Source organism: Lissotriton helveticus, chromosome 4_1 (assembly GCF_964261635.1).
Source record: "Lissotriton helveticus chromosome 4_1, aLisHel1.1, whole genome shotgun sequence".
In the NCBI taxonomy this organism is placed as follows: Eukaryota; Metazoa; Chordata; class Amphibia; order Caudata; family Salamandridae; genus Lissotriton; species Lissotriton helveticus.
The window spans coordinates 1,184,528,686-1,184,600,774 of NC_136063.1; positions in this window are offsets into that span (position 1 = coordinate 1,184,528,686).

Below are 72,089 nucleotides of genomic sequence, written 5' to 3' on the forward strand. Positions count from 1 at the left end.
GCTAGACACCACCTCATTGCCATCCGGATCTTGGCATCTCAGCGCCTTGTGGTGTCTTCTATTCCGAAAATATTGTTGCGCTGCCTTTGGCCCCATTCGCACATTGGTCCGCTACTGACGCCATCTCACAGGCCAACGGGGCGCCCCACGCCGACTTTCAACATTGTAGGATGGCCACACCAGTGCGGCAACTTACTAGACACCACCTCGGTGCCATCCGGATCTTGGTGCGTTGTGCTGCCTTCGGCCTATTCGCACATCGGTCCGCTACTGACGCAAACTCACAGGCCAACGGGGCGCCCCACGCCGACTTTCAGCATTGTAGGATGGCCACACCAGTGCTGCAACTTGCTGGACACCACCTCGGTGCCATCCAGATCTTGGCGCATTGTGTTGCCTTCGGCCTATTCGCACATCGGTCCGCTACTGACGCCGCCTCACGTGCCAACGTATTTTCTCCGCATTTTATACCCTATGCCGCATAACAGGTCATGTGACTTGTTTATAAAACTTTTCATTGGTTCATTTTACTTTTGGTTTCCTAATGATGGAAGGCTTGATCATATCACCTAAAAACAACACTTTTCATTGGATGAAAACTTTTTTTTTTCCCAAACGATGAAAGCCCCACCTTGTTTCTGGATGTTTCAGACTGAAGCTGGCGTCAGCATGAGAGCACCACCATCTCGTAGCTCCGTCGTGGTCATTCCGCGAGCAATCATGGCAGCCGCTCCCCACCAGAAGCCTACAGGAGTCGGGGGCCCCCAAAACTTTTGATGAATCCTCAAGGCGGAGGGGACGCTTTCGAGAATGGGGTCCAAGACCTAGCAGACAAGCGTCCGATTTCCAAGGTGTCCCAGGGCCATTTCAGTGGACCAGGCCCAAAAAGGAAACAGCCTGCCGCCATTTGAGAGTCCTGTGACAGCCGCCTATCGCTGCACCGCAAGAGTGGGCGCAACTCAGCTGAATTGCGGCTTTTGACACAGTGGACCAAAAACGGACGGAATGGCAACTGAAACGGTAAAGGGGCGCCCCACTACAACAGATGAGACTCCACCTGGAGAGGCCCGTTCACGCCGCCTCCCCCGGTGCGCCCCACGCCGTTATTCGGAGCAGCATTGTAGGATACCAAAACCAGTGCAGCAACTTACTGGACATCACCTTGGTGCCATCGTTCTGCTGCCTTGGAACTATTCGCACAACAGTTTGCTACTGATGACCCACCCCCCGCGACGCCCCACGCCAGAAATCTGGACGTTGTGCTGCGTTGGGACTATTCGCACAGCCGACCGCTACTTCGTTGTTTTTCCCTAAAAATGTTTATATGTTATTACTGTTTTTGTTTTCTTGTATATATTTATAAGTTATTAAAGTTTTATAATCTTACTACTTTGTCGGAGTGCTATATATTTTTAATGTGACACATAATTGTAAAAACTTTGATGTACAAAGAGTCATCCCTGGAATCTTCTGCTTCAGGCTCGGTCCCCTCCCCAATCACAATACAGGATGATTTTCAGATAATAGGAACGCGTCTGCTGTGACGGATCTCATCGAGTGTGTGCCTTGATCTACTATAACTCCTTTGAAGAGGGGTGATTCTTTACAGCTGGGGCCATAAACTACATCTGCAGGGCTAGCTGATACCCTAGGACCGGCCTGGACAATCGGACACAGAGGAAAAGGAGTGTCAGAGGGTGCGGTAGTGAATAGGGCGAAAGGGAGGTGTCGGGCGGGCACAGGGTGTGATTCTCAGGGAAGAGCAGCGCAGATGGGGGGAGGTTTATTACCCATGCATAAGACCGAGAGCGGGGGTGACCACTGCCTGGGGGAGATGCTTGCGAGGGTGGGGAGCCATGCTAAGGATCGACAGCGTGCACAGAGTGGGTCTGGTCAAGGCATCTAAAATGACTGCCGTGCACGACAAAAGTGTGGCATTTGAAAAAAGACAAGATGGCGCAGACAATGTTTTTCAACACTTCCTGATTTCCTTCGAATCGAACGTTAACAGACGTTGGGGCATATTACCAAAGTTAAGCGATATTTATCCCTAACGATGCTTAGCAACGATTTTTTTACCGCTAAGCATCGTCAGAAATTATCGCAGATAAACCTTGCTATTATCAAGGTTTATCGCAAATACGATAAAAGACGACCGCAATGCATTAATATCGCTGAAAACTCAGCGATATTCATGCATTACCGAGCTAATGCTCTTAGCCATGTTATCCACCTCCCATTGGATAACATGGCTAAGAACTGCTCAGGGCAGGTGCTAGCTTTTGGAGATATTCGCGCTTATCGCGAATATTTCCAAAAGTTGATAATAGGAGATAGCGATGTTAGCGACTGTTTCCAGTCGCTAACATCTTGGCATGCCCACTTTGCATGTCATTAGTGATAAATATCACTCACATGCAAAGTGGGGCCCAAGATGGTCGCTATCTCCTACTAGCCGTCGCTAACTGGTGTTAGCAACAGCTAGGTAATACAGTTATAAATTTATCTCCGCGAAGCGGAGCGCTGTTACAGATATATATCTTGTTTTTGAACGTTAATTTCTCAAAATCCACTGAAGCACATATATGGAGACCTAGCAAAGGCACATCGAGCTACCAGTCCCTACAATTTTGCCAAGTTTCGTGCAAATCCATTCAGCCGTTCGATTATTATTATTATTATTATTTTTGCCCCGCGGGGCCCTTTTAAAACCTCCACATCAAACCTAAGAGGTCAAGGAGGATCTACTATGCCCCCTTATGGTCATTTGCCCCTTCGCTTTGGCCTCCTCTTGTCTCTCGATCCTACCGAGAGACAAGATGGCGGCCGCTACGGACTGTTTGCAATGTTTACAGACGCCGGAGAACCAATCAGCTTCGCAAACCTCCGTTACGCGAAGCGGAGCGCTGTTACAGATATATATCTTTTTTTGAACGTTAATTTCTCAAAATCCACTGGAGCACATATATTGAGACCTAGCAAAGGCACATCGGGCTACCAGTCCCTAATATTTTACCAAGTTTCGTGCAAATCCATTCAGCCGTTCGATTATTATTATTATTATTTTTTTTTGCCCCGCGGGACCCTTTTAAAACCTCCACATCAAACCTAGGGGGTCAGCGAGGATCTACTAAGCCCCCTTATGGTCATTTGCCCCTTCGCTTTGGCCTCCTCTTGTCTCTCGATCCTACCGAGAGACAAGATGGCGGCCGCTACGGACTGTTTGGAATGTTCACAGACGCCGGAGAACCAATCAGCTTCGCTTCACAAAGCTCTGTACCGCGAAAAGTCCGCGAACCGGAGCGCTGCCCGGTCCGCTGTTACAGATATATATCTTTTTTTGAACGTTAATTTCTCAAAATCCACTGGAGCACATATATTGAGACCTAGCAAAGGCACATCGGGCTACCAGTCCCTACAATTTTGCCAAGTTTCGTGCAAATCCATTCAGCCGTTCGGGCTAAAAGTGAGGCCAACCGCCCTATGGAAAACTCAATGTTAAAAACACGTTTTGGGACCCCCCTTTTTTCTCGGCCCCCCCTAGACGAACCCCCCCCAAATTTTCAAGGGCTGCTCAGAAACAAAATGTGCCATTTTCCTGAAAATTTCAGCCAATTCCGTCCACAAACGCCAAAGTTATTAGACATAGAATTTTCAAAAATCCCATAGAGAAAAAATCCTAACTATATATACCTACTGGCGACCGCCAGTAGGTAATATATATATATACATATATATATATATATATATATATATATATATATATATATATATACATATATATATATGTAAGAACTGGGGGTCTCTAGTAGGCAATTGTTTGCACCGTTGTCCAAATAGGGACCCTTGATTCTAGACAGTGTCAGGGGGCTACACTCCTAAATAACACCTGTTCAACCCTGTGGCACCTTGGCACGAGCAGTAAGGCTTTTCTCAAAGACAGTGTGTAAAGCATTTGTATTGTGTACGGAGGGAGCAACACTCACTGGGGTGATTCGGTATTCAAGTCCTGAAGCAGGCGGACTACCAATACCATAATGCATCACTGCTGTCGCCCACTGGGGCGGGACTGTGCTTAATTGAATAAAGATGGCGATTTGGCACAACACTGCTTCCTCCGTTTCTGTTGCATGCCAGTGATCAAGGGCTAATCAAGGCTCGAAACGCGTTTGGCTGATTGCAAAGGGAGTTACGAGGGCATTCTGAGCTGCGGCTGCCGGAGGCTGTGTGCGTTTACTCTTCCACGTGTGATCTCTCCTATTGGGGCAACCTGGTGTTTTTTGTGTTTAGCGGCTGGTCCGGCTGCGGAGAGGTCCCGCTGCTCATCGAGCGGTTCTTAGTGCCCGCTACAGGAGGCGCTGTTGGAGTGGAGGGGGCCTGACCTCGGATTAAGAGGCGAGCAGAACAGTATTTGCCCCCAGTTCTCGCCTACCACTTGGATTTTACAAACAATTATACTCACCACTTGGATTGTATTGTGTACGGAGGGAGCAACACTCACTGGGGTGATTCGGTATTCAAGTCCTGAAGCAGGCGGACTACCAATACCATAATGCATCACTGCTGTCGCCCACTGGGGCGGGACTGTGCTTAATTGAATAAAGATGGCGATTTGGCACAACACTGCTTCCTCCGTTTCTGTTGCATGCCAGTGATCAAGGGCTAATCAAGGCTCGAAACGCGTTTGGCTGATTGCAAAGGGAGTTACGAGGGCATTCTGAGCTGCGGCTGCCGGAGGCTGTGTGGGTTTACTCTTCCACGTGTGATCTCTCCTATTGGGGCAACCTGGTGTTTTTTGTGTTTAGCGGCTGGTCCGGCCGCGGAGAGGTCCCGCTGCTCATCGAGCGGTTCTTAGTGCCCGCTACAGGAGGCGCTGTTGGAGTGGAGGGTGCCTGACCTCCGGATTACATTGGCGAGCAGAACAGTATTTGCCCCCAGTTCTCGCCTACCACTTGGATTTTACAAACAATTATACTCACCACTTGGATTGTATTGTGTACGGAGGGAGCAACACTCACTGGGGTGATTCGGTATTCAAGTCCTGAAGCAGGCGGACTACCAATACCATAATGCATCACTGCTGTCGCCCACTGGGGCGGGACTGTGCTTAATTGAATAAAGATGGCGATTTGGCACAACACTGCTTCCTCCGTTTCTGTTGCATGCCAGTGATCAAGGGCTAATCAAGGCTCGAAACGCGTTTGGCTGATTGCAAAGGGAGTTACGAGGGCATTCTGAGCTGCGGCTGCCGGAGGCTGTGTGCGTTTACTCTTCCACGTGTGATCTCTCCTATTGGGGCAACCTGGTGTTTTTTGTGTTTAGCGGCTGGTCCGGCCGCGGAGAGGTCCCGCTGCTCATCGAGCGGTTCTTAGTGCCCGCTACAGGGGGCGCTGTTGGAGTGGAGGGGGCCTGACCTCCGGATTACATTGGCGAGCAGAACAGTATTTGCCCCCAGTTCTCGCCTACCACTTGGATTTTACAAACAATTATACTCACCACTTGGATTGTATTGTGTACGGAGGGAGCAACACTCACTGGGGTGATTCGGTATTCAAGTCCTGAAGCAGGCGGACTACCAATACCATAATGCATCACTGCTGTCGCCCACCTGGGCGGGACTGTGCTTAATTGAATAAAGATGGCGATTTGGCACAACACTGCTTCCTACGTTTCTGTTGCATGCCAGTGATCAAGGGCTAATCAAGGCTCGAAACGCGTTTGGCTGATTGCAAAGGGAGTTACGAGGGCATTCTGAGCTGCGGCTGCCGGAGGCTGTGTGCGTTTACTCTTCCACGTGTGATCTCTCCTATTGGGGCAACCTGGTGTTTTTTGTGTTTAGCGGCTGGTCCGGCCGCGGAGAGGTCCCGCTGCTCATCGAGCGGTTCTTAGTGCCCGCTACAGGAGGCGCTGTTGGAGTGGAGGGGGCCTGACCTCCGGATTACATTGGCGAGCAGAACAGTATTTGCCCCCAGTTCTCGCCTACCACTTGGATTTTACAAACAATTATACTCACCACTTGGATTGTATTGTGTACGGAGGGAGCAACACTCACTGGGGTGATTCGGTATTCAAGTCCTGAAGCAGGCGGACTACCAATACCATAATGCATCACTGCTGTCGCCCACTGGGGCGGGACTGTGCTTAATTGAATAAAGATGGCGATTTGGCACAACACTGCTTCCTCCGTTTCTGTTGCATGCCAGTGATCAAGGGCTAATCAAGGCTCGAAACGCGTTTGGCTGATTGCAAAGGGAGTTACGAGGGCATTCTGAGCTGCGGCTGCCGGAGGCTGTGTGCGTTTACTCTTCCACGTGTGATCTCTCCTATTGGGGCAACCTGGTGTTTTTTGTGTTTAGCGGCTGGTCCGGCCGCGGAGAGGTCCCGCTGCTCATCGAGCGGTTCTTAGTGCCCGCTACAGGAGGCGCTGTTGGAGTGGAGGGTGCCTGACCTCCGGATTACATTGGCGAGCAGAACAGTATTTGCCCCCAGTTCTCGCCTACCACTTGGATTTTACAAACAATTATACTCACCACTTGGATTGTATTGTGTACGGAGGGAGCAACACTCACTGGGGTGATTCGGTATTCAAGTCCTGAAGCAGGCGGACTACCAATACCATAATGCATCACTGCTGTCGCCCACTGGGGCGGGACTGTGCTTAATTAAATAAAGATGGCGATTTGGCACAACACTGCTTCCTCCGTTTCTGTTGCATGCCAGTGATCAAGGGCTAATCAAGGCTCGAAACGCGTTTGGCTGATTGCAAAGGGAGTTACGAGGGCATTCTGAGCTGCGGCTGCCGGAGGCTGTGTGCGTTTACTCTTCCACGTGTGATCTCTCCTATTGGGGCAACCTGGTGTTTTTTGTGTTTAGCGGCTGGTCCGGCCGCGGAGAGGTCCCGCTGCTCATCGAGCGGTTCTTAGTGCCCGCTACAGGAGGAGCTGTTGGAGTGGAGGGGGCCTGACCTCCGGATTACATTGGCGAGCAGAACAGTATTTGCCCCCAGTTCTCGCCTACCACTTGGATTTTACAAACAATTATACTCACCACTTGGAATGTATTGTGTACGGAGGGAGCAACACTCACTGGGGTGATTCGGTATTCAAGTCCTGAAGCAGGCGGACTACCAATACCATAATGCATCACTGCTGTCGCCCACTGGGGCGGGACTGTGCTTAATTGAATAAAGATGGCGATTTGGCACAACACTGCTTCCTCCGTTTCTGTTGCATGCCAGTGATCAAGGGCTAATCAAGGCTCGAAAAGCGTTTGGCTGATTGCAAAGGGAGTTACGAGGGCATTCTGAGCTGCGGCTGCCGGAGGCTGTGTGCGTTTACTCTTCCACGTGTGATCTCTCCTATTGGGGCAACCTGGTGTTTTTTGTGTTTAGCGGCTGGTCCGGCCGCGGAGAGGTCCCGCTGCTCATCGAGCGGTTCTTAGTGCCCGCTACAGGAGGCGCTGTTGGAGTGGAGGGGGCCTGACCTCCGGATTACATTGGCGAGCAGAACAGTATTTGCCCCCAGTTCTCGCCTACCACTTGGATTTTACAAACAATTATACTCACCACTTGGATTGTATTGTGTACGGAGGGAGCAACACTCACTGGGGTGATTCGGTATTCAAGTCCTGAAGCAGGAGGACTACCAATACCATAATGCATCACTGCTGTCGCCCACTGGGGCGGGACTGTGCTTAATTGAATAAAGATGGCGATTTGGCACAACAGTGCTTCCTCCGTTTCTGTTGCATGCCAGTGATCAAGGGCTAATCAAGGCTCGAAACGCGTTTGGCTGATTGCAAAGGGAGTTACGAGGGCATTCTGAGCTGCGGCTGCCGGAGGCTGTGTGCGTTTACTCTTCCACATTTGATCTCTCCTATTGGGGCAACCTGGTGTTTTTTATATATATATATATATATATATATATATATATACATATATGTAAGAACTGGGGGTCTCTAGTAGGCAATTGTTTGCACCGTTGTCCAAATAGGGACCCTTGATTCTAGACAGTGTCAGGGGGCTACACTCCTAAATAACACCTGTTCAACCCTGTGGCACCTTGGCACGAGCAGTAAGGCTTTTCTCAAAGACAGTGTGTAAAGCATTTGTGAACACATACAGTAATACAGTGAAAACACTACATCTGGACACCGCAAACGTTTTATAAAAATAAGTATTCTTTATTTAGACCTAACACAAGACCCAAACGACAAAAAATCCACAATACAGTATTAAGAAAATGACTTTTAAATGGTAGGAATAGCTTTTTGCAACGATGATGGTAATGTAACACGTTTCTCACAAAGTACCTTTGGATGCATCACGCAAGATGAACTAAAGGGTCGCAGGGAGAACGAGTCATTGGTTCCTTGCTTCGGGGGAGGCAATGCATCTGTTCCTCAGTGCTCGCGCAAAATAGGTGATGCATCTGTTCCTTACCGGAGAGGAGGTGATACGTCGATCTCGTGTTGCATTCTGGTTGCAATGCAACAAGGTAGACCATCGATGTGATGCAACATTCTGGTGCGATGCAACAAGATGGCGTCTTTGATTCAATGCGACAACGTGAAGGCGATGCGTGCACACCCGATGGCCATGCGGCGACTCTGCAACCTCGGAGCTGCGACAGGCCCTCCAACACACTTCTCCAGTGATGTGACAGCAACCCTTGCGGTGGCGACACGCTTCTCTGGTGATAAGGCAAAAACATCTGCGATTTAGACACGCTTCTCCGGTGATGCGTGCGTGACCCTTGCGGTGGCGACAGCTTCTCCGATGATGCGACGGCAACATCTGCGGATGCAAGACTCTTCTTCTCGTTGAGTCGCACTTCCAGCTCCCAACAACATGCAGGCTTCTGCAGACAGAATTCCCAGCAAGGAAATTCAGTGGGGAGCTGGTGGTGAAGTCTTGTATCCCTGAGATACAAGCACAGTTCAAGCCCTTGGAGATTCTTCTTCAAGATAATGAAAGTTTAATAAAAGTTCCTTCCTCTTTCCTTGGCAAATAAGCAACCACTGCAGGCCAACTCCAGAAAGTAGCACGCTGGCACAGGGGCAGTCAACTCCTTCAGCTTCTTATGGTTCCTCTCCTTGGCAAAGGTTTGTCTTGATTCCCAGAAGTGATCTAAAGTGTTGGGGTCTGGGCCCCAATATTTATACTAGTAAATCCTTTTTTATCTGAAGGCAGAGGGTGCCTATGCCTGGCCAAAACAAGTTCTGTGCAGCTGCTTGGCAGGAGGTGGAGACAGCATTGATGAAAGCAGACCTGGCCCAGGTAGCTGAAATGAAATCTTCTCCCCCTGTTCTCTATTCTATGAGGGCTTGTGGGAGTGAAAGGAAATCTCCGTCCCCCACTCTCTATTCAGCCCAGCCCTGACTCATCAGTCTGCTGGAGCCCAAGCCCTCTTCTCACTCACAAACCAGACATGCAATACACAACCTAGCAGAGGCAGGCTGGATGGTTAGGCAAGAAAATGACCACTTTCGAAAAGTGGTATTTTCAAACACAGAATGTAAAACCCAACTTCACTGAAAGATGTATTTTATCATTCTGAGTTCAGGCACACTAAATTTGTTTTTCTACCATGTTCCCTGGGCCAGTTAGGACTGTAAGATGTTATAATCAAACTGTCCATTCTGGCCTATGGGGACAGGTAGTCTTGCAATGGTTAAAATTGAAATTGGCTGTAATTCACTATCAGGACATGCCTCACACACCAGGACATTTCCTACCTTTTACTTACAAGGCACCCTGCCCTGGGGCCTACCTTAGGGGTGGCTAACATAGAAAAGTGAAGATTAAGGGACAGGTAAGTGGGCGCACTTACTAAGTTGACATTGTAGTACTAGACTGCACACAGGCTCCGCAATGGCAGGCCTGCGACACACTTAACAAGCTGCTTCTGTGGGAGGCACAACCAATGCTACAAACCCACTAGCAGCATTTGATCTACAGGCCCTGTGCACACATGGTGCACCTTACTAGGGTCTGACAAGTAAATCAAATAAGCCAATCATGGAGTCACTAATCCATTACAACACTTTACAATAGGATGCACTTTAACTGTGGCACTGAATAGCAGCGGCACAGTGCCCAAAGCATCCAAAACCAGCAAAACATATAAAAAAACAGAGGAGGCAACAGCAAAAAATGGAAGGGAGACTCACAGCAATGGTACCAGTTCTAACACGAGTCCCCTCCAGCTGAAATGTGGGGAGAACTGCCCATCCTCTTGGGAGTTCTCTTAAATAAGGCAGAAAAATCTGGATAGACCATCAGCATACATGCAGGGCACTACATTTGAAGAATACTTATGTCAGCCTTAACTTACCACCATTAGACAACAATAAAGTGCTATGTGCCATAGATTTGCAAAAATGGTTGTTAGGGGAAAAAAGTACAAGAAGTGGCGGGATCTCAAATTCATCAAAGTGCAAAGTGCAAAATTAAAGGAGGAGTAAACCATGGGAATCCTATATAGGTAAATAAGTCATTCATGATACACATTTAAACATTCTTTGCATTATACCTCATTAACATTTGTTCATTGATGTGATCTTCACTCGTGAGCTGGCAGTGGAGGGGCACCCAGCCCATCGCTATGAGATAGACTGAGGAAGGGGATCATAAAAGGGACCCAGACGGTCACACATCGAAATACAGCACAAGCCCCACCATTTTTTTTCATGATCAAACTGTGGAACCTCAGACTACCTAATTTGTTGTAGAGGTAAAACAAAGAAAGGACCACTCACCTCAAGCCACTGCAAAACACAAAGAAAGGTCCACTCCCCTCAAGCCACTGCAAAACACAAAGAAAGGACCACTCACCTCAAGCCACTGCAAAACACAAAGAAAGGACCACTCACCACAAGACACTGCTAAACACAGGACCTATAGCACTCAGCATATCATCAGACAGAAAGAAAGTACTATGATGTTCATAGAAACGGACAAAGGACCATCCTGGGTTAGTTTTTTGTAGCATGGAAAGAGTAATAGGACTAATCCTTGGTTACTTTTCATCACTAGTTAAAGAAGCAGCCATCTTGGAATGACAAATTCATTATACAACCTTCACAGAGCGTATCCACTGCTTTCAACACACAACACTCTAACCCACAAAAAGATTGATATTATTTAACCCGGTATAAACAGGGAGGCCTTCAACTTCTCTTACTCCCCTTATATTCCTCCCCAGTCCACCTCACTAGTTAAAGAAGCAGCCATCGTGGAACGAAGAATACATTATACAACCTCAACAGAGCTTATCCACTGTTGCCAACATCCAACACTCTAACCCACAAATAGGTTGCTAATATTTAACAAGGTTTAAACAGGGAGGCCTTCAACTTCTCCTACTCCCCAAATATTCCTCCCCCAGTCCACTTTGCCTTTTCACAACTCTCATAAAATATTATGGAGCCTATGGGCCCACACACCTACTCCATCAAATACCCTCCCAACCTCACAAAAAAGGCGGCCAAAAGCTTCAAACATCGTCTACTAAAACTGCACCCAGAAACCCCAATCCCTGACCCGTACTTCACAAATAACACAGGACACATAACTAACAACATCATCTTCTACACCAAAAGGAGTGCACAATGGCGGAAAGCCTTTCTTTCCCTTTTCTCTATTGCATCAACCAAAAGAAAACGCATATGGTCTCACACCAACTATCACCCCCTCCCCGTGCTACAAAGCAACTGTTACTATTACCATTTATCATACTGGGATTATCGTCATGCAGGCAGCAGACCATAACTTTAATTTACTGGACAACATCTTCCCTGGCATCAAAGCAGAGGTTGCGATATCCTATTCCATTCCCCCTGCAAACCATTCTCCTACCCCTCTGTCAGATTCCTCACCTGACGCCCCATCCCCCCTCCCCAGCCCCTTCACAATCTCTTCTAAATCTACCTCGCCTATCACTCACATCACCTCGCCCCCAGTTCTTCCTCATGTCCCACTACCCCTACCCATCTCCACAACCGCACCATCACCCATCTCACTGCGGGTGCTACCCCAATCGCATCCTCCCACACAGCCACTCCAGATCCATCCGATGGCCTATCTTCTCCCTCTCCCTGCACTACACATGTCATCGTCCCTCCTCCCATAGCTCATACCAATAACCCCTCTCATCCCTTCTTCACCTCCCCTCTCCCTAGTTATCACCACTCCACAAATATGTCACACATTGAATTATATCCTACTAAATTACACAGTAATACCCCCTCACATCCATTCTCCACCCAGCCCTCCGCCATAGCCTACCACAAGGAAAAACCCACACACTTCGAACCAGTTCACTTCTCGCCCCGGGACACCACAATAGCAATAACCCCTCCTCATCGTAACACAGTTCAGGCCACCAGCATGATAACTCCAACACCTGGCCCTAGAATCGACGAGATACTTTTATCCCTTCAACAAATAAAAGAGGACATCCAAACGCTGCACGGCCTGATCCGGCATCAGCCCAGTTCTTTAACTAACCCTATGCACCAGGAATTCTCTAGCTCCCCACCTCAACTCCCCAAATGAAATACAGTACCTAACCCTAATGCCTCATCCCGCCCGACCAGGGAAAATTGAACCCTATATACGAGTGAGCTCACTTCCCTGCTTCATTCCTACGAACTCCCTTCCCTCTATACCAACACACACGGAAGACACACACCGTTCCTAATCCAACCCATTCAGCCCAATGCATCTAGAAGTGTAAGACATGACTCCAGAGGTATTGACAAGAATAACCTCAAGAGAATACCCATCTCCCATGACCAGAGTACCACTTTGACCAAGGCCCAGCTAAAATGTATCCTACTTAACTGTAGGTCAGCATCGCGTCATGCGCCGATATAGCTGACCAAATTTTAACTAATGAACCTGACCGTATCATCCTGATGGAAACTTGGCTAAACAAATCATCCTCACCCATCTTAGACATTTTAGTTCCCCCAAACTATTTCATCTCAAGACTTGATCAATCGGACAAGCTAGGGGGTGGCATTGCCTGCATTCAGAGGAACAACCTCTCTGTTAACCGCTCCAACGCCCCGGTATTCTCCTCATGTGAATACCTCTGCCTTAACATCTCGAGCAATAACAAACTAATATACTCATTCCACTCTTTTTACCATCCTCCTGGTAACAACCTTACCTTCATCGAGCACATCATGGATATTTTAGCAACAATTGTCGGCCAACAGATTACCCAGATCTTCCTGGGGCGCTTTAACCTCCACTGGAACGATCTAAACGACTCTGAGGTCAATAGCCTCAAAGCTTTCCTGTCCGATCTCAACCTGTCCCAAATTTGTGATAGTCCCACCCACAATAAGGGCTCAACACTTGATCTAGTGATCTCCAAAGCTGACTCTATTCAGCTTGAATCGATTCTTCGCTGCGACTGGTCCGACCATGACGTAATCACTTTCCATACCAAGGAAGTAGCAAAATTACTCTCTATCCAACTTAAGAGAACAAAAACCTGATGGAGGAACCAAGATAACATCAATCCTTCCACATACACAACCGCCAGCCACATCCTCTCGCCATGGCTGGAAGGATTAGATAATGCACAGGAGTTGACCATTCACTACTTTAATTCAATGAACATGGTACTCGACAACATAGCGCCCCTAGAATTGAAAAGAGTCACCACAAAAGATTCAAACCCTTGGTATGATGGTAGGCTAAATGAAGACCGAAGATCGCTGAGAGTAATCGAAAGAAAATGGAGATCCGCTCCATCAGCTGCCCACCTCAAATTACTAAGGAGCACCAGAAACTCATACTATAGAAAGATTAGACGCTCAAAAGCTGACTACATATGAAAACAATTAGACCAAGCTAAGAATCGCCCCCAATTTTTTTTTATATAATCAAAACTCAATCAAAGGGGGTATGCCACTCTCCCAAGTCAGTCCGGAAACAATTTCGAGGAGCTTGCCGCCTTTTTTACCACAAAGACTGAGAATTTAAAGATAGACCTACGTAACGACCCACTATCCCACACCTACACGCACTCTATTATTAAGCTGACCCCCGCTTTGACCCCATCTAACTGTTCTTCAATGCTCGACCTCAAGAACAATGCTTCCTGGGCTACCTTCAACTTCTACAGCGAAGAAGCTATCTTGAATACGCTCATGGCTTTGAATCCCTCTAACCAATTCACAGACCCTCTCCCAGCTACCCACTTAAAAACCTTCATGCCACAGCCAGTGCCCCTATGGACCAGGATTGTAAACACCTCTCTTTTGCAAGGAACCATCCCCGACATCCTCAAAGCTGGTCATGTAACCCCGATTCTAAAGAAAGTTACAGCTGACCCATGAAACCTGAACAACTATCGCCCCATATCCAACAATTCGAACCTGGCGAAATTGCTCGAAAAATGCGTCCACATGCAGCTCAGTAACCATATCGACCACTTCAATCTAATAGATCAATTCCAATCAGGCTTTTGATCTGGGCATAGTATTGAATCAGCCATGACCCACATCATAGATGACGCCCTACAAATACTGGACCAAAATAAAGCCTGTTTGCTAATCCTACTTTACTTATCCTCAGCCTTCGATACAGTCAAACACAGCAACCTACTAGAACTCTTAACACACAGAATGGTATTATTTGGAAGAGTGTTAAACTGGTTCTCTTCATTCCTCCAAGACAGAACGCAGAGATTTAAGATCATCCAATCCTTATCTAACACCACCCAGTCTCTTTGGGAGTCCCCCAGGGATCTACCCTCTCCCCTACATGCTTCAATTTGTTTATGGAACCACTCACTGAGCTTCTCAACTCCTCAAACATCCAATATCACATGTATGCTGACGACACACAGCTCTACATTAAGGTTGACTCTATTGAAGACATCAACAGGCACATGCATCAATATTGCTTTTTGCGATTCCTTAATTGCAAAAAATAAGGAATCGCAATAAAGGAATTGCAAAATGCAATGCATCAAGAAATCGCTAAATAAATTGCAATTTCTTAATATTCCTTAATTGCGACTCGCAAATGGCGAGTCGCAATTAAGGAATACCTCCCCATTCATTCCGATGGGCCTAAAGGCCCATAGGAATGAATGGGAAGACATTCTCAATTTACGATTAGCAATTAGCGAATCGCAAATTGAGAATGCGATTTCAAGGGTGCCGGAGTGTCCAAAGGAAACCCTGTTGCAGCCCTGAAATCAACCTGTGCACATATGTTGTGCACAAACATGCCCTAAGGGCATGTGTGTGCACAACATGAAACTTTGAAAAATACCCAAAAGTGCATTTTTCAAATTTTTCGCAAATTACCATGAGGTTCAACCTCATGGTAATTTGCTCCCCTTATTTGCGAATTCTCAAATTTTTAAAGTTTGATGCATTGCATTTAAGGAATCTCAATTTGAGATTCCTTAAATGCAATCGCAATTTAAGAAATCGCAATTTTGCGATTTCTTAAATTGCGAAATTACAAAAATGTTAATGCATCCCAAATATTGGAATTGCACTTGCAAACGGACGAATTTTGCGATTCGCACCATTTGCGAATGCAATTTCCTTTGATGCATGTGCCCACAAATCCCTGAACTCAATGCTCCAAAAACCACATATTTGGCTGGTAAACAACCATCTAAAACTTAACACACTAATAATAGAATTCCTCCTCATTGCTCCCCCCAAACAAACAGACGCGATCAGCGATTGGATGCAGCACCTAACTACACCAGATCAATCAATACAGCCGTTAGACTCATCACAGGCTCCAGAAGAAATTGCCATATATCTCCCGACCTTCGTACCCTCAACTGGTTACCCTTTGAGGCCAGAATCCGCCTGAAAACCGACTGTAAGACTCATAAGGCATTGCACCAAAAAACACCAAGATACCTAGCGGAGAAACTAGTACTATCGGGTGGTAGCAGAACAACTAGGAGTTCTGGTAATCTTCTACTTAAACCACAACGTTTCTACAAGAAAAAAAACTACAATCATACCTTCTCAGGATTGGCCCCCAGAATTTGGAATGCCTTGCCCACAGAAAGTAGACTGATTCCGTCCGCTGCTTTCTTCAAAAAAGAAGTGAAAGCGATCCTCTTAGCTAGATTCACCTGAACTTTTTGATATGTATACTTGTTGATATGTGCTAGTCGCTAACTTTCACCAGGAATGTGTAAGTCATTATATTCGTATGTATTTGTCAATTCACCTTTTTGTGCCTTGGAAACAGCTCTGATACCCGCAAGGGTCTTGTTGGCGCTATACAAAACTATCAAAATAAATAAATAAATAAAATATAGCAAAACTCCATAAGACCAGCATATTGCCCAAAGAAACCTCAAACTGCCGTAATTTTCTCATTGGTCAAGAAGACTCCTCTCCTATAGACCAGGGTGACAAATCAACAAAGTCTTATTTCATCATAGCCCTATTGGAGAGCCTACCCAGTATCTCAAATTAACACTGTGCAAGGGGAGAAAAGGAAAAGGAAAAGGTCATGGAAAGGTACAAAGGACAAAGGAAAAAGAGCAAGAACATGATTCCAGAACACATATAATCAGACCTAGAGAGCCCCAAGTTGAAACAAGATGTAAAAGTAGCTCTGCATCTGTGATTAGTCCTCATGGAAAGTATCCATCTTGATTCAGCTCTTCATAACTTGATTTGCCTGTCACCTCCTCTTGAGTTCACATTTATATGTTGGATGCCATAATAAACAAATTTGCCAATATCTGCATTGTGGTGCTCCCAAATGTTTTTTGCAATGACGTATGTGACCGCCGGTATATGGTGCAGTATTCATAGCTTAAGTTTATTGATAGTACTCCCTACATACACCATGCTACATTTGCATTCCTGCGCGTATACAACATGTGTGATTTCACAGTGGATGTGTTCTTTGATCTTCTTTGATCTTCCATCCACTAATTTTGCAACTGTTCTGTTATCTCCTCATTTGGAAGCAAAATATATGTAAAACATATTTAAAGTATTAATAGCCAATTTATTACTTTTAAATAATAAACTACTTCAAATACATTGTATTAAAGTTGATATTTATTTTTTAAAACAGTATATTTTTGGTTGATAGTCTTGTCAATGACATTTTTTACAAGATTTTTTGAATTTTGCATTGGCTCACAATATTTTTGTTGCCAACATTTTTTACACTATATTTTTCTGTCTCAAAACAGCACGCAGTGACCCCCAAGATGCTGTAGCTGGGTCCCACAGCGGTTCCTCCTGGCAGAGCGTCTTCCCCCTGCCCAGGTAAGCACAAGCAACTTCATGGGGTCACAGCCCCTCCATTTATACCACATTTTCCTTTGTTTGTAGTACAGTGCATGGGGGAACCAGATGCAACTGGTTCTGGGGGGTACTGGGGCACTTTGTTTTCCAAGCTCCTCTTCCCCTTTGTTAGGTGGAGGCTTGTCATCAGACACACCATGGGGGTGAGCCAGCATTATACAGGCCAGGCACTGACCTATTCAGGGACCAGGGACTTCCCCTACCACTACTCAAAATGTCGATATCCCATTCAGCCTAGCGTTGACTCACCCTGCCCCTCCTGGAGCTACACACACCTCACCATCCCCTGTCACTCACAAGCCAGACATGCAATTCACATCAAGCAGGCAGACACATAGCACAACATTAAAAGCTTACCAATCAGTTGGTGGTGGCATTTTCTAGTAATCCCAGGGACAATGCCACTAAGTTCCAAGGTGACCTGGCAGCAGTTGCTGGCTGGATGACAGCCAACTGCCTCCAGCTGAATGCTGGTAAGTCTGAGGTGTTGCTGGTGGGAAGGGATCATGGGCTTTGGAATGAGCTATGGTGGCCCAGGAATCTAGGCACCCCTCCCCCTCCTAAACAGGTGGTAAAGAACTTGGGGGTCTGGATGGATTCCTCGCTTAGTTACCAGGCACAAAGAAGGACGCGTGTACTTGTTTCGGGCTTCTTCATTGGTTGAGACCCATTTTGGGTTTCTTCGATGCACCGACCAGACAGCTCATTATTCAAGCCCCTATTATCTCTTGGCTTGATTATGTGAACTCCCTGTACTTAGGAGTCAATAAGGCAGAAGTCCTAAGGTTACAGAGGGTTCAGAATGCTGCTGTAAGAGCCCTCTTAGGCCTGTGTAGAGTCTGTTCAGTGTCTGACAGTATTCACCGCCTCCACTGGCTGCCCGTGGCTCAAAGGATTGAGTTCAAAGGCCATGCATAGCTTTTAAAATTCTGAAGTTTGGATCCCCTGGTGCACTGACAGATTTGCTCTCTTTCTATGTTCCTCTCCGCCAGCTCCGCTCCAAGGTCCAACATCTGTTGCGGATTCCCTGTGTTAGGAAAACTCTAGCTGGAGGTCGCTCTTTCCGTTATAGAGTGGCAATTCTCTGGAATTCTCTGCCTTTCCATATTCGTGGTCTCAACAACCTCACTGATTTTAGTAAGGCTATTAAAACTTTTCTTTTCCCCACTGCGTAGTTTGTGGTGTTTCTTTTGTTGCTGGTGTGCTATTAGCACCGGGACGCCCCTTGGCTGGGGCAGCTGTCGCGCTCTACAAAATGTTTAAATAGAAATAGAAAATAGAAATCAAACATAGCGGCTACTTGAAAATGACAATGGTGATGAAACCTAAAACTGATCAAAACAAAAAGATTACCAATCAAACATAACAGCTGCTTTGAGCAAGTCTCCAAGTGGATGACAGAGAGGTGCCTGACGTTAAATGGGGAAAAAACTGAGGTCAAGGTGGTTACAAATAACTCATGTTAATGGCGCCAGCTTATATGGCCTCCGTCCTTAGGAGATGGTCCTTTACATAAAACAGAGGTGAAAATTCTAGGTGGTATTTTGGACAGCAGGCTCTCCTTGGCTCTGCAAGTGAAAAGAATAGCAGCCACCTGCTTCGGTCCACTTAGAGCTTAGAGGAAAACCATTAAATGGCTCCCTATGGAACTACAAATAATAGTGGTACAGAGATTTCTATTATCACGCCTTGATTATTGTAGTTCTCTGTTTTTAGTGAACCCTATCTCAGTGCCAAACAGGCTGCAAATCATCCAGAATGCAGCAGCCAGACTGCTACTGGGTGTACCCAGATTCTAGTCAGCTCACCCAGCACTTGCCACACTGCACTGGCTGCCGATAAACAGAGGAGTTCAATTCAAGACACTATGAGCAGTGCACCATTTAAAATATGAATCTGGTCCATAGATTCTTCATCATCTTATCAAACCCTACAAGGCAAACAGAGATCTTAGGTGTGCCAAGCTAGGTCTTCTCGATGTTCCAAGAGATAGGAGAGTTAAACGTGGTGGCTGTTCCCTAGCCTAACTTGCTCCCAAGATGTGGAACTCTCTGCCTGTCAAACTTAGACTGGACAAAAACCTGTCTAGTTCCAGAAAGCTAAACAATTGAAGTATGCAGTTCCTATATTAAAAATGCAGGATTTACAGAGTTCTATGTGTGGACATCATAAATCCTATGAAGCCATCAGAGTGTGGAGAGGGAACCTCTCCATTCAGCCAAAGACCCTCAAATGCTAAAATAGAGACCTCCATTCTCACGACAAGTGCATAGTCTCCATATCCTTGAATGTAGCTATGCGCCTTGTTCAATCTTTTATCTAGGGTAGGGGTCACGTTCATTAAAATTGTTTTGAGTGGACCTCCTCCTCTGTTTTAGCCCACTTACTTTCACTCACTTTTCACCTACACTGTCCTAGGGCCCTCACTCGCACCTCACTGACCGGCAAAAGGAAAAAAGATCTCCGCCAAGAAGGCCCCATCACGGGCACCGATCAGGCATTGCACCGCCGACCCGATAAGGAGCAGACCCGATGATGAAGCAAGACACCTAGCTGGCTGGGTGTGTGAGGGTCTTTTTCAGAATGGAGAGATTTCCTCTCCACACTCTGATGGCTTCTTAGGATTTATGATGTCCACACATAGAACTCTGTAAATCCTGCATTTTTAAGATAGGAACTGCATACTTCAATTGATTAGCTTGATTAACGGACATGTATGCTGGACCTGGATAAATAACAGTCCATCTTGGTCCTTACTTTGTTCCTACTAGTTTCAGAAAGCAACTGAAAACTCACTTGTTTATTTAAGGGGGGCTCCGGCTGGGAGGGAGAGCACTGGGGAGCCATGCGCTTGATAAATGTTGCAAAGAATACATAACAGACTAGCCATGTGAGAAAGTCAACTTTTGGACTACATGGTTGCACAAAACATTCAGAGATAAACAATGAAACTCTACACAGTAGTCAACTTTTCATAACGTAGGTCAATATTTACCTTGGGCCTGGATTGTCCTGAATTTGTCCTTCCTAAATAACAACTCATCATTACATCAATAGTTGGTCTAATGGTGAAAGTGTGTAAATGTACAGATATACTTACAGCCATTAGAAAACGATGTCAATGACTTCTTGATGCAGGTCAACTCCCTCCTCATCACCACTTTTATCTACATTTGGCATGTTAGGCTCCTCACACAGTGGCTCTTCATGGTCTCCATCGCAGGACGATGTTATGACCACAATGATTTGGCACACCTTAGTGGGTGAGTAGACGGGGCTCCACCAGCTTTGTCCAGACACCAAAATCTGTCTTTCAAGACCACTCCACTACGTATTCTTCCTTGGGCCTCACTGAAGGGGACTTTACCTGGCGTTGTTGGATTCCTCAGTGGTGACAATGACCATGGTTGGTTAGGAAAAGCTGAATCTCCTATATAGAAGACAAAAAAGAGCTACAGAATGTAACACATATTTTAGATTATACTACATAAAATAGGCCAAACAATATCATGACAGATTGTACTTACCAACAAGCCAGGACCTCTCAGGTCCAAGTTGTGACATTTGCTGGGGTACAGTGCTGCTCCATAGCACAGATAAATTATGGACTAAACCAGGAAACCAGGCACAGATGCTTGAGATGTATAAATCTGATAAGCAGACAACTTGCACATTGATCGAATGGAAGTTCTTACGATTCCAATAGACTTGTTCCCTGGTGTTGGGTGGCACTAAGGTTATATGAGTGCCATCAATTGCTTCAACCACATGTGGAAGGAGTACAAAACATAGAAATCACACTTCATATTGGCCAAATTCTGATGTTGTGGGTACTGGACATAGATATCAATGTGTCATATAATTTCTGAAAGTACTTGTTGAAGCACACCACTGGCAAATGGTTCTGACAGGCCACCAGATATTGCCTCAATGTATTGGAAGGAACCTGTGGCCACAAAATAGAGTACTGCCATGAGTTTGGCAATTAGTGTAACAGATGTGGGATTCCTACTATGAGGCCGAAGATCAGGCTCCAGCTATTGACATAAATCCAGTATAGTTTATCTATTCAATTCGAACCTCTTGATATATTCCTTTCTTCCATGTTGGCAAGGTCTGGAAGGGCCGGTAGACCAGAGCCTATCATTTCCTCACCCTCCCTGGATTAAAATGTCTGCACTGGGGAGTTGTTGGCAACACAACGCAACTCTTGCATTCAACCACAGTAACGCACCACCAATTGTGTTTAATTTTATGGTGGCAGCCTAACATCTCTGTCAGGACATTTTGAATCAGAAAGTCGCCACGGAATTTGAGAGCGTATTGGGTGGTGAACTCGACGACGGACTCAGCCACAGGCTAACATTGGAGAAAGCAACGCATAAAGGCCAATGGTTGTGTCCATCTCCGCTGAAGAGCGTGTTCATTGCGTACATGTTTGTGGTGGTTAGAAAAAGAACTCACTTGCCTCCTGACACTGCTGCCATCAAGACCTCCTCTACTTTGGCTGTTGTTAACCTCTGGGACCAAGAATGCTTGGCGTGACAGGGCCCATGCCTTCTTAACAGAGGAGCTGAATATGTTGGCTGACGAGGTCCTGCCACTGTATAGGCAGCTATATGGCTCACCAGAGGAGCAGGTACATGTCTGAAATCCCTATGTGAATCAGTCTAACTGCCTATTTCCCTTTTGCACAAGCTACAATGTCCCTTTGAGTTACAGAATGAAGTGTACTAATTGCTGTTAAGTGTCTCATATTGTGGTCCTGACATAGGACCATGGTATTAGTGAGTAGTTAGCACTCTGCACTGTTGAATACATAACACCATTAATATGAATGACCCCTCACACACCAACCTGATTGGTGTCATGCTTCATCATTGGGGTCCCAACCGGGCGGCCGAGTGCCTCCCGGTTTTGCTATGACGCCTGATTACAGCGGAGCTGGTGCTGTGCATAAACGTGATGTGAGGTGAAGTATTTCCAGTTAAAATTATCTCTGAGGATCCTTGCCTATAACTTTAATAATGGCGGCTCAGGATATGGTTAAAAGACAATATGTGTTGTGCAACTAATCTGGATTTATTTACTGTAAATTGCTGTTTGTGTGGCGGTCTACATGTTTCAGCCTGTACACCCCCACTGAATATGTCAGCCTATATTTTAGCCTTAACTAGCTTGCAGTGCCACTAGAATCTCCTGTTATCGGAGAGATTCATTTTCGCAACCTCAGAACATAAGAACCTCAGATGCGTGGAAACAATATACTATTTTCACCCAGTCACTCGTGCTTGCTTGTTTTGCTCTCAGAGAGATACCCAGAAGAAACATACAAGCGTATTTAAAATAAGAATTTATTGTACCATTGTTCTCTCATGTAAAATAAGTGATTTGCTACAACTGTAAAACACAGTAGCAGAGATATAGAACCATCAGTACAGTAAATGAAAAGAAATAGTATTGTTCTACCATTTTGCAATAGTCATGAACACATAAATGAATACAAAATGCATTTATAAAATAAAGTGCGTACTCCTAAGATGCCTGTCTAGATGTACCTAAGTGCATCTAGCATGTGAGTAGGTGCCTAAGAGCCTAAGTCTAAGAGCCTAAGTCGCGGCAAGAATCCCACTAGGATTTAGTCGCACCCCCATACCTGAATAGTGAGAGTGTGGATCATCATCCTGGACTTAAACTGGACACCCCGCAAGTGATCATCAGACCACTGTCAGCTGGAATGATGGCATGCCAGAGCCGCTGTGTCTCTGGTTAGTGTGTCTTCCTTGAAGTCTTGGTTCCCTCCTGACTACTGATAGCAAGAGGTGCTTTAATTATACAGTCTATATGAGTATGATCCCCATTGTTCAGTACGAGGATAACGTAAGCATGAGCGCAAAATCCGCTGCGCTTGCGGATTTTGCGAATTTTCGGTAAATCCGCGATCCGCGAACTCTCGCGAATTTACCGAAAATTTGCAATCCACGAGCGGCGGATTAAGAGGCCAAAAGTTCAAGCCTTCCTGGCCTGTTGTTGTAACTAATTTACGATGGCGCCGGCAAGCTGCCAGCGCCATCGTAAAATAGTTACTAAATTAGCTTCAACAGGAAGCACTAATAGATCAAATCAAGCAGGCGCTCGTGCATCTGCTTTATTTTATCTATTCGAGCTTCCTGTTGAAGCTAATTTAGTAACTATTTTAGGATGGCGCTGGCAGCTTGCCGGCGCCATCGTAAACTAGTTAACAGGCCAGGCAGCTGTGCCCTCTTCCCAAATATACCATAGAAAATCGGCTGTGATGCTGGACAGAGGCCTTTGCATCCTTGACTGTCACGAGCGCAATCCTCGTGCTGTTCCTGGGGACAGGAGCTTTTATAGCTCACTCAAGGGACCCCTGCACCCTTCGGCGCTATTGCATAGTAACACACATCTGGTCGCTGTAGACAACTTTCTGGCACTTTAGGCAGCTGTAGTGTAGTGTAGTGAAAGCACTATACATTTAGCCAACGAGGTATGGCACAAAACGGTGGCGTCTTCTTGAATAAATATGAAGGGCAGGGTTCATTCTGGCACGATGGTCCTGGCACAAAAATTAAATATCATTTAAGCATGTGCCCTAGTTGAAGCTTAAATTCAGTGACTCATTCATCGGCCCAAAAAACAATTGTGAGCGTTGTCAAGGCTGGGCAGCTGTGCCCTCTTCCCAAATATACCATCGAAAATCAGCTGTGATGCTGGACAGAGGCCTTTGCATCCTTGACTTTCACGAGCGCAATCCTCGTGCTGTTCCTGTGGCCAGGAGCTTCTGTATTTTCTTTATCCGCTGCTCTGATCGGTCTCTGACCTTTTATACACACAAGAGGCATGTGCACTCGCATGGAAGCCCCGCCCCAAATCCGCAAATCCGCTAATCGGCAAATACGCGGATTTTGCGGATCCACGATCCGTGAATACGCAAATCCGCCCATGCTTAGGATAACGTTGGGGATTAAACCTTGTGCGTCAGTGGGAGAGGTGAAGTGGATCTCCTAGATCCCCTAGAGAGTGTACTCATAAATTATTCATATGCGCTAAGGATGACGTCTTAGCAACATCGATTGGGAAAAACCCACCCTCGGCATGGAACTAGGTGAAAGGTTTAGTCCATAAAAGGCTATAGTCCTTATAAGGCGTTATGTCCATACAAGGTAGTCTGACCTTGTTTGGAGTTATGGCCTTATAAGGCTCAATCATATGAATTGATGGGGAGATGATGTAGGGAAAGTGTACGATGTTTCCTAGACCTATATCAGGGTACCGATATGAAATATAACAGTATCGTCCATAGCCACAAGAGATTGGAGGACCTCACATGCTGGACCAGGAAAATCACAAAAGTCCAGCTAGGGAAGTCCTCACAACATGTGTGAGACACATCCTCTAATGGCTCAAATACTTGCAGTGGCCTATCTCGATCTTGATGGGCAGTTGAGGGACCAACAGCAGCAATAAGTTAGTAAGTTCTGTACAGAGTTACATGACCCATTTTGTGTTGCAGCCAAGATTTCCCTCATCCATATGAAGGTTGCCCCATGTCCAATGATCTAGAAGAGTTCTTGAAGGTGTAATCTTTGTACAAGGTGTATGGTAATGTGTTTTGTCTATTGTTTCTGGGACAGGGTCTCACATGATTCCTGTTCATAACCAATAGGCTGTTTTGTGCAGACACATGATTTATGTCATGGGGACAGGAATGTGTATACATTGATGACAGATTAATACATACCCAAACGCATTTTTAGTCATGTCCATATGATAAAGTAATGTTGGAGATAAATTGAATACTTGCAGGGATTGTGCAAGGTCGTATTGCCCATTACATATATGTAGGCACATTCAATCATGTGAACTGTAACTCAGGGCAAAATCCTGACACATTTGGTAACCATCCAGGGGCAAAGCAGCCATCTGCAGCAGATGGTGGACTACCTGGCAGGCATTCACAGTGCAATGTCTGGCCTACAGAGGTCTTCTTAGGCTCTGGCCTCCTCTCTTACCACAGCCTCCCACCCACCCCCAGCCTTGTGGCCATCACTCCCCCTTCCTCATCCTGTACTAAGCACATGCACACATTTGCACACATCTACTCATATACACACACAACACACACGGGCACACAGACCCCACAAGAGACTTAGGCACCTTCAAACATACTGAGAGCGACACCACCATACCCACAGTCACCACAAAAACAACCATTGCATCCACAGAATCCACCATACTCACATTAACCAGTCACACAGCATCACATCCACAGATGACACCACCACACCCACATTCACCAGCCACACCGTATTACATTCACACATGACACAACACCACCACATTCACAGTCAAAACCACACCCATCAAAGACTCCACCAAACCCACGTATTCCAGCCTCACCCCATCACATCCACAGATGACACCAACACCACCACACCCACAGTCACTACCACAACTATCATATCCACACACTACACCATACCCAAGTTCATTAGCCACATCCTATCTCATCTACAGAACACACATCCACAGGCACGAGCCACACCTCATTACAGCCACAGCACAAATATCAACAATCACCAGCCACACCCCATTACATTCATAGCTCACACATACACAAACAAATTGCCCTTAGAGTACACACCAAAGAAACAGAGGTGCACCCAATGTTACACACAAAAGACACAAGATACACCCCCACTTCCCAGACATACACCAGACCCACAGGCAACAGCATCATAAACACACACATGCACATCACACACAGCCAGTCCCTCTGCCTCCCAAACCCCACTTCCTCCCACACAGACTCCCCCAATGTAGGAGGTGGATTCCGGCAGCCCAAACGATGGGTAGGTGTGCCAACACAAAGTGACTGCCTAACCTATATGACGGCCCTGCACCCTTTTGCCACGACCCAGGCGTTATTTCCCTGGACAAGTAAGGTTGGATTACTCAAAATAGGATCCAATAGGTGTTACCACTCTACTATAGGGAGGGCCCATACACTTTAATTCACATAGTTTTCTTTTTTTAGGGTTCTAAAGAAGCACCAAGGACATTTGACGAGACCAATAGGGGTGCGAAACATGTTGACCCAATAAATTTAAAACTATTTTCACTGTATGTCCACATTTGATACAAAGAGCCAATATAACTGCCCTATGATGAAGCATGACATCCCTTGAGATGTGTGAGGGCATTATATAAGAGTCTCGCTGACTCTCCGATCTACACCCTAGACCTCTCCTCCTTCCCCTTCTTTCCTTTCCATGAACAGTGACCCACTATTTTACAATTTATTCTATGTATGTACAACTTTTTTCAGACAACATACAGGAGCTTATTTACGGGAAATAAGTGTTAAGCAGTGCCGCAAAGCTTCTTGCTTTGCTGCCCTATGTCAATTTGAAAGGGCAGGAAAGCACTGTATTTTCAGGATATGGTGCATTCCTGCGCCACCATGGATGCGCTGTATTTACAGTACGGTGCACCATGGTTGAAGGATTGACAGATGCGTCTGAAATTTTGACACATATGTAGGAGCAAAAGTCAAGTATTGCTGGAGTCATGTCGCAAGCACATCGCAACTCCAGCAATGCATGGGGAGGCGTATACCTAATATACTGCATCACTCCTTTCACCTGCTCCAAGCAGCATAGGGTTTTGACATAGTGGTGTCCTAGAAGAGGCACAGTGAAATCTTGTACATTTCACTGCACCACTTCTACAAGGCTTTTTTGCATGGAAACGCCCACTCTGCATACATTATGCTTGACGCAGGTATGATGTGGTGCAGGTGTTTACAAGGTGACGCATCTCCCTAGATGTGTCACGTTGTAAATGTGTCACAATGAGGCGTGGTGTTTACGCTGCTGAGCATCTCAAAAAGTGGTTCAACTGCAGTGCAAAAGTGCAGACTGTTTACAACAATGGATCTTATTCACAAGCCCCTTGCAAAGCTGGTGCGTCACTTTAGTATGGGAAAAGTGACACACCTGTGGCACATGGGGCTTGTAAATAAGCCCCAATATTTGGGTGCCTTGCGTCTGGTGTTGTAATCTGCCATGATCATAGTATTAATCGTGATTTTCATTGTGAGGAATAATGCAAGAAGTTGTAGGTTGTTAAAACTGTTCCCAACATTATAAACTAAACTTCATTCTGATTTGAATCGGCGAAACAAGCAATACAAAATAATTTAGCTGTGCCATGTGGCTACACATGTCACTATTTACTGCCTGAGCAGGATCCATATTTATTAAATTGCCGACAGAAATCTATAATGATAACCCATAGAAATGAATAATAACACAAGTAAATGAGAATGATCTCCCGTTGGTTTTCCGAGTCAGTGACTGCATATCTTTCTGTAGTGTCTCCAGTTGCACTTTATTTTCAAACAAAACTCCAATTTCAGCTGCGCACTAAAAATATCTTTGTTTTCCTCCCCTGGGTGAATGTGTGCAGTCAATTCCGAACACATTTTCTTTTTTGTAAACAGAGGTTGAAGCTCTCATGAATTTCCAGAGTATGCATGTACACCGAAAAATTAACTTTATTTTGTAATATAGTTTGCTAGTTTTCCCATCCATTGCATTCTTTCTTTCTTTTTTTCATTAATGCGGCAGTATTTTTTGAATGGGCAAAACTGAAAAATGTTTGAGATTTCGAGTGACCAAATGGAAAGAAAAACATCATTTAAAAAATGTAGAAGAGCTCTTTCATGTAAATGAACTTCCTGAAATATTCTGAAGCAAATCTTCCCCAAAATAGTAGCTTGTCCTCTCACACATAAATACACACAATTATGTGGTTTAAGTTTCACATTGTGTACCTACAATCTAAGCGCAGCAGACAGCCGCTCTAGACTTATAGTTGGGAACAATATGCTAATAAGTCAATTTGTTATTGCCAGCTTTTAAAAATTTGAGAGCTCTGACAATTACGACCCCTTGGGTGGAAAAGGGAGGCAAGGTCAATAATTTGTGACCAGTGGCGGCTGGCACTGACTGGGTGTGGTCGCGCGGGGAGTAGGGGGTGGGGTTTTGGGGCGTAGGGGGTAAATACAAAATTAAAAACATACCTCCTGTATGCTTCCCACGTTGTTCTCGTCGCATCTCTCCACTCCATGCAGGAGGGGCACCAGAAACATCCAGGCTCCCCTGAGTCAATCACAACACTACAATGCAGCATTGGGATTGGTCTGAGCGCAGTGTTTCGACGCTCAGACAGGGAATAGGGACCCGGGCAGGTTCTCCACCCAGGCTGTAATGCAGCCTGGGTGGAGAACATGCTAAGTGTGCATTCATGTTTGGCCGGCCTCAGACAGCCGGCCAAACATTCATGCGCATGTAAGGAGTGAGAACCTCTCCTCCCCTTCTCTGCTCCGTCAGCAGTGCAGCCACACCCTGACCCGTCCCGCTTCCCAAAGCTGCTGCGTCTGCTACAAGAAAAAATAAATTATAATATTAGTGAGTTAATATCATTTTATTTTTTTCTTTCACAGTGAATATCAGTGGGGCCTTAACGGAGGAGCTACCACTGTTTGTGACTGCCTCCACCAGATTGCATTCTAATCCTTGGTTTCTTGTGGAACCACAGGTCATCACATGCGATCACTTGGTCTTTTTTTACAACAGGAGGCATATCATTGGAAAGCTGAGATTTTCATAGGGTACATTGGAATTCCCAACTCACTCAAAGGCATAAGAGAAAGGAACGCCATGAATGACCTTTCTTACAGATCCATCATTAACATAACAACATTCCTCCTGGTTTTGAAAGAAAGGTGTGGCCAGTCAATACAAAGTTCCCAATGAAGAGGGGCAAATTCATACCCTCTGTGATTGCCCCACCACGTCATTCTAGATAATATCTTGAGTCTACTGAAAGTGTCAGGTAATCACATCCTACTGCTACCACCCCGGCCACATTTATCAATATTTCATGCAATGCAGAGCAGCAAAACAACTTGCTGTGTGAAAGGAAGTCGGACGGAATATTTGTATTTTTTTGTATTTGTATTGGTATTTATAGAGCGCGACGGTCGCTCCGGAAGGAGCATCATGGCGCTGACAAAATCCCAGTGGTGGATCGCATACGGTATTTAGGGGAGAGGGAGGTTATATGGCGGCTTTGACGTAGTCATCCTTTAGGCTGAAGATCCAGGTTTTGAGCAATTTACGAAAAGGTTTTTCGTGGGTTGTGAATCTCAGGTTTTTGGGCAGGAGGTTCCAGGCTTTTGAGGCCAAGTGGTGTAAGGTTTTGCCACCTTTAGTTTTCAGATTGAATTTGGCAGGGAGGATGAGGTTGTCGTGGGAGGAGCGGAGAGATCTAGACGGGTTGTAGTGGGGGAGCGTTTGGTGAGGTATTGTGGGCCGGAGCTATTAAAAGCCCGGAAGGCGACCAGCAGCATCTTAAAGAATATTCTCTTAGGAAGGGGAAGCCAGTGCAGAGATTTCAGAGCAGCGGAGATGGACGATTTTCTGGGCAGTTTTAGGACGAGTCGGGCTGCAGTATGGAGGATACTCTGGAGTTTGTTTAGTGTGGACTTCTTGGCTCCCGCCAGGAGGCCATTGCAGTAATCCAAGCGTGAGATAATAAGGGCCACCGTTACCGTTTTTCTGGAGTCAAGAGGTAGAAAGTCGAAGAATTTCTTCAAGGACTTGATGATGCCAAAACAGCGGCCCGCTACGGTCATGACATGGTGGTCAAAGGAGAGATCACTGTCAAATAGGATGCCTAGGTTTTTAGCAGTGGTTACGGTCTTGGGAGGGGCGGTGGAGTTATCTGGCCACCAGAGGGCTGGGCAGAAGGTGGTATTTTTTCCCATGGGAAGGATCTCCGTTTTGCTGGAGTTACATTTGAGGTGATTTAGGTCCATCCAGTGGAAGATAGCTGTTAGGCAGTTTTTGAGGTTGAGTTCTGCAACCGTGGAGTTTTTCTCCAAGGGTACAATGAGTTGGGTGTCGTCGGCATATGATGTTACAGGTATGCCGAAGGACTCGATGAGGGATAGGAGGGGAATGAGGTAAATGTTGAAGAGGAGGGGGCTTAAGATGGAGCCCTGGGGGACCCCCGAGGAGACTCTTTTCTCGTTGGAATGGAAAGGCCCGAGAGCGATGGTTTGGGATCTGTCTGTTAAAAAGGATTTTATCCAGGCCAGAGCCACATCAGAAATACCAATGTCTCCCAGTGTGTTGAGCAGAATGGTATGAGAGATGGTGTTGAATGCCGCAGTAAGATCTAAAAGGATGAGGACCACGTTCTTTTTCTGGTCTTGGAGCCTTTTAATCGAGTCAGTAAGCTCGATCAAAGCCGTTTCAGTGGAGTGATTGGGGCGAAACCCAGATTGTTGCGGGTGAAGGATGTTGTGAGTTTCAAGATATAGTTTAAGTTCCCTGTAAACCATATGCTCAGTAATTTTACCTAAGGCCGGAAGAAGTGAGATTGGCCGAAGGTTGGATAGATCGGTAGGGGGTTTGTTAGCTTTTTTCGTTAGGGGTTTAACTATCCCCTGTTTCCACAGGCGAGGAACACAGCCCGTATTAAGGGAGGAATTGACTATTTGGTTGATTATAGGGTTTACTACATCAATGAGTTGGTGCAGAATTTTAGGGGGACAGGGGTCGGAGAACACCAAACTTACCAATATGTAGCATGCTCCTGTTCTTTGCCTGCACTTGTGCACAATCTGCTGCCTTGTGCCAATGCAGGCACCCTTGCGCCATGATGCAAGTGTGCCTGGGCAGCAGGCAGGTTTGTTTTTCCTTATTCTTAGAGGCCTCTTCCTCTCTCTAAGTGTACTTCAGAATGCAAAACACTTAGGAAGAATGAAAACAATGAGAAGAAATAAAGATATTTCTTATTCTTGCACCTTCCTTTTAAAGGGCATGGCATTGGACACATTCTCAGGTTTACCAGTCTTGGCAAATCAGGGAATATGCTAAAAAGCATGGGTGGATGGGTTGGCCGATGAAGGCTGTTAGCCTGGAACCGGTCCTAGGATGCTTGTTTCCAGTCCAGGGAAGACATAGCTTGGCAGTTCGGGCTGGACTGTTTTCATGAGCCACAGGGTCAAGACTGATTTGCATATAGCTTTGTCTGAACTGGGGTGGCAAAGTGAGCTAAAGAACAATGATGGATTCAACACATATCTGTGACTGGGGGTGAGTGTTTGAAAAGTTTCAGAGCTCCATCCATCATCTCCTTGTGTTTGCTGTGTTTGTCCAAAGTTGGCAGGGTATGCCCAGACTGGGGTCCCTTGCTCACTTTGCGACTGGATTCAAGCTAGCCTGGCTGATGAAGGCAGTTAGCCCGAAACCGGTTTCAGGATGCGTGTTTCCGGTCCAGGGAAGACATGACTTGGTAGTTCAGGCTGGACTGTTCCCATGAAGCACAGGGTCAAGACTAATTTGCATATAGCTGTGTCTGAACTGGGGTGGCAAAATGAGCTAAAGAACGATGATGGATTAAACCCAGATCTGTGACTGAGGCGAGTGTCTAAAACGTTTCAGCACTCTGTCAATCATCTCCTTGTGTTTGCTGGATGGGTTGAAACACCCAGGCTCCACCCATAGAAGGACTTCCCAGGGCAAAGTAGCACAAAGCAATGTATTGCTCTTCCTTGTGCTACTTTAGAATAGCTAAGCAATGCAGGGCCATGCAACGGAGGCCTTATGTTGCATGGCAGATCTGAATTAAGTATTGTGTTACCCTTGTGACACCATGAGTGACACAATCACAACACAATACAATGATAAATCAAGCGCCTGGTACTTTCTGTGACAGGAGTGGTGGACCTCGAAATATGAAAATCTGAGGTTTTCAGTGACTGTTCTGTGTAAAACGAATATCCTTTTCTATTCCCTTAGGTCTGCAAGAAAACCAAGAATTGCATTGCTGGAATCCTATTCCTACCAGTGATTTTAGGGCTTTTTAACATCCTCGCATCAGTTGAAGAATGTCTCAATCCCCTTGGCTTGGCTGGTGAAGACAATTTTGCTTTGGCTAATAGGAGTGCGGACTGGGAAGAAAACCAGTGCTGCAAACGTGATCAACTCTCCCAGTGCCGGGTGCTTAGCAATGACCTCCAAAGTGGGTTATGCTATGATTGGGAAAGTCACAGCAATTGTACCCTAGCTATTAACATATTTGCAAACATTTAAAATATTAGAAGTAGGAATGGCGAAATTGAAACAAAGGAGTTTGTTCTCCACTCACAACTTGTGAGTGGTCCGTTAAAATGTCCATTGTTTCCCGATCCAAGAATTACCACTCCTGGGAGCACCGGATTCTAAGGGACACTCAGGAGCGGCTGGTCCATAGGGACGTTGGGGCAGCGCCCCACTAAGCAGATTCAACAGGAAAAACTGCCCACAGGCAGCAGGAAATGTAAACAGACAGCAGACGCAATTCGTCTGTTTACATTTCCGGCGAAATGTAAACAGACAGCAGACGCAATTCGTCTGTTTACATTTCCGGCCTGTGCTGGCAGCTGCTTCACAGCCTCAAGTGCGCATAAGCACAGTCAGTCATTCAACAATAAACATGCACGCACGCAGGCGAGAGCAGCAGGAGTCCAAAACTGGACCCCGACTGCGCATCTGCGAGGGGCGCTTTTAATTTCAGCACCGGACGCATGTCTAGTATAGTACAGGAGTCTGAAGATGGGATCCTGCTGTGGCGGTGACGTATGGTCACCCCATGCCCTGTCAAATGGCATGATACAGTTGAGTAGCTTCCCCCCAGTCGCATCCAGTCACATGATTTGCCACTAGCCACGAGAGGACTCGGAGATGTAATGCGACGCGGGACCGGCAGAGGAGATGCCTCATCCTGGTAAGTTTATTTGTTTTGATTTCACTTAATTAAATACACCCACCCCTCCCCGCGCGTACCACCCGAGTCATGCCGGCCGCGACTCTCTTCACATTTGTGGTGACCGCATGAAACCCTAGCCATCGGCGCTGTTTTTTATTGGCATGTAAAGCCAGAAACCACTCACTTCAAGGGGCAGATTTATGATGACTGGCGCATCCCCAGGGATGCGCCAGTCATCCTGCGCCTCTGCTCCGCCACCCATGGTGCGCCGCATTTACAATGCGGCGTACCATGGGGCAAAAACGGCACAGATGCGTGACGCATCTGTGCCGTAAAGGTGGCGCATTGCTGGAGCTGCGCCGCAAGCGCGACGCAGCTCCAGCAAGGCTCGGGGGTGCCCATCTCCACAATGCTGCGTCAAGACCTACGCCTGCTTCAAGCAGGCGCAGGGTTTTGGCGCAGCATTGTCCTGAAAGTGACTGAGTGAAATCTTATAGATTTCACTCAGCCACTTTTGCGAGGCGCACCTGCCCCGGAACGCCCCCCCCTGCGCAGGAACGCCTCCTATGGCGCAGGGCTTTACAACGTGACGCATAGATGCGTCACGTTGTAAATAGGGCGCATTGTTTGCGCCGCCGTTGCGTCAAATAAAGTGACTCACCGGCGGCGCAAGGCCTTCATGAATCTGCCCCCAAGTGTACAATGTTTGCGAGGAGTATGAGTTAATCTCTTTCGATGCACCTCTCAGTGACTGAAAGGAACACGTCAGAAACATTTTGTTGTTATCTACTTTGTCACCAGATCCATTATTTGAATCCTGCCATAATGTTTTCGAAAATAACCACCGCAGTAATGTGTTTACACTTCTTGTATTGGAATCGTCGGAGGGTCTTTCTTCGTGACAGAAAGTCAGTGTGATGGATTCAGCGCCATAGAGTGTGTTCAGTTGAACAAACTTCGAGATGTTTTTACAATGTTTACAGGATTGTTATTTACTTGCCTCAAATCTAACTATTAGTGCATTCTCAATGAACCGCGATGTAGAAAGTCACCTGCTCGAGTATGCACAAGTTTGGATGTAAAGGCCCACATGCGTAGCTAATACACGTGTATTGTAAGGAAGCGTGTTTATGTATGTATGTATTTACATATTTAATTAGACACAGATATGTGCACATAAAGCATACAATGCACATTTAAAGCAACTATACGTGCATACATGCACATTACATCGTATATTTGCATTTTACTGCGAGTGTGTAGGCTATTGTATATATATGTGTGTCTGCACCTGTCTACATATGTGTTTAATGAGCCATAACAGTGTATATACTCAAATAAGTGAATACAGTATACTTAAGCAGGCGTTCGTGTATAAATCAACCATGAGCTATTGACCTGTCAGTTTATATACGCATGCACAGTCACACACATCACGCGTATTTAAAGATCAGCTTCTGCGACATGGTGTACATGAGGCAGAGGGTGCACAGGCCGCCGCCCTGCGGCTTGTGTAAAAGAGAACTCCCGGCAGTGCACTCTGCCTCTGCCGAGGGCTACACGAGGTTCAGTCCGGACTCTTGGCTAACTTCGGAGACTGTTTATAGGAATTCTTTTCCAACATAAACTGTGTTATTTCACCGAAAGAGTTAGCTCTTTTGATATTCTTAGTTTGCTTCATTTTGTATCTTCTTTTTGTTATTACACCTTATTTCACTGAGTTGGACCCAAGAGAAAACAAATGATTGATTCATGGAATTTAGAGATGGAAAGTGGTTTTTCACCCGCTATCATCAAAGGGTCTTGTGGTGTACTGAGTACAAAAATCGTGTGACCACATTTCAGGTAATAGCGCAGGTGTGCAGAGGTTTGCCAGTCTCGGGTGGTCCCCAGCCTCACCAGAGGAACCCATCAAGTAGCCCTCCTTAAGGAATCAAATGGAAGAGACTGTAATTCTGGATGGACCCCTGCCTCACACCCCCCTCCCCATGCACAGGGAAAAAGAAATGAAATGGGAAATGAGACAATATAGTGGTTGCTAACCCTAAAACTACATTGACTGTAACAGCCATGAGAGGAAGTGTCAACCCCATGACCGAGCCCCACATATCTGTGAAAGCAGAAAGGAGTCAAATACTACACAGTACATCAGAGCTTTCCAAACTGTGTCCCGACAGAGTAGTGTGTCGCCTGCAAGTGGTGGGTGTGTCGCAGGATGAGGCACTTAGCACATAACTGCTAATTAGGAGTCATTCCTTTGAAAGAGTGTCTCAGAGTAAGCCACAGCAGCGCAGACTCCGAGACACACTGCGCTAGAGGGGCCGGGAGATCACAACAAAGCCCCATTAACAAGTAAATGGTCCTTTAAAGACCTGGGTAGTACTCGGGGTGCAGCTGTGTGTGCCCAGGAAGCTGGGGTGAGGTGCCAGAGGGTGACAGGCAGAGGGAGGGAGACAGTGAGATAGAGGGAGGAAGACAGGGAGAGAGAGGGAAACAGAGAGAGGGAGACAGAGGGTGACAGAGAGGGAGATAGACAGAGAGAGGGAGATTCAGGGAGGGACACAGACAGTGGGAGGGAGATAGAGAGAGGGAGATAGAGAGAGAGAGAGAGGGAGATAGAGAGAGAGAGAGAGAGGGAGAGAGAGAGGGAGGGAGAGAGAGAGAGAGAGGGGGAGATAGAGAGAGGGAGATAGAGAGAGAGGGAGATACAGAGAGAGGGGGAGATAGAGAGAGAGAGGGAGATAGAGAGAGAGGGAGATAGAGAGAGGGAGATAGAGAGAGAGGGAGATAGAGAGAGAGGGATAGAGAGAGAGAGGGATAGAGAGAGAGAGAGGGAGATAGAGAGAGAGGGATAGAGAGAGAGAGGGGGAGATAGAGAGAGAGAGGGAGATAGAGAGAGAGAGGGAGAGAGAGGGAGAGGGAGATGGGGAGAGAGAGGGAGATGGAGAGAGAGAGGGAGGGAGCTAGAGAGGGAGGGAGATAGAGAGGGAGGGAGACAGAGGAAGAGAGAGAGGGAGCGAGACAGAGGGAGGGAGAGAGAGGTAGAGAAAGGGAGAGAGATAGAGAGGGAGGGAGACAGAGAGAGGAGGGAGACACAGACAGACAGAGATGGGGACAGACAGAGATGAAGACAGAGACAGACAGAGATGGGGACAAACAGAGATGCAGACAGAGATGGGGACAGACAGACATGCAGACAGAGGGAGACAGACAGAGACAGAGAGACAGACAGAGGGAGAGAGACAGACAGAGGGAGGCAGACAGACTGACAGACGGAGACAGAGGGAGAGAGAGGGAGGGAGAGGGAGGGAGACAGAGGGAGAGAGAGGGAGGGAGAGGGAGGGAGCCAGAGGGAGAGAGAGAGGGGGGGAGACAGACAGAGTGGGAGACAGAGGAAGGGAGACAGAGGAAGGGAGACAGAGGGAGGGAGACAGAGGGCAACAGACAGAGAGAGGGAGACAGAGGAAGCGAGACAGACAGAGGGAGGGAGACAGATGAAGCAAGACAGACAGAGAGGGAGAGAGGGAGGTAGACAGAGAAAGACAGACAGAGAGAGGGAGTGAGTGAGAGGGAGGGAGAGAGAGGGGGAGGGAGAGAGAGGGGGAGGGAGACTTAGGGAGAGAGAGGGAGGGAGAGAGAGGGAGAGAGAGGGAGAGAGAGGGAGGGAGACAGAGGGAGGTAGACAGTTACAGAGCGAGAGAGGGAGAGAGCGGGGGAGACAGACAGAGTGAGTGAGAACCCCCCCAGAACCACCCTTAGGTAGTTTGGGCTCGCTACGCTACATTCGCTCGCTACACTGCCTTACTGTGTCCCAAAATGATGCACCTCCAAAAAGTGTGTCCCCAACATAAAAAGTTTGGAAAGCTGTGCAGTACGTAGAAGGAACCACAAGCCCAAGTGGCTGAGTAAGTGCAGGACAGAACAAAGAGGTTCAGGACAGAGGACAGTGCAGGACAGAAGAACGAGGTTCAGGACAGACACAGGAAAGTGCAGAACAGACACAGGACAGTGCAGGACATAACAACGAGGTTCAGGACAGTGCAGGAAAGAGCAAAGAGGTTCATTAGCAGGATCATCCACATAGCTGCTGGTTCAAACTCCCACTTTTGCCTCGCTGTTTATTGTTGCCTTGGTATTTTATGGCACTGCGAGTGCTCCAGGTTCTTCTAGTATACCATCCATGTCCTCAAGTGGCCAGAGTCCATTGAACCGCTCCAAGCACCCTGCTGCTGTGAGCATTTTCACTGAGACAGCTCTGCCTGAACCTCAATGCCCGGCACCTAGAGAGGCATACAAGGGAAGCGTGGAATGAACTAATCACAAGGGATAAAAAGAAACTAATTCAAGAGCAAGTGCAGGTGGTAGTAGCTTTATTTCAAAGTATGCTGTGGAGTAGTAAGCAGCCCTGAGAGATCATCACTTGCCATAAAGTCCATAAAGTCAGAAAACGAGATTTCCTGAACTGTATTAGAATGTAAAGCATGCGTTAAAAACCAGCCAACTGTGAAAAGAAAATTGTGATCACTAACACTTCACTTCAACGCCTACATTCTCGTAGAAATTGGCAGTAATCAAGTAATGACAGAAAGCGGTGCTGTGGAGGACGTGGCAGCAAGAGTGCCATTAACAAGGGAGAGTCTTTGGCATCCATGAAGTGTGGAGATGAATTTTGCAGCAATGTCTGGCTACACCCAGAGGTGTGTTCACCAAGCCACCTCTTTCTCAAATTAGCTTGAAGATGCACCATTTGCCAACTCTTTTTTCAAACTTTTCTCGGGGGAGAAACCCCAAAACTTCCATAGGTGGTTGGGGCTCGCTCTCTCGCCACAGTGCAGTATTTACTCCCCACCATGTTCAAATGTCACCAGCCACCACTGGGGTCACTTGTAATTGAGGGAGTACTTACATTTTACAAAAGATAATAGGATTATGTGCCATATTGCATGTTTCAAATCACAATGTCACAAGCCAATCGAACACCCTTTAATATCAAACTTACTATCCACACTCTATCACTATCCCAAAGTAAAATCACTGAAGGGAAGGTTTCCAAACAACTTCAAGTTTGACAACCACATGATGTAATAGGACTGTCAGTCGGGTTTTAGGCCCTCACTGGAAGCGACCTAAAAAAAGATACTCCTTCATCACTAATAATTTTCAAATTGTTAAACATCTATAATAAAGGAGACTATGAAGAGCCATACTACGTAAAATGCAGTAGAAAGGGAGAGTGCACTATATTACATAAAAATGTTTTGCCGCAGTGCAAGTGCAGGCCTGGGCGTAGTTTGCAGAGTTTTGGTGCGTGAAAGTCCGCGAAGTGACAAAAAAACTCAGCGGAGTTCCACAAGTGGCGGAGTGCAGTGTGAACTGTGGTTCGGGCTGGTCTTCCTCCTGCTCAGGTAGAAATTCTACCCAAGCAGCAGCTTGTGCTTGTGAACGTACTGTTTGTGAGAGTGAGGGGGGGAAAACTCTGCAGCACTACCCGGAGTGGAGTTTTCAGCACTCCGTGAGCTCTTTAGAGCATGGAGCATGAAGTGCATTAAACCCTGCAAAGTATGTGAAGGGACCGGACTTCCCCACCCAGGCCTGTGCAAGTGTGAACTTACTATTGCGATGATGACAGTAGCATTGAAAGACGAACCAGCACTATTAATGCCAATTGTCTGTCTTGTAATGCCTGGTCCATCTATCAATGCAGAGGAATCAGTAGCACATTACGAATGGGCTTGGAATCCCCCCACAGCTGAGTCATGTTGTTTGATGGAACCCATCTGTGTATGGATGCTTTTGGAGACCCTGGAGCCTCCAAGTACCCCTACCAAAGTGCCTTTTTTTTTTATGAATATTTTCATTTGAGCAGATCCTGAATAAATATACACAGATTGCGAACATCAGAAAAAATATTCTCATTAAATAAAAATATAACAGCTTTAAACGTAGAGTAGAGCCCCTAGATCCATTCTTAAGATTCCCTAACAATTTGCATGTAAGTTAATACGTAAAAATATGGATTTTATTTCTAGTACAAAGTAGGATTCCGACTATACATTAGAGAAACATCCTAATAAAGTGCCGAAAATTAGATCAGATATTTCATTAGATTTCTAACATTTCTTAAAATCAATAAATATAGAGCCTAGAGTTAAACTACAATGACAAGCATACATTGTTATAAAATGCAGAAAAATAGAGCTCTTATGTTTCCTACAGTTGAAAGTGAATAGATCCTAGTGCATAGAGTTATATTCCTAGTCTAAGCAGACATCTGTATAAAGTGCAAAAACTGGATAAAAATAAATAACAATAAACAATGTTCTTTTGTAGATTCAGTTAATGTACAATTATGCTGTCTCAAATGAAATTCCTACTGAGTTTGCTTAAAAAGGGTATTACAGGGAAGTGGGTAAAAAAAGAAAGTTTATAATAATGCTTTCGGGATTCCTAGTTGAACATCGTTGCCTCGGTCTGAGGATTTTAAGGCCTTATATGATCCAAAGCTACACTGAACAATACTAGGCCACAGAGTTTTGATTTATAATTGAGTCGGCGAGGGACTTTAACGAAACAGCGGGACTTTAATAGCCGTATAGCCTTGCTACGAAGGGCTATAAGGCTATTAGAACATTCTGCCATTAGAGGGCAGAATGTTCTAAGAAATTAAACAAAGGGTTCTTGAAGCTCGAGGGGATATAAATCCCCTCGAACTTCGAGAAGCCTTTGTAGAACATTGGAATGTTGCTCTGCGGGCCTTTACCGGCCCGTAGAAGCAGGGAGCACTCCATTGTCTGCAATGGAGCTCCCAACATTCCAATGTTCTAATTATCCATTCTTGATAACTTTGAACGCTAGAGGTTCGCCACCTTTGCAAATTCAGAGAGCGAGCAACAGTAAAGACTATTGCCAAGAACCACTGTTCTGTTTTAGATACATTCTGAGATTGCCCATTATGTAAAATACCATAGAGTAGCAAACCTGGATCTAGATCATTTGGTACCCTGATAAACACATTTTAACATGGACGCTAGCTTAGACCAGAAGGCCCTTAATCCAGGACAACAATACAATATATGAAGCCAGCCCCCTCACCGTGATGCTTACAGCATAAACAGCAATTGTCAAGAGCCGGGGACATTGTTTTTACTGCTTCTGTTGTGGAGTAGGCCATTCAGTGAGAAATAAAAGACAGCCTTTAAAATGTGCCACTTTCAATGATTTATGGCCTAGAAGTGTTATTGTCTCCCAATCCCTCACTGAGAAATCACATTGAGTTGTTAACTGTGTTTTATCCAACAAGTTCTTAATACTGTTTGGATATACCATGAATGTATATATTAGCTGGTACCAATTCCCTATTCTGGCCACCCTTAACCTGAACAGGGCTTGAAATATAGTATGGCTGCCCTGACTAATATCAAAATTATACGCTTTAAGGATTGATAATATCTGGTGATAGCAAGGAAAAATACATGAACCTGATTCACTACACTTGACAGAGAATTGGAGCCAAGTAATCCGTCTACCCTGAAGAAATAAGTGGCCCACCTCTCTAAACCTGGCTTACTCCCAAAGAGAAACTGTGACCATAGGAATTGCCAAGCCCAAATAGCCTAACTCACAGAGTGTGAGAAATACCCACCCTGAGGAAATTTTACAACGGCGATATAGACTCAAAAGCCTAGCACTAATATCTGCTAGTACCTTATGTCCAGTTTTCTATGGAAATTTGGGAACCTAAATAAAAACTGGTAAATGAGTGCCAGCATCCTGCATCATTCTATCCATGAAAACGGAGTCAATTATCCCACTATCTTCCAAAGCTCTAGCTGGAGGTGGAGGGCAGAATATTTAACCTTAGGGACTTTATTATTCCAAATAAAATGCCTTAAAAGAACATCTAAATCTGTAAAATAACTGTTCTTAACTTTTGAGCGGACATTCGAAAAAAGAAATAATAAGAGCGGAAGAATGGACGTCTTAATAAGGGCTACACTATCAACTAAAGTCAGGGGTGGTAGAGTCCATCGTTCACTCTGCCCATTTATCTTGTAAAACATTGGGAGACAATTTAGCTGGAAGAGGTTTGAATAATCTTGAGTAACATATACCCCAAATAATGAAATTGGTGTCTGATGTCTTGTCTAAGAGTGGAAAAGTGCTGGAAGGACTTTAGGAGGAGAGTTAAAAAGCAGGACTTCTGCTTTTATTGGGTTGATCTTATAGCCCCCGATATTTTTAAGCTGCTCAAATTCATCTAGTGCCTGCTGAATATTTTCCCTTTCTGGTTTCAATTACAAGATAGTATCATCTGTAAACAGGTTTAAGTTGGTCATACATGAGAGAGGTGCCTCTATACCCTGAGAAACCCAAATCCTAATTGTTAAAGACTGTGAGAAGTTGGCCTGGCATATGCTGTCCACTATTCTAGTGGGCACCTTACACCAGTCCAAACGACCCTTATTGATGGTAGGTTAAAGACAACCATAATAGAAAGCTATCCTAGTGGTAGCAGTGGAGAGCAGACGTCAGGCTAAGTCTAGGAGGAATGTAAAGCAGCTTGTTTTACCAGTCTATAATCACGTGAATGACCAACTTAAAGGAGAACCACACCAGGTATATATATAAAATATGTGTATTTATTTCTAAACACATCCCGCTAGTCCCTTTATGAGGCTAGAGGCAAAAGTACATTCAGTAAACGTATTTACACAGTAAATTAGCACAATATACGTTGAGCCCTACGGGCGTACCAAACCATATATTTAGAAAGTGGTATAAGAACCATGACTGACATATAGAGACAGAGGCCTAGAGCCTGTAGAACCGCTGGGGCCACCAGGAACCACCCAAGGTTGTGACACAGGGGACACATGCAGTGTCTAAACACAGCGGCGAATCACCATTACCTTCTATGGGGAAAGTCGCGGTTGGAATTTTAAAGATAAAGGACACTTAGAAGAGGACTTGGAGCAAACCCCTTTAGAACTAGGAGGTTCTAGAGTCAACACCCACGGGATCACCAGAGTATTCGACTTACCTCACCCATGGAAGCCAGGAGCATAGTGGTCTTTTGGTGTCGGGTTTTGTTGTCGTTTTCAATAGCGATCTGCTGCAAAGTGCTGCTGGTGTCCAAGTGGAAAGTGTCTGGTGTGATCCAAGCCTGGATCAAAGAAGTGAGGACCCAAAAGCAGAGGGGACAGAATCTGGGTCACTTGCCAGTGACCAGGAAGACGATAGGCGGATGCCCACCGATGTCGGGTGCTTTCAGGTGAGGAAGGTGAAGTATGACTCTTCGGCCACAAGGACCAGGAGGCGTCGACAACAAACAGGTTCTGGATTCTATCTGTCCCACAAAGGATGTTGAGTGCTGCAGTGTCGGTTTCTGGATTGGACCCAACAAGCCTTGGCAACAGCAACCCTCGCAGAAAGCAGAGATAGACTTTGATGCAGACGAGCAAGGTCTGAGGGACTCACCGCTTGGTAGGGAGTCAGGGCACATCTGGAGCAATAAAGAAAGTTGAAGGAGAAGTATAATTACCTTCGTCGGAACCCACCAGTCAATGACTAGGGATCGCAAAGGGGCCTCAAGCAAAAATGCAAGAAGCAGGCTCACGGAACACTCGTGGATGGTAGGCCCGCAATCTTCGGTGCAGATGGTGCTCAGAGATTGGGCTAAAAGTAACCCAATGCACAACTTTGGGAAAGCTCGGGAAGTTGATGCACTAGCAAATGTGCACGGTGACCACGGGTTCCGGTTCTACATCACTCGTGTGGGCTGCAGGTATCAACTTTGCTGGGGACTCGTGTCGGCCTCTGAGAAGTCTGGAAATCTTCTTCCTGTGATGCAGATACTTCAGAGTACGTCAGGAGCTTTAGAAATGCAGACCGGCAAGATGCTTTGTTGGTGCCTGTTTGAGCAGGGGAGTCACCCCTTCACCCCAAGGGAGATTCTTCTGTCCTCTAGTCTGTTGCCAGGAGTCCCTTACATTATACTAAGAAAAGGGGTTGGACATACTCCGGGGACCCACCTTTGGGAGGGTCTGGAAAGAGGGGTGGCTACACCCATTTCCTTTATCCAGTTTCGGCCAGAGCAGGGGCTGGTAGCCCCTGCAACTGATTTGAACTAGGCTATGCACAGGGACACCAAATGTGCCCCCAGTACTGTCGTCAAAGCACTCTCAGAGTCCACCCACCCAGCCCCAATACACAAAAGCCTGTCTGGGAGGTGGTTACACCTCCCTGTGACAGAAAACCTATTGTTCAGGCCTCCCCTGCCAGAGTTTCATCCAGCATCAGGAGGTCAGACCCATGTCCGTGGCTGCAGCATCCATTTTGTGATGCCAGGTCTCTTTTAAACTATTACCGGTTCGACTAGTGTGTACGTGTCTCTCCCTCTAGAAGGGTGGAATTTAACTCCCACCTCCAGGACTGGCGGGGGGGCGGTAGGATTCCAAAGTTTTCTGACAACAAACACAACATGTTTCCACGCAGTCATTCTAAAGTTAGCATTTACTGCGAGGTTATAATGCACTTAAGAGTATATGGTCTGGTTTCATCACAGAACAGCCTCAGAGAATAGGCTCTGAAAGGTGCAGAGTGGCCCAGCTCATGCAAGGGCACCCTCTCACACAAAACCAAGCACTCTGCCTTCAGAACAGATAAGGCCTACCATAGGAGGGACTGATAGGCTTATATGTGTCAGTAAGTAAAGATGGATATAGGTAACCTATCTAAGTAAGGGGTGCATGCACCACCTTACCCAGGCTGCAGAAACAGTCCTGTGGTGTCATTTTGGAAGGCTTCCCAGGGGGGGCATATTACATGCTTCAGTCCCTGGTAGGCCACTGGGGTACCTATGCCCTTAGTACCTGGTGTACTATATACTAGGGACTCACAAGGGTACCCCAGTAACCAAACTGGAGTGTACCTAAAGTACATGTAATCATTTTAGAGAGGAAGCAGCTAGGCTGGGGTCCTGGATAGCAGGGCCCCAGCCAGACTAAAGTCGAAAAACAGTGAAACACCAGCAAAAAGTGGGGGTAACCATAGTAAGCAGATTCTACTCTCCTACAAAGACTCTATAAAGAATGTAAATGAAATTTGGCGACAGGGGACACCCTTGTTGGGTCCTCCTCTTTATTGCAGCCATGCCAGTTAGGTGAGAGTTGACAGGAATTTGAGCTTTGGCTCCATGATAGACATTTGATAACATATTGACAAAGCCTGAAGGTAAGCCAAAACTTTGATGGCCTAAAATAGATCCTCACAGTTAACCAGATCAAGTGCTTTATCTGCGTCAATCATAAAAACCACAGCCTTTGTCTAGTTAACTGAGAAGAAATCAATTGCCTGGAACAAGAAACTCGTATTGGCATCCATCAGCCACCCAGCGACAAAGCCTGTTTGGTCCCGAAGGATTACAGCCTGGGCCAGTGGACTAATACGAATGGCCCAGACCTTCATGAAAAACTTATAGTCAGTGTTAAGGAGACTAATGGCCCTACAAGGGTTGACATCCAGGGCCGGACTGGCCATTCCGGGCACCGGGCAATCCCCCGGTAGGCTGGATGGTTTGGGGGCCGGTTTCTTGACAAGGGGCCGGTTTTGTTTTGGGTCTGTTACTGTGACGTGAGTCAGAGGACACACAGAGCAGCGGAGGTTCAGACAGACTAAGACCACTACTCCATGTCACATCACAACTGCAGTGGGGTCCTGGTTGCACTGTTCGTGGGTGTGAGCCGGTGCAGCCAGGCAGGCAGGGTGAATAAATTATAATCAGGAGGATGTGCGGCAGCGCGCGGATGTCTCCGCCACCACGTCTGCGCACCACTCTTCAGTTCACCCTTAGGGTTGGGAAGGTGGGTCATGCCGCATGCGCATTGGGGCTCGCGCAGTTAAAAGTGCGTGTGACTGCTGCCCAGAGACGACCAGGCGCGGTGCGTCCATTGGGGCGTAGGGGCGAAGCCCCACTAAGCCCCATGGACCCACCACGTCCTCACTAGAAGCCAAACACAATTATTTTTAAAAATCGCGCTATCTGCCGGCCGGGAAACCGGGAGACACCCGACCTTCCCGGAGTGCGCAAGGGGGGGGGGGGGGGGGGGGGGATCGGGCTGCTGCAGCTGCGCAAGTGTATTTTTGGGCACAAACATGCCCGCGCATGCGCAGATCGTTTTCTTGTGAATTCCCCCTTAGAGAGAGGACCAGGGGGCGGGCCGCAGCCCCCGGGGTTACACAGGGCGACTGGGCGAGGAGTCATGGTGCCCCCCCAGCCAATCCTGGCGCAGGATTGGCTGGTCACTACATAGCCCGGTTACATAACCCCTGACGGATAGCACGGCCGACTTTGGTGCTGGGAAACCAGGTTCGAGCCTCTTATCGAACCATAAAAATGTATACATGACTTACTTTGGTGTTAAATAAATAGATATTTTAAAAAACAAATAAAAATGATGTTCCAACTAAGGTGTGAAATTGGTGTCGAATAAATACATGTTTTTAAAAACAATTAATATTAATCATGTATCATTGGTGCTGGAGTACAAGGTTCGAGACTGGTATTAAACACTGACAAGCTGTGTGCAAGTTATATGGTCATAAAAATACATGAATGATGGATGCAGGATGGGTGGATGCAGGATGAATGATGGGTGGATGAATGGATGGGTGGATGCATGAATGAATGATGGATGCAGGATGGATGCAGGGTGGATGGATGGGTGCATGAATGAATGATGGATGCAGGATGGGTGGATGGATGGATGATGGATGAATGATGGGTGGATGAATGGATGGGTGGATGCATGAATGAATGATGGATGCAGGATGGGTGGATGAATGAATGATGGATGCAGGATGGATGCAGGGTGGATGGATGGGTGCATGAATGCATGATGGATGGATGGATGGATGGATGCGTGGATGCAGGAATGGATGCAGGATGGATGATGGATGGGTGGGTGGATGGATGGATGCATGAATGAATGAATGATGGGTGGATGGATGGGTGGATGAATGAATGATGGATGCAGGATGGATGGGTGGATGGATGGATGGGTGCATGAATGAATGATGGATGCAGGATGGATGGATGGGTGCATGAATGAATGATGGGTGCATGAATAAATGATGGATGCAGGATGGGTGGGTGGATGGGTGGACACATGAATGGATGCAGGATGAATGATGGGTGGATGAATGGATGGGTGGATGCATGAATGAATGATGGATGCAGGATGAGTGGATGAATGAATGATGGATGCAGGATGGATGCAGGGTGGATGGATGGGTGCATGAATGAATGGATGCAGGAATGGATGCAGGAATGGATGATGGATGGGTGGATGGATGGATGGGTGGGTGGATGGATGGATGCATGAATGAATGATGGATGGGTGGATGGGTGGATGAATGAATGATGGATGCAGGATGGATGGGTGGATGGGTGCATGAATGAATGATGGATGCAGGATGGGTGGATGGATGGGTGGACACATGAATGGATGCAGGAATGGATGCAGGATGGATGATGGATGGGTGGATGGATGGATGCATGAATGAATGATGGATGGATGCAGGATGGATGGGTGGGTGGACGGGTGGATGCATGAATGAATGATGGATGCAGGATGGATGGATGGGTGAATGCATGAATGAATGATGGATGCTGGATGGATGGGTGGATGCATGAATGAATGATGGATGCAGAATTGGTGGATGGATGGGTGGTTGGGTGGATGGATGGATGGATGGGTGGATGCATGAATGATGTATGGTTGGATGCAAGGTGGTTCGGGCTCGCTCGCTCGCTGCGGTGCAATATGCAAATTAGTTTACGCCCACCACTTTCAAATGTCACCAGCCGCCCCTGGAGACGACACAGGGGCATTGTTGCGGCCAGGCCTGGTTGCGGCCATAATTTAAACATTTATACGCCCCCGGCACCCTGAGTGTCTGCCGCCCGCTGCGAGGTGAGTCAGGGCACTGTTGGGCACTGGGCTGGCAGTGGGTGGGCATCGCGAGCAATTAACAAAAGGTATAGGTCTGTGCTGGTCTAATCTGCGCAGGCAGGGGATTCATTGGGGATTTGTTTGACGATAGACAGGGGCATCACATAATTTTAATTATTTGTAGCCCCGGCCCTGCTGAGTGTCTGCCGCCTGCAGGAGGTGAGGCAGGGCAGTGGGCACAGGCAGCGGGCGGGGCGCCGCGACCGGGCCGGGAATAAAGCAATTAATAAAAGTTATAGGCCCGGGCCCGGCCCTGTTCTAATCTGCGAAGTCAGGGCAGCAGGCCTGGATTAGGGATTTGATTGTGAGCAGATGAGTGAGGTCAGGTCCCAGCCGGCCCTGTTGCACACAGTCACGGGCCGTGGCTGGCTGGCTGCAGGCAATAAATTAGAAATTTTAATTATGATGATTGTCACCGTCAACCCCATGACAATCATCACAGGGCAACGTTCTCAGCAGGGTTTTGGAGGGAATCAATATGGTCAGGACTTGATGGGTGAACAAAATGTATTGTGGCCCACACAGCAGAATCCGTTCCATCTCGAGGTTCTCTACCTTTCAAACTGCAAATGCATGGTGCGGGCGCCGTGATTAAAGTAGCCATAGAATGAAAAAGGTAAATGCAGGCTGCTTCGACACATGTTTTCCTACCTATGTAACTGGTCTACCGTCTGGTACTTGCTACTGTGGTGGCCCTGTCCCTGACCCATTTGTTATTTGGTTGTGTCATCTTCCCATTATGTGTGTGTTTGTGTGCGTGTGTTTTTTAGGCATGCCAAATTTCAACAATATTGATAACGTGACGTGAGCTGAACGAGGTCATCGGTGCTTGCAAAATGTTTGAACAACATTAAATCCCTCAAAATGAGTGACACATAATATTTCTCACTATTTCCAGGCCTCACATGTTACGTTACTGGGATACCAGTATTTTGATTTCGAGATTCATTCTGAGAGTGAGATGTCCATCGCACACTGTCAGTGTACCAAGTAGAAGTGGTTAAGCCAATTAAAGATGCTACACAATTATTGTACTGAGTACTTGCCAGCATTGTATTTATACTGCTGAAATATTCTTTTTAGTTTGGTTGCTGTTTGAAAATATGGGAAGAGCATCTCTGAAGTGCCTTGCATTCTTTCTGTGTCTACCAAGCTCCTTCCCAGAGCAGCCTTTGCTTTAAAAACAGACATCCCCGATCCTTCACGGATGGAATGTGACAACCAAGATTCGATGAAATCTCTATGTGTACTGTTTACACATTGCCTCAGGTTCGAGCACTTTTTATTCTTTTTTAGAATAAAATTGACATGATGTTGCTTTCCCTTATCCTAGGACACACGAAAGAAGGGGAGGATTCGGCTGAGAAAAACGTGCTTAAGTGTATATTGTAGGCACACTCCTGACATCTTGACAAGAGGATGTCGTCCTGTTATTGGTTTAAAAATGGAGGTGTGCATATTACCGCAAGGCCCGGCTTCAAAGCAATGCAATGAAGTGTTTGGCCGAATATTATCCTCACAAATTGTATAAATAAAATGAGATGCTTGAGAACAAAGCTGCATTGCAGCGATTTACATAGCGGATCTTTTCAAACAGCTATCTCTTCCACGCAACATTTGCTACCAGTATCAATGTCCCTACGAATTAGTTTGGAAGGCAGAATTTGAAAATTGAAATACAATAAATCAAACAAGTGTGCGTTCCCTAGTTTGAAACACTTAGGCTAGAGACTGCACATCAAGGAGAGGCTGCTAGCGGCCCTGCCCTCAGTTTCATCAGGGATTACTCTTTCCTCTTTTTTGAGGCTAGGACAGTGCTTTATAGCAACCAAACAAGATGTTTTGCCTGGCCTTTCTTTTTCTGGTCCGGGGAAGTGTCTATGATTCAATGGCATTATGCCGAGTACAATCAGACGGGGCTACAATTATAGCACATCCAGTACATTGCCTACCGTTGCATCACCATGGAAAATAAATTATTATTTTTACCTTTACATCATCTACTTACCCTAGCGAATATTGTATGCAAATATGTCTTTATTGGTCCACTTACGGTCATAAAAGAGAAGAGATAAAGCATTTCACAAAGACAAACTACAAATATCAAACGTCCATTAGTTAGATTTAAAAACGTTCTTAATGGTAAAATTGGCTTACACCGAATTGGAAAATGTTATTTACTTGTAAGTCCCTAGAAATTAACCCTGGGCGAAGCACTACGCTACGCTCGCGGAGTTTGCGAAGTTTTCGCAACTTCGCACTACGCGAGCTGCACGCAGCACAGTGCGAACATGCATAGTGCAGCGTAGCGTAGTGCAGCGGTCATTTTTTACTTATTCGTGGTCCTGAACGTCATGTTCGCGACCGCGAGCACACAAAATGACATCCCGGCGAGATTCTCAACGCAAGGAGGTCAGGTTTCTCATTGTGAGTGGTTGCGCATGCTCGCGACCGCTCTCAATAAGTAATAATCTACTCGAGCAGCAGGAAACTACAGCTCGCACTGTGCAAGATGCCGTTTTCAATGCTTGCACAGTGCCGGATGCTTGTCCGCACTGTGCAATCATTGAAAACGCATCTTGCACAGTGCGAACATGCTACTACGCAGCTCGCGTAGTGCTACGTGAAGTTCGCGTAGTGCGAAGTGCACTTCGCGTAGCTTCGCGTAGCGCTACTTCGCGAAGTACGCCCACCCTTACTAGAAATGTGGTTCTACATATACCCAGGGACTGCAAATTAAATGCTGCTATTGGGCCTGCAACACTTATTGTGCCACCCACTTAAGTAGCCTATTTAAACATGTGTCAAGGCCAGGGCCTGCCATTGCAGTCTGCCTGTGCAATTGTAAAACTGCCATTTTGACGTGGGCAAAAGGAACCTTTTGCCAGTCCTAAAAATATTACCTTTTATTACATATGGCACCAGGATGTCACCACTAGCGCAATCCCTGTCTATAAGGCAGGGTGCAGTATGTAAAGTGCAATGTATTTAAATGGTTTGACATATTCTTTTAAGTTTTATATGTCCCGTCAATTGCTACCCTTGTTCTTTGTGTGATTCTTGAATTTTTCACAATTCCTTGACTTTAGTGATGTACAGGCAATATTGATGGCAGCACCCACATTCTGAAAAGTGTTCCAATGCCACTTGCTTGGGTGCCTTTGTGTGACTTTGTCATGCTTTCTAGCCAGGGTGCCATGTGAGACATTTCCATGCTTTCTGGCTGCCTGGGTGCTTTTGTGTGACATTTCCATGCTTTCTGGCCTGGTGTGACCAGGCCTGGGTGTGATGTTTCCATAGTTTCTGTCCTCTGTGCCCTAGGTGCTAGTTATCGGATGCTTATGTGTGACATTTCCACAGTTTCTGCCCTCAGTGCCTAGGTGCTTATGTGTGACATTTCCACAGTTTCTGGTCTCAGTGGCATGTGTGCTCATGTGTGGCATCACATGCCAGTGCACAATGTGTGACAAAGTGAGTGACAATTTATTGAAAAAACATAAAAGAATATCAGAATGTTGTTTTTATGCTATAAAGTTAAGACGTTGAAACAGCCATAAAAAAAGCCTACAATGCATAGCACTTTTTGTTGAAAAGACAAGAGTGGCCCGAAGGGTGTTGTAATACTCACTGTACAACCCCTTAAAGAGTCCTAGGCAGCAATGTATGCAATTTCACTCTCTTTTACACCTACCCAGGGAGTAATATGTAGGTTGTGATTTCACTCTGTACTGTGCTATCTCTGAGCATGTCTTAGGGAGTGGTCTCTTGACTCTCTTATTCAGTTGTGATCTTATTCTGTTTCACACTATGCTTCAGTTTGACTCTGTTCAATGAAGCATTTTCTCCTTCTGTTTCGATATTAGCTTCTATGGCGTTTATCTGAGTCTGTCCTGGGAAAAACTCTCTTGAAGAGTTATACATAATGAAAAATGTGTTGAAAAATGCTTTGTTTTGGCCTTTCTGGCTCCAAAATTTTCTTGGGTGGAGAACCCCCCACACTCCCCCTAATAGTGGTTGCTCACTGCGCTTGCTTGCTACACACCATGGGGGGCTGGTCTCACCTTTACTTTGTTCTCTCGGATTTACTACTCGTGTCTATTTTTGGTGCTCTCTGAAAGAAAGTCTATGGGTACATATGACTGGGTGGGTAACCTGATGCTCTTTAAGGTCATCATCTACTATTTATTGTGCTTTGAAAGTTGATACAATTGAATATCTAATGAAAAATGTGCTGTAAAATGCACCATTTTGGTCTGTGTTTTTCCAAAATTTTAACCTCCCCAAACCCTTCTAGTAGTAGTCGGGCTTGCTCACTGCGCTCGCCGCTACGCGCCAGATGGGGGCTGGTCTGGGAAAATTTGCCAGGGCTGCTTTCAGTTCCCAGTCTAGCCCTGTTGACATCCTCAGGGTTTTTGCCTTTTTTCAAGAAACTGACTATAGTTGATTCCCTAAAATGAGATGATAATCCTCCCCCATCCTTGATGTTGTCAAAAAGAGGAATAATTCCCCAGCAAAAGTTTCATAAAATTTGAGTGGAAAGATATTGTTGCCCGCAGCCTTGCTGCAAGGCATTGAGGCTAAGACACCTTTTAATTCCTTAGCTGTAATAGTTGACACAAGTTGATGAGCCTGGGTGTCCTACATAGTCAGCATTCTAAATGTCTGAAAATACTGCGTAATGTTTAGCTGTGAAATGGGATAGCTAGTTATGAATTCCTTGACTTAAAATGCTTGAAAAAAAACTTCCTTGTCTGCAGCCAAATCACCCATAGCGGGGTTCCTCAGTTTCCTTCTATACGCAGACTCTTTTCTTTATACCGGCAGACCTCTCGATCTGCTGACTCTTCATATACTTTCAGTTGATAAGCCCTAGAGCTAGTGATTTCTTTTCACATGAAAAAAATCCCCTACATTCTGTTTGGCCTTCACAAAGGCTAGAAGAATGTCTACTAAGTTGTGATGTCTGATCTAGAGAAGCTTGCAGGTGAGCAATCTTTTGATGATGTTCTCTAAGTTGGAATGCCTTACAGTCATAATCAGTCCCTTAGCAGTGGCTCTGAATGCCTCTCAAATATAAAACTCAGAAGCTGTAAGCTGGTTCAATTGAAAAAATATCTTGATGACCTCCCTCATGTCGCTAACCCATTGTTGGTCTGCTATTAACGAGCGGTCCAACTGCCACCTGGCCCTGTCTTTCCACAAGACATTGAACTCAATATTAACAGAAAGAAGGGAATGATCGGAAAAAGAATTGGCCCAGATACCCAAACCATCCCTTGTTATTGGAAGGGTGAGTATAAAAAAATCTATGCGGGAAGCAGTACTGTACCGTTTTGAAAAACAAGTGAATTGTTTAATTGAAGGGTGATCAACCCTCCATGGATCGATTAAATGGAGAACCTTTTTCAAGGTGGATTGCTTTTATTGTTCGAGGTTTTAATGGTTTCATTGTTTTATTGGAGGTGTCATAAATGACCTCCTGCTTAAAACTAAAATATCCAGCTGACTGCCTCCATTGCTGTGGCTGAGTTCAGGTAAATCGGTTGACGGGGTGTAGTAATTCACTAAGTTAATAGGAAAACCATTAACCAAAGCCTTGACCTATAGCCATCGTCCCTACAAGTCCCTTCTTATATTGCTTAGGGCCCAGTCAAGGGCTCTACACAGATATATTGCAACCCCTCTTGCCCAGCTGAGGCAAACAACACAAGTGAGTTTTGCCTTGGTATAAAAAACTTTGGATGGTTATCTTTCAGGTGATTTTTTTGCAAAAAGATAACATTTCGGTTGAAAGGCGTGAGCAATCTCTCAAGTACCCCACGCGTCTGTCTATTGACCATTCCTTCAACATTGCGGGATAGAATTCAAATTGTGTATCCCATTATTACCAATTTTTAATATTACCAAATGCTGTAGCAATGTATAGAAAATATCTGATCACTTTTTAGATAGATGAAATGAATGAAGATTTTAACCCCCTCTTCTTTATTCAATCAGAATGTGCAAGTGGAGAATCTGCTTATTTATTGATATACGCACCTAACCCTATCCCAAACACCCCACCTGTGACCCATCAGTGACCTCAAGGGTAGCCATAAAGAAAAAAACACTCCCCATGGGAGGGGAAGAGCCCACAATACCCCTCCCAGTGTATACCTATATATGATTGGTGCCATGACAATGCACCCTTGCATCCACTCCCGACCACCCACCCCCATCCTCAGTCTTGACAAAGAAGAAATCTGTTGCAGGTGCTCATGAGCCTCAGAAACATTAGAAAACAGACAGAATTGTACCTGTGCCTGTACCCCTTGCGCTTTGTATAGGAGGAACATTAAAAAAAATTCCTTTTGGCTTTTGGGAGCAGCAGCTGACAAATTGGAAAAAGTTCGACACAGGGGCACTACCGGTGTTGAAAACAGTCTCTGCTGTATTGCCTTTGATAGTACCAGCTCTTTAACTCAATAACCCCCTAAATGGACAAGAAATGTATTTGGGAATATTGAGGTAGCAGATTGTTGCCATGGGACTCGATGAGCCCTCGTTAAAATTTGATCTTCAAAGAAACCCGGCAAGACACGAGGCTTAATAAATTAATCAACTCACAAAAACATTTGGTGGTCCTCACAGCCCTCAGGAACTCCTACAATGTGGAAGTTACAGCAGCACTTCCGGGTTGGTGGAGGCACCTGATGCCTTGGAGTAGGTCCGCATAATTATAGCAGTGAGTGCGTGAACACACCGAGCGACCCCAAACGGGTGGCAATCTTATTGCTTCTGGGGTTCCCAAAATAAAAGAGAGAAATTGCCATCTCAGCTTGAAACCTGGTGGCCTGATGCATACTCCAGTTACTAGCAGTTCCCTCTGGTCATGGCCTGGCACTTGGTACAATCCTGAGTCTTTCAAGCAGTCATAGCAGTCCAGTCTGCAACACCTTTTGCTCCTCCTCTCCAAGGTTACTGAATATGGGGCGGCTGTCCAGCGGTAATACAAACAAAGGGCTTGTACACTCCCTGCGGCCATCGCACTGTAGTCTCTAATAGATTGAATTCAGGGGTTGAAGGAATTAAGACACCTGGCTCCAAAAATGTGCCTTATGGCCTGAGAATGCAGCTCTTCAAATCCATTTTTATTGGTGGAGGAGACTAAAAAGGCAAATGACGAGTCTAGAGTACAGAGTTCTATTCCGTGAGAAGGATTTTTTGTCTTGAACAGTCAAACAAACATAATTTGCCTTCCATAATCCTTTGAACTGTTGACCTCCCTAGACGGCAATTCATCCCATGGTCTTGGAGCTGAGCTGCGGGTCGAGAAGCAGCTTGAGCAAGGTAAAGTTTGTCTTGGAGACCGCAGCACACCCCATGAAGCCGATCACTCCGCCGCTGGATTTTTTTCCCGGTGGAGACCTGGTTCATCCTGACTAGAAACCAGGGCACGGCATCAGATGAGGGAAGGGGGAGGAGTAGTGACGCTCTGCAGTGGAACATGTGAAATCGACCTGTCGGCCCTCAGTGGTGCCAAAGCGTGCACTCAGAGAAGACCCTGACTGTCTGTCCCTTCATATCTGGTGAATAATTAGTCCATCTCACGATGGCCTGTTTTCCCCAGCACCCACCCCTATAGTGCTGCATATGCAAAATGTGTTCCTTAGTTTGCAAGAGGCACTGTCCATATTCAAGTGAGCAAATGCTCCCTTGGGATAGTGTGGGTGGAAAATGTGCACCACACAGTCCATATTACAGAGATGGCAGCATATGTGCCTGCTAACTTTTCTATAATACCAAAGTGCAATGGGTTGCAAAAAAAAATGTCATAATAACCCATTGAAACATGGAACAATTTCTGAAATACAGCAAGAGATACATAAGAACCCCATCTTAATGGGCGTGGCTTGCGCGCCGCTTCTACATGGTGGGTCGCGCTTGAGCTCCGTAGCGAGTTCGGCCCTTTGAGAGCTTTTCTCCGCTTCTGGCTGCCCTTCTTCGCGGAAAAGGCACACCTCTCCAGCGGAGCATGTGGGGAGTTGCATGAGACTATTTTCCTGTGATTTGGCTCACCGGACATATGAATTCCACCGCACTTTTCAACTGCGCTCGCATTCCTGACGAGCGGCCGCCATTTTCTCACTGTTGACGTTCCTGTCATTTTCCCTCAGAGGCGCCGCTATGGATACACTTTTGCAGCGTCGCCTGGCTTCCTAGGGTGCTCCTGTCATGAGGCTTCTTTCTGGTAACATTTGTATCTTCTTTTCCGTATTTCATTGCTGCTTGGCTGGTTTTTTTTAAGCTGCTGATGCACTGTCTTTTTTTCTCAGTGCACTTCTGCCATATAAAGAGTTGATATTTTTTCCTGCTGTTTTATTATTGTATTTCCCTGCTTTGTGCATTCCTCTGCTGCGACCATATCCTGGCACACACTACCGTGGACGTCCACTTAGTATTCTCTGTGTCATTCTGCGCACTTCCTGTGTACCTTTTTTTCTCAAGTGGTATTCTTGCAGTATTTCACCTCACAACTGCAATTATGAATCGGTCTATGACCACCAAAGACTTAAAAGATGTGGGCTCGTCGCTGAAAAGACTCAAATCACTCTCTCCGTCGCCCGAGTCTCCTCAGGCAGACACTGCTTCCACGCTGGATACCATTTTGGCGCGCCTTAACGAGGTACATGATATTGCGCAGTCAACTAAAACTAACACAGACTTGTTACAAGTGGAGGTCTCTGCTATCAGGAATGACTTTAAAGCCCTTTCTCTTCGTGTGTCAGCCACAGAAACACGAATTAGTTCTGCCGAGGATGGTATGCACAAGCAGTCCAGATCTCTCACCCACTTGGAGCGCTCTATGGCGGCATTGCGCAGAGATCTTACTGAACAGGAGGACCGGAATCGTAGATCTAATCTGCGCATTTTTGGTGTTCCGGAGGATTCGGAGAAGGCTGCTTCTTCTATGATAGAGTTCTTATCTCAGTGGATCCCGGACACTTTACAAATCTCCTTTCACAGAGAGTTTGAGATTGAAAGAGCACACCGTGTTCCAACGTTTCGACCTAAGGCAGCTACCCAGCCAAGAGCAATTATTTTTAAGCCTCTCCGCCATCAGCACACGGAGCTGATTCTCTCTCATATGAGGAAAGTCAAACAAGTCAGCTGGGAAGGTCATCGTATCTCCATTTCACAAGACTTTGCCAGAGACACAGTTATACGACGGAAGGGCTTCCTAAATCTGCGGAAACGTCTGTCTGAAATGGGAATTCCTTTTTCTTTTGCTGGTCCTTCAAAATTTCGCATCACGTATAAAGGTCGCACTAGAATCTTCGATGAACCTGCGGACTTGGCTACATTCCTGGACAACCAGTTGGAGATAGAGATGGAAATCCAAAGAGCAACCTCGCAATCTCCTGGTTCTTCGGGAACATGAACTGTTTCTTGTTTGTTTTTGGTTGTTTCTGTCTGAAAGCCTGCTTCTGTTCTCTTTCTTGTTGACTTCTTTGATGGTCCCTCCTTCTTGCTTTCTTTGTGCTTACTCTGGTCTTCTTTTTCTTCAAGTTAATCTCGATTTTCTCTCTTCTTCGTATGTTTCTTTTTCGGTGGAATACTTTTTGGCTCTCAACTGTTTTCTGTCTATTTCTCTTTTTATGTGTGACCACTTTTTCTTTCTCCACTGGTTGTTTCTTCTGTACTCTACTCATATCCACATTCTCGCTTTGTTCGTTTCTTCACTGTCGCCATTTTCTTTGTTCGTTCTTCACTGTCGCCATGTCTCCATGTCTGCTCCCTTACATTCCTACTTTCTCCCTTCTATATTCTGACTTTTTTATTCTTTTCCTCTACAGTTCTGCCTTTCCTCATTTATTTTGTTATTTTTTACAATGAGTATATTATATGCCTTGCATTTATCTACTGTTTAGTTTGTACCTTCTATAATTACTGTGTTAGTACTTATTTTACTAATCTTATTCATTATACATTTATCTACTGCTATGCAATTGGTATTTTATGTTTGAAGTGGTTCTCTCAATATTAGGGTTGCTATTCATTTCTCTTATGCCTTTCTTTCTCTTCTCTCTCTCTGCTATTCATTTACGGTGCTGTTTGCCTTTTTCTTTTTTGACAGCTCCTTTCTCATGCATCTCTATTTTCTTACTTCTGTATTTACACTTCATAGTTCTGACATATGCTGTTAGAGGTTGTTCTTTAAATATGTGGTTTGCTTTACGATATATATTCTCTTCACTTCAATTTTATATACTATTCAGACTCTTTCTCACATGAGTTTTTATTGATACATACTCTATTATTGTACGTATTCTAGCTAGCTTGTTTGCTAGGGTTTTTTTTACCCTACACTGCAATGTAGCACTCTTTCCTTCTCAATTTTTTTTTTCTTTACATTGTGACAATGTTGATCAATAATACTTGTTCCTGGTTACCAGTTCTATTGTTCATGCTATCAGCTGTTATAATATAAAATTGGGCTACTGTTTTTACCCACTGTTGCTCCCTGTACGGGTCCCTCGCTCGCTTTTTCCACGTTCCCCCTTGCATGATGTTGGTCTTTTTTAGACCTTCCCTCCTACCTCTTTTCTTTCTCATTTCTATTCTCCTGTCATCTCTTTTCTCTCTTTTTTTCTCTTGGTTCTCCCACAGGCACGCTCTTCCTGTTTTTCTCTTGTTTTATGGTTGGTCCCTTGTTTGTAGGTCGTATTTTCTCTTTCTACTATCAGTATCGTCTTCTGCTTATCCATCTCTATCTCCATGCCAGGCTTGAATGTGTTATCCCTCAATGTTAAGGGTTTGAACCATCCGGTGAAGAGGTCGAAAATTTTGGATTATTGTAAGTCTCTTTCTGCAGATTTGGTTCTTTTTCAAGAGTCCAAGATCACTAATAGAGAAGCCTTGTTTCTGAAGAAAGATTGGGTTTCGGATGTTTCTTGCTCTGATGCCTCTGGCAAACGTAATGGGGTTGTTACTCTAATCTCGAGGACCTCTGGTTTATCGATAATTTCTTCTACTCACGATTCGGAGGGTCGGTGGCTGTTATCTAAATTGTCGGATGGTCAGCACGATCTATATGTTATGAATATCTATGCTCCAAACGCTGATGATCCCACTTTTTGGAAATCCATTACCACCACTCTGAATAACACCCCCCATGCTGGTAGTCTCATTGTTGGTGGCGACTTTAATTTGCCGATGGACCCTCTCTTAGATAGGAATTCTTCATTTCAGTTTCGTCCTCCAAAATCCCACAAACAAATGCTTAACATGTGTTCCATTTCGCACCTTCAGGATATCTGGCGTCTTCACAATCCCACTGGTAGTGACTTCTCTTTCTTCTCTTCCCCTCATTCTTCCTTCTCTCGTATTGATTATCTCCTCGTTCACTCTTCTCTTGTCTCCTCTTCTTCTGATCCGATTATACACCCTATTGTGATCTCTGATCATGCTGCGGTCAGCTTCACGCTCTCATCCTTTGTCCCTAAACCGCGTTCTCGTTCATGGAGATTAAATACTGAAGTGCTATATGACTCTTCCCAGGTTGCTGAATTTTCTACAGATATAGATACGTTTTTCCGTGAAAATGAAGGCTCTGTTTCTTCCCCCATAGTTTTATGGGACTCTTTTAAATGCACGTTTCGGGGTCAAGTTATCAAATGTATGTCCAAGCGTAACTCATCGATCAGACAGGAACTTACAGATTTATCTTCTGAAATTAAAACTCTTGAAGCCTCCTTCCGCCATTCTAGGGATCCGTCTTACTTACAACAATTGAAATGCCTAAAGTACAAATATAATACAATTGTTACTAAAAGGGCCCATATTGGGGTCCAAGCTCAAAAGTCCAAGAAGCTACTATTGAAGAATAGGGCTGGGAAACTTCTGGCGGCTACCTTAAAATTTCAAGACTGTTCTTTTAAGTCCTCGCAACTCTCTTCTATTACGGATCGCACCGGATCTAAAAAATTCCAAACAGAAGAAATCCTTGAAGTGTTTCGCGACTTCTATGATAAATTATATACTCCTTCTAACCAATCCTCTTTTGACCAATGTCAAGAGTTTTTAAAAACAATTCCGATTCAGTCAGTCTCTGAGGAGGATCGTTCTATTCTCAATGACCCTATCTCTTCTGAAGAAATAGTGACTGCGATTAAGGCCACCCGTTCTGGCAAAGCCCCTGGCCCTGATGGCTATCCAATATTATTTTATAAAACATTCCTTCCTTCACTTGTCCCTAGGTTACAATCGGTCTTTAATTCTTTTGTTAAGGATGGCTCTGTTTCTGGTTCGGCTGCTGAAGCCACCATTGTTGTGATCCCGAAAGAGGGGAAAGATCATTCAGATCCTAAAAACTTCCGTCCTATTTCCCTCCTAAATATGGAAGCAAAGATTTTTGCTAAAATCCTAGCTAAACGGTTAGAATCTTTTATTCCCCATCTGGTGCATCCTTCCCAAACTGGTTTTGTAAAAGGTCGTCTTGCAAGGGATAATATACGCACTTTTTGTCATATTATCGGTGCTGCCAAGCGATCGCCTCTCCCTGCTGCGGCCTTGGCCCTCGATGCGGAAAAGGCCTTCGACAAGGTCTCTTGGCCATTCCTTCGAGCTGTCTTATGTGCGCATAACCTCGGAGACTCTTTCATTAAAATGGTAATGTCCCTATATTCCCAACCTAAAGCTAACATTAGAGTTAATGGTGCTACGTCTTCGTTTTTTAATCTTCGTCAGGGCACGAGACAGGGATGTCCCTTGTCCCCTCTCTTATTTTTATTGTCTATTGATCCTCTTCTTCGACTGATTGACTTACACCCTGATATAAAAGGTTTTTCTTTTGGCTCTCATTGTCTTAAAACTGCCGCTTACGCGGACGACGTGCTAATTTTCTCGGATGATATCGCCTTGGCCATCCCTGCTATCTCTGACACCATCTCCTTGTTTTCTGCGGTCTCGGGATACACCCTAAATAAAGATAAGACGGAGATGTTCCCTTTAAATGCCTACTGTTTTCCTGCTCATATGGGTTTGGCTGGTTTTAAGTGGCAATCTCAACATCTCAAGTACCTGGGAATCTATTTCTGCTCTACTCTTCATGCCACTGTGGTTTATAATGAATCCCAGACTCTCCTCAAAGTGCGTACTCTCTTGGATACATGGTCTCCAAAACATATCTCATGGTGGGGTCGCTTACAAACTCTAAAAATGATGATCACGCCGATTATTAATTTTGTTTCCTCCATGCTCCCGATTAAATTGTCTGACTCCTTCTTTCGGGAACTTGATGCTCTAACATCTAAATTCCTTTGGAATGGCAAACGTGCTCGTATAGCATACAAATATTTGCGTCGACCCTGCGATATGGGAGGGTGCAATTTTCCTGATTGGGAGAAATATCAAACAGCTTTCTTGACATCTCAGGGTGCGTTGTGGTTCGCTACTCCAACACGTCATGTTCCCTCTTGGTTGCTCATAGAACAACATTTGGCTTCGCCTTTACCTACTGCCTCTTTTTATACTACATCGTCTTTGCATATCCTGTTTTCCCGTTCTATTATTCTTGATACAATTGCTGCGGTCAAGAAATTAGATAGGAGGGCGGCCATTCCACTGCATAAAACTAGATGGTCTTCTCTTTGGAGAAACCCCAAAATCAAACTTACTATTTCTCCCGCCCTCATGGATTATTGGGCAGCAAAGGGTATCTCTCTTGTTCAGCATCTGTATAGTGACTCTGGAGACCCCTTCCCGTTTTCTTCCTTAGCTCAAAAACACTCTTTGACAAATCTCGACTTTTATACCTTTCTTAAACTCAAGGTTGCCGTCTCTAAAGCCCGTCTTCACCCATCCTCCTCCACCATTTCGCTTTTCCACATCTGGATCAAATCTGGTCATGTTGCCTCTAAAATATATACATTTCTGTCCTCTACTTCGCTTCCTGATCAGACGGTTGCACAACAAAAATGGTCACGTCATTTTGACCATAACATCACGGACCATATCTCATCCGAAGCTTGGCAAGCCATTGGTAAATTAGCTCTCCGTAATAAAATAGCTCCCTCCCTTATGCAATTGAAGTTTTTCTCGATTAATCTCCTCCATTGGACGCCTGTACGTCTTCATTCGCTCAACCTTAAAGATGATGATCTCTGCTGGAGCTGTGGTCTGGAGGCCGGTGATTTTCCCCATATGTTTTATCACTGCTCCTTACTTAAACCTTTTTGGGAACTCATTCAGCAACATTTATCTCTTATTTTTAGCATTGACCTCCAGCTCTCCTTTCCCTTAGTCGTCTTAGGTCCCCTGGCTGCTCCGACCCCTCTCCCCTTGGATCCTTTGGAATTACAGTTACTAGATCTTCTCTTGACTGTAGCGGTTAAAATCATTCTTATGGAATGGAAATCCTTTTCGTCTGTCTCGTACCATACGTGGTGGGCGTGGATCTCCTTTTTACGAAGTGCCCACACCTCAGTTGATCTAGCACACCTTACGCCTTCCATTTCAAAAGGGGTTTGGACGGCTTTGGATGAATATATGACACTCTCCTCGAAAGGGTTAGTCCCTCAGTTCCCTGTTGATGTGTCTGTCTAGCTATTATCTGTTTTGTGTTCTAGATTGGGTTAGTCCTGTGGGAATCCTTCTCTTTCTTATTTCTGCTTTCCTGTCCTCTCTTCCCTTTCATCTTTTCTGCTATTATCTTCTTTACTTTTCTGCTTCTCTTTCTCTTTTTCTATGTCCTCCCTTGTCCCCATTCCCAAATCAGAAAGTGATATGGTTGGCCTTGGCTTGTGGAAGACCTATATGGGATCGATCCTCTATTTCTCATCGATTGTTTTTTTTTTTACTCTGATTTCCGGATAGTTTACTCACTTCCCAAGTGGAGCTCATGTATGTATTTCTTTCAGCTTTTGGCCGAATGTATCACTTATAATGTATTTGGATTTACTATGTGCATAATTTTCTTTCTCAATAAAATCTCCTTGAAATGAAAAAAAAGAACCCCATCTTAATAGAATTATAAAGGGCCTAATCCTATCGAAATAACAAAAGCACTCAAGTACTAAAGTCAGAACTGGATCAATGAGTTCTAACGTATAGAGGCTTATATGTTGAATCCCACATGGATAACCTAGCTCCCCGATGTTGTTCAACTTTTATGTGCATTCATTTCTGACCTCGCAGATTTCCATCAACTGCAGTTCCAGATACCTAGATCCATTGCACTCGTGGGGTAAGAAATAACTTTCGGGGCAAAACTGATCTTGTTTAAGGGCTCTAAAGATCAGGCCTTTAGGTTAGCCTCTGTCGGTTATGTTTTTTAGGCAGAGTGGCTGCTTCTCTGAAGGTGGGATTGAGTCATTTGCAGTTGATATGAACGCGTAGGAATTACTCATACAGGTAAACTGCCGCTAGCTCCCATGGGTGGGTACTGGAATATAACAGTATTGTGTTAAATATAGACAGTGCCTCTGATGAGTTGAAGGGCAGCCAGACAGAATTACTGAAAGAGCATTTTAATTAAGAAATCCTGGATCTCCATCAACCAAGCTGGTAACAGAGTGTGGACCATTTTGATTGGCTGACTGGCAAAGTGAATTATCCTGAATTTTTCCTGATGCAAACAAGCAATCTTACAGCTGTCTGCTGTGAGATCCTGGCCACGATATTTTACGTCGGCAGGTGTAGAAGTGCCTGCCAGTGAAGGCTGATTTCTCCTAGTATTCCCATCGCGCACATCTCAGGGAAAAAACAAACAATAAACATCTACCGAATTCACAAGGAAATAAAAATATCTTTTCAGCCAGTTGTATTGATTGTCATATTTGTTTACATTCATTTCTTTTGAATCTACTGGCGAGTCCCTGTTGAATCTACAGTTTCCTGTGGCCTCCGTTGCCGCTATTATCATTTGTCATTGATTTCTGTTATTTAATTTTAAGCATGTCTTTCCAATGACTTAAATGTTTCCTTTATTGGCCTGCACTTAATTGTCTTCTTTCACCTCCAGTTGCCTTTCGCTCCCATGGGACAAATATAGTTATATCTATTATACAGGCCCTAATGTTCCTGTGCTATGCTTTCATTCAGTTTCCATCACAATAAAATGCGCAGTCTGTTTTAATTTCAAGTGTTATCAATGGTCCTGCCTTGCTGCGAAAGTTCGTAGTAAAACAAATCGATAATGGAATTAATGTTCATCTGCAGTTTTGTAAACTGGTTTAATATTCAGTTCCAAGTGACAGCCTCTAAGATTAAGGGTAGGCAGTGTTTCCTAACCTATCATGTTTGCAATCAGACATGCCATGCTTTGCCTAATAACAGGGATGTGAAGAGAAAGGTCATCATTGCCAGGGTTTCATGCTCATTTCCTCAGTCAACGCAGGGATCACGCACACTGCCATTCAATGGTCCCTGCAGGAACAGAAAGAATGCCTGGGCGGATTTCTTTAATTATGGAAATTCACAGTCGTTTAGTTAGGGAACATAAAGCAGCCACAAAGGCAGGAATCCATGTGCATAATCACCAATAAAACACACAAGAAGAAGAAGATTATTTACTGCATATCAAGAGTTCAAATAATTGTATGATGAATGCACAGTAGGAGCTGGTCAGAAAAATAATGATATTCCACATAATTGTTACCTTGCTAAAAGTTGCTGCACTCAATCGAAAATCGAATACGATGTATAACTTTTATATCCATGATGCATCTGCATTATAATATACATTTGTACTTATAGGATTCAATGGTCTTGGGTTTGCAAATCGTGTGCTTGCCAAAATCACAGGTTTTTATCGCCAAAACACAAGTACATTTGAAATGCATTACCTGCTGTGACTCTGAAAGGAGAGCACATCACTCTTGAGTTTCGCCCTCCGGGCAAACAACAACTTCTTACTGCACTGCGGAAACTGCACAGAGCAGTCTCCTCCCCCAATATAGCCAGGTGGGTGTGATGGGTCATGAGGGAGGCAGGAATAGACTCAAAACTAGTTGGAGCTCATTCGGCCAGAGGCGCAATGGCCTCTAAGGCTTTTTCTCTAGGAGCCAGCTTAGAAGTCCTTATGCGAGCAGCAGACTGGTCTTCCGATTCCACCTTTAAACGGTTTTACTTACCAGTGGTGGATGTGGCTCAGTTGATGGTAAGTAAGCTTTGAACTTCCATAATCTGAGCCTCCGGCTGACATAGAATTGAAATTCGCCTAGCATAGTAACGGTAAGTTTCAATTCTATTAAGGACACAGAGGTGAGGATTATCCCACCCGGAGCACCTGCCAGGTGTGAACCCACCCATATCTGAGTAAGTAATCAGTTTCGGCAATCCTTTACTGTTGGCGGTGGACTGATTTTGATTGTTTATAGACGATGTGATAACAGTGGAATTGGTCTTGTGGATTCTTACGTGGTGTCTCTCTTTTAGGGAATGACAGTTCAAAAAGGACCAGTAATCAATGTGAAATAGTTTATTCTTGGTTATATATATATATATATATATATATATATATATATATATATCCAACCGTAGCAGAACCCCAATAGGAACAGGAGCCTCACGAAGGTAAAGATGCTTGCCCTCTTTATTAAATGCAACAGCCTGCCAGCAGGTTCAGTCAGAGAAACTTTGTTAAAAAGTAGAACGCCAGACGCGTTTCAGGGATAACCTCCCTTCCTCAGTGGCGTGGTGGCAAGTGTTAGCTGCAGGCGCTTGGTAGAAGAGCACTCGGTTTGCACAACCCCGCTGTGGTAGGCGTGGCTAAAAGCCTTATGGGTGATGTAGTCCTCTTCAAATTGAAACCACTGTGGGCGCGCCCGCACGCCAAAACAAAGTAACTGCCAGTCAATTGAAGAGACCTGAGGATACCTGCCCCGCTTTGTGTGCTGTGGCATAGGGCTTGGAGTTGGAGTCCTCTGCACGACTCCTCGTACCGCCTTCGCTCCAAAGTGGAAACACCAGTTGATGTTCCCCTGGATCCGCCGAGGCGACAGGCTCCCTTCCGCGACCGGGACGGCCGCTACACATCCAACCGTAGCAGAACCCCAATAGGAACAGGAGCCTCACGAAGGTAAAGATGCTTGCCCTCTTTATTAAATGCAACAGCCTGCCAGCAGGTTCAGTCAGAGAAACTTCGTTAAAAAGTAGAACGCCAGACGCGTTTCAGGGATAACCTCCCTTCCTCAGTGGCGTGGTGGCAAGTGTTAGCTGCAGGCGCTTGGTAGAAGAGCACTCGGTTTGCACAACCCCGCTGTGGTAGGCGTGGCTAATATATATACAAAGTATTCTCCAAAAGAAGAAGAGACCACAGGCGGGGACGTTTGGAAGCACTTTACTCGGAACACAAAAACGGCAAATGCATTTCGGCATACATAACAGCCTTCTTCAGTGCCTTGAGGTGTTCACAGGATGCGCAACACAAATCACGGTTTGAAATACCCAGCTGCACCCTGTTGCCTTAGTGATGGCTCCGCCTTCATGGTGAATGAAAACTGTGGCAAGTTCAATATCGCCTACATGTCCCAGAATGCCACATTCAGAAGAACTGAAAATGTCCTGGGAGAGGGCGGCATCACATATTCCCATCCTCAATGTTTCTGTGCCTCCCAAAGTTAATGCCTCCTCGGGTCCCCAATACTGCATAAACTTCCAATCCTCCGGGCCAAATGGAGGCAGGGACATCGGGAATCAATTCCACATAGCCCAGCGCCCAGCTCCTCCCGAGATTGGAAGTGGGTTGCAGCGCAAATCCAGTACCCTGGAAACCAGGGTATATTACCTACTGGGGGTCGCCAGTAGGTATATATAGTTAGGATTGGCTACCATAGGAAATCCGCAACATTCTATTGGGAATAACTCTGGCGCCGGTTGAAGAATTTGTGTGTAATTTTCTAAACTTTTGGCCAGCTCTGCTGCGCTCCTTCACTGAAAGTTTCGGGGGGGATTCGTGAAGCGGGGGCTGAGAAAAAAGGGGGGTCCCAAAACGTGTTTTCCCCATGTTAATTTCCATAGGACGGTCTGACAAGTCTACAGCCCGAACCGCTGAACGGAATTACGCCAAACTTTGCAAAATTGTAGGGACTGGTACGCAGATGTGCCTTTGCTATATTTGGTGAAAATCCCTCCAGTAGTTCCTGAGAAAATCAAAAGAGAAAAAATATATATATCTATAGCAGCTTACGTGTAAGCTTACAGTAAGCCTACCTTTCCGAGCATGAGCTGCATTCTGATTGGCTGCCAATGTCTGTCAACACTTTAAACCAGAAAGTGTTGGCAGCCATCTTGTGCCTCAGTAGACTGAGGCACAGGAAAGCAGAAAAACAAACGTGTAGAACTCAAAAAGGGGGCAGGGTAGAAGCAACCTGACCCCTAGACCTGCTCAGGGGGTCCCACAAGGACCCCCAAGGCAAACATTTTTTTTTTCAAAATTCAAATTCTTCATCCAAGAAGTGTTGGCAGCCATCTTGCGACCAATATACATGATAGCACCTCATTAAAAAGCTTTGTAGTTAATAGAGGGTTTTAGGACTTTCGTTACATTATAAATCATTTGTTGATGGTACCATACTCATTTTAGGAATTGTGGTGTGTTCTAAGGTGATTTTACCATGTGAAAAAGCCTTCTGCTGGGATATCATGAATCATGTTTGAAAGAAAACTATTATATCATGCTTTTCCCACAGTGGTATGGAAGGGGATCTATAAGCTAAACTGAAAGCATATTTTCGGTAAATTCACATTATCTTTCTCGGTCATGTGAGAATGAAGTCTGACATTCTCAGTAAAACATGTACATCCAACAAGGACAGAGACTGTCAGTTGATTCCTTTGTGTTCTACTGCAGCTTCCCAGTGTGTTCTAAAGAACAACGAGAGCGCTAACAGTCTTACTTATGACAAAAGTATGGCACACCAGAAGCCATCTTGATTGGAATGAAGTGGTAAGTCTGAAAACATTTAATTTGAAAAGGAACAAAATGAGGGGGTTCATTTTGCCATAGAAAGTATGATCAGTGCTTCAGGTAGAAAAATTAGGGCACATTTTGAGTGACTTCTCAAATACTCTTCTATTTCATTAAACAATTCTGACATGCAGTCTCCCAAGATAGCCACCAGAGACAAAAGAGCCCAAATGTAGCCCAAATAGCACCCAGATGTAGCCCAAGTATAGCCCAATGACAGAATGTCCCAGAGTGTTCTAAAGAACAACTAGAGTGCTAACAGTCTTACTTATGACAAAAGTATGGCACACCAGAAGCCATCTTGATTGGAAGGAAGTGGTAACTCTTAAAATATTTAATTTAAAAAGGAACAATATGAGGATATATTTTGCCATAGAAAGTATGATTAGTGCTGCAGAAAGAAAAATTAGGGCACATTTTGAGTGACTTCTCAAATCCTATTCTATTTCATTAAAAAATTCTGACATGCAGTCTCCCAAGATGGCCACCAGAGACAAAAGAGCCCAAATGTAGCCCAAATATCACCCAGATGTAGCCCAAGTATAGCCCAATGACAGAATGCCCCAGAGTGTTCTAAAGAACAACTAGAGCGCTAACAGTCTTACTTATGACAAAAGTATGGCACAACAGAAGCCATCTTGATTGGAATGAAGTGGTAACTCTTAAAACATTTAATTTAAAAAGGAACAATATGAGGATATATTTTGCCATAGAAAGTATGATTAGTGCTGCAGAAAGAAAAATGAGGACACATTTTGAGTGACTTCTCAAATCCTCTTCTATTTCATTAAAAGAATTCTGACATGCAGACTGAAACATGCACTTTGAATAACAGCAGCAGACATCCCTGGTGAGCAGTAGTTTTACTACAGAGATATAATGAGCAACTAGAGTGCTAACATTCAGAATTTATGGCAAATGTGTGACACATCTGAATGCCTTCTTGATGGAACCAAAGTAAACAAGCATTGAAAATGAAATAGATCTCGCCCTCGTTTAAGTTAAAGCCATTCTGTTTGTAATGAGGTGTCTTTTTAGCTTTGCTTTTAATAGTGTGTTTTCAAACTTTCATGTAAATAACATGCATATGTATGCATATATGAATATGTATGCATGCATTTATATTTGTATTTATATATATATTCACTGAAAAAACCATAGGTTATAGACCATATATAGTTAGGAATTAGCATTTAGAAAACCTTATTTTACTCACACAAAACCATTGAAATTCCATATATAGTTAGTTGCACTAACTATATATCGCGCACCCGCAATCCACTGCTGATGATGTCACATATTACATCATTCATGACATGGTCAGTGACATCACTGATGACATCACTGATGACATCTCAAATGACATCACTGATGATATCTCATTTGACATCAATGGTCACATCAATGATGATATCATTAATGTGACAATACAATGCATCTCCTCACACTTTAATATAACCTCTGTTACACCCAGTGTTAAATACAGAGTATAATTTTTGAAACCATTGACACACCAATACTAGTTACTACATACACACTCACTGATTCCTACGTCTACACACACATTCACTCATTCACCCATACAATCATTCATACATACAATCACTCATCTTTACAACACTATCATATGCACTCATACACCTATACAGACACTCACACTCTGCCACTCATCCATGGAGTTACTCACACACCTAGTCAGTCCTGTAAAGAATCAATCACACTTCCATTTTCTAATCTATACAGTTAAACATAGAGCACCTTACGTTTTCAACCATATACTAACACATACTTAGTCTCTTATACAATCATTGATACAAGTACACATTGATCTGCACAGAGTCACACACCTCCCAGCCAGCCACACACACACTCAGTCTCCCATGCAAATACTTGGGCAATCAATCAATAACCCATATAGTTACTCATATAGCTACTGATCAACACATGCTGCAGTTTACAGAACAACAGACATAATGATGCACAAATTAAGACAGTTTAGTCACTAACCCATGCACTCAGTGAGACACATTTAATCACTCACTCATACATTCAGTCATGCACCTACTAAATCCTTCGTCCAGACACTTATACTTCCACTCATTCTTCAATATGTAAGACATATTTTAACTTTACAGAAACACACAGTCACTGGATGTTGTCATCAGTGATGTCATCCGTGATGTAATTTGAGATGTCATCAGTGATGTCATCAGTGATGTCACTGACCATGTCATGAATGATGTAATATGTGACATCATCAGCAGTGGATTGCGGGTGCGCGATATATAGTTAGTGCAACTAACTATATATGGAATTTCAATGGTTTTGTGTGAGTAAAATAAGGTTTTCTAAATGCTAATTCCTAACTATATATGGTCTATAACCTATGGTTTTTTCAGTGAATTTTCAAGGTTTTGTAAATGCTAATTCCTAACTATATATGGTCTATAACCTATGGTTTTTTCTGTGAATTTCATTGGTTTTTTAACAGCTAATATCTGTAGCTGTAAAATGTATTCTTCTTTAAATCCAAAAATATATTTTATATGTTTATGAATAATTTTTTTTTTAAATATTTTTTTTTCTTCGTTCCCGCTTCGCGAATCGGGAAGCTTCCCGTTAGCTGACCTTGATGCCGCGAAATAGACCGCGAGCCGGTAAACGTTTCTTTACCGCAAGTGCCGCGTTAGAAAACAACATCGTGACGCCTCGCGTCCGCATGACGTTTCACGTTGTCGCGTGATACGTCATATGACGTGCTACGTTAGCGAACTGGTACGCGAAGCGAGTCGCAAAGCGCAGGTTTCTGGAAGCAAACCGGGAGGCCCTGCAAAGCGCTTAACGTAAACACAGCAAGTCATGTGACTTGGTAATAACACTTTTCATTGGTTCATTTCACTTTTGGTTTCCTAATGATGTAAGACTAGGTCATATAATCTAAAATGAACACTTTTGATTGGTTGAGAACTCTTGTTTTTCCCAAATGATGAAAATCCCTCCTTCTTTCCTCACTCTGACTTTCATCATTGTGAGAGAAAGACCCTTTGTGATCACTGAGCAATGGCTTCTTTAGTAGCTTCAGCTGGTGCTTCCCCACCACCTCCACCACATCCAAGGAAGAGTGGACCACCTGCTCAAGTTGTAATTCAACAAGAAGAAGAAGAAGAGGAACAGGAGGACGAGCACGAAGAGAGGCAGTTTTTGCCTGAGCAGCCCAAGACGTCTCACCGGAAAGAAAACTTCATTTGGCAATTTTTTTAAATTCCCAAAGGTCAGAAAAAAGTAAATGCAAGATACGTAACTTGCCTTATATGTCAAGATAGACTGTCCAGAGGGACCGACAAAAAATACAGTTTCGGAAACTACACAATGCATCGCCATATGACTAGGTGGCATCCTAACAACTACAGTGCTGCCCAGTTTCGGAACGACCTAGATAATCTCCCTATTATGGCCAGAAGATCTGTTGTACCGGAAGTAACGGGACCAGAGGGCAGGGAGATGGTGCCAAATATACAAATGAGATTTGGTGATGTAAAACACATCTGCGCATTTTGCGATGGATTCATTTCCTACGGAGAAAAAAGCATCACTCTGATCAACAGAGCTATTGACTATCATATGCAAGTTTGTCCGAAACGCCCAAAATAATAAATCCTTCTTTTTTTTGTTTTGTTGCTCCTGTTGAGCCCTTTACAATGAATCGTTTTCATTGCCCCCTCCAAGAAAAACCCCCAAAAATATAAAACTGTTCCGAAAAATTCAAAAACAGTAAAAAAATGTTCAGAAAAATAAAAAAAAAAGTTCTTTTCAGAACTACCTCCCCGTTATTAAAAAATTGGTACAATATTTGGAACTGTGCCAACCTCTATTTCTCTTAGTTCGCTTCCTAGTTCGCTCGCCGGTACGCGAACCGGAAGCGAACCAAAAACAGTAAGTATAAGGGAAGGAAACAGACACTTATGTTAAAAGAAACACAGCTATAAGGGAGTAAACTAGAGATACCATTACCCGTAATCCACTGCTGATGATGTCACATATTACATCATTCATGACATGCTCAGTGACATCATCAGCAGAGGATTGCGGGTTTTTTGGCAACATGCCTTATCCACGGTTTAATAACGCTGCCTTTTGCTTTATATAAGTTTTCAAATTGTATGAAATATATACCAATAGGTCGTTATGAACCTTTAGGTAGTGCTTTTCTTCATGAGGTCTGGTCGCTTCCATACACATACAGATGTTTCAAAGATGATCAAGAAGTTTATCTGAATGGAGAGGAATGCACTGAGACGCCAGATCATTCACTAATGTGTAGGCACATACAGTTACACGGTTCATGCAACAAACACCGACCAAATATGGCTTGCGTGTTGCAAGGCACGCCAGTTCCTGCTATCATCCCCACGTTCAAGGTGTTGGAAAATGGTAGTTATTTGATGCTCAATAATGAAGATTGTTCTGAGTTAATTAAAAGTATTCCTTTTATCGTAACAGTAAGTGAACGGGTTATTTGCTGCAGAAATGTTCTATTTCCTCCCACACATGAACATAGGGAGTTTTCAATCTGGCCACAAATACCAACCTTGGGACACGTTTCAACGGCATGGCAAGAATAAGAGCTCTTTTGTCTCAGAGAGAGGTGGCCTTGAGTTCGGCCCGTGAAACTTTCGTACTTCACATAGCGAACACCCATACAGAGGTGCACACCCTTTTCAATTAAGATTTGCCTTTCAATTTCAGCAACATGTTTCCGACTATCTTTAACGCATCCTCCACAAAGTCCCTGGCACACTTTTTTAAAGTTGTTACCAGTGGTCTCGTGACTTCATTTGAGAAAATCTTTGGAGTCATCCCTGCTTCCTTTCATTGTATTTTCTGCACTCTGGTTCGTAGATTGGCATTTTTACTTGCATTACCAGCGGACGCTCTTGTGCTTTTTTACATTT